This window comes from Impatiens glandulifera, chromosome 5 (assembly GCF_907164915.1).
Source record: "Impatiens glandulifera chromosome 5, dImpGla2.1, whole genome shotgun sequence".
NCBI lineage: Eukaryota > Viridiplantae > Streptophyta > Magnoliopsida > Ericales > Balsaminaceae > Impatiens > Impatiens glandulifera.
In genome coordinates this window covers 38,582,070-38,650,669 of record NC_061866.1, presented here as the reverse complement: position 1 = coordinate 38,650,669, position 68,600 = coordinate 38,582,070, and the positions used below count along the sequence as shown (strand labels likewise).

Sequence of the window (68,600 nt, the reverse complement as noted above, 5' to 3'; positions counted from 1 at the left end):
TGGTACAACTTTTAAACAAAGGATATGAGGCATCTGAAAGTGTAAGGTCACGAGATGGAGGTCGGGTGGTGGTGGTTTGTCGAGTGTGAGGTCGGAATTAGTGGTTGGTTTGGCGAGCATTTGAAAGTGTGAGGTCACTAGATGAAGGTCAGGTGGTGGGTGGTTTATCGAGTGTGAGCTCGGAATTAGTGATTGGTTTGGCGAGCATTTGAAAGTGTGAGGTCACAAGATGGAGGTCAGGTGGTAGGTGGTTTGTCGAGTGTGAGATTAAAATTAATGGTTGGTTTGATAAGCATTTGAAAGTTTGAGGTGGAGGTCGGGTAGTGGATGGTTTGTTGAGTGTGAGATCGGAATTAGTGGTTGGTTTGGCGAGCATTTGAAAGTGTGAGGTCACGAGATGGAGATCGGGTGGTGGGTGGTTTGTCGAGTGTGAGGTCGGAATTGGTGGTTGGTTTGACGAGCATTTGAAAGTGTGAGATCATGAGATGAAGGACGGTTGGTTGGTGGTTTGTCGAGTGTGAGGTCAGAATTAGTGGTTAGTTTGACGAGCATTTGAAAGTGAAAGTTCATAGGATGGAGGTTAGGTGGTGGTTAGTGGTTGGTTTAACGTTAGAGGTTATGTGGTTGGTGAACAATTGAAAGTGTGAGGTCACAAGATGGATGTCGGGTGGTGGGTGGTTTGTCGAGTGAGGTTGGAATTAGTGGTTGGTTTGGCGAACATTTGAAAGTGTGAGGTCACAAGATGGAAGTCGGGTGGTGGGTGGTTTATCGAGTGTGAGGTCGGAATTAGTGGTTGGTTTGACGAGCATTTGAAAATGTGAGGTCAAGAGATGGAGGTCGGGTGGTGGTTAGTGGTTGCTTTGACATTGGAGGTCGGGTGGTTGGCGAACATTTAAAAGTGTGAGGTCACGAGATGGAGGTCGGGTGGTGGGTGGTTTGTCGAGAGTGAGGTCGCAATTAGTGGTTGGTTTGACGAGCATTTGAAAGTGTGGGGTCACGAGATGGAGGTCGGGTGGTGGGTGGTTTTTCGAGTGTGAGGTCATAATTAGTGGTTGGTTTGATGAGTATTTGAAAGTGTGAGGTCACGAGATTGAGATCAGGTGGTGGTTAATGGTTGGTTTGACGTTGAAAGTCGGGTGGTTAGCGAACATTTGAAAGTGTGAGGTCACGAGATAGAGGTCGAATAGTGGGTGGTTTGTCGAGTGTGAGGTATAAATTAGTGGTTGGTTTTACGAGCATTTGAAAGTGTGAGGTCACGAAATGGAGGTTGGGCGGTGGGTGATTTGTCGAGTGTGAGGTCGGAATTAGTGGTTGGTTTTGGCAAGAATTTGAAAGTGTGAGGTCACGAGATGGTCGTCGGGTGGTGGGTGGTTTGTCAAGTGTGAGGTCAAAATTAATGGTTGGTTTGACAAGAATTTGAAAATGTGAGGTCACGAGATGGAGGTCGGGTGGTGGTTAGTGGTTGGTTTGACGTTGGATAAGAGGTATGTGATCAATTGGGATTGATTGTTGATTTGTTGATGAGAGTAAAAGAGAGATCGACTAAAATTTGTGAATGGTTTGTCGAGGGATAAAGAGGTATATGAAAAAATGTGAGTCTTAAGATTATGGTTAGTGGGTGGTTTTGCCGAAGGGATAAAGAGTGATATAAAAAAGTGTGAGTCAGAAGATGAGGATCAATTGGGGGGTTAGTGGTTGAGTTTGACGAGAGATAAGAGGTGTGTCATTAATTGAGGTAGACTAAGATTGATGAGTGGTTTACCGAGGAATAAAAAAGACATATGAAAAAGTTTGAGTCACAAGATAAGAGTTGAGGGGTTAAGTGATGCCAAGAATAAAATATATGTTAACATTAAGTTTAAGATTAAACTTAATTTTTATAAATTAAAATTAATTTTAAATTAATTAGATAAATTTTATCTAAAATATTTCTAGATAAATAATATTTTTTATATATTTTTTTATCAAATGCACATAATACATGCTAGTTAAATATTAATATTTAATACATAATAATTTATAAAATTACACCATTAAACTTAATAGTATAATTTAAAATATCAAACAATAATTAAATTAAGATTATTTAACTAGATTTAAAAAAAAAAAAAAAAAAAACTTGATAATCGGGTAAGACTTGTAAAATAAGAGGTGATTTGGTGTTTAAATTTTAATTCTATATATTTAAATTAAGTAAAAAATTGAAAATAATAATAATAAATATGATTTTGAAAATTGTAGGATATAAAGGGTTATTTAAAATCATTTACCCATTCGTTTTTGTCTATTAACAAAATGGGCTTATTTAAATATAGTTGGGCTATTTAAAATACTTGCAAATATTATTTAATTATTTTTTATGGCCTAACAATAGTGCACAACTGTTAACTAAAATTTTGAGTTTTAACATAAAATTTTATAATTATAAAAAAAAAATAACTAATTAAATTTTTACGATTTTAAATTATGTTCTCAAGGTTTTAAAATTTTATAAAAATTTACATAAATAAAAGAAAAAAAAAATAACACTTATATTCAAATAGTGAAGTAATGTAATTTAATTTATAATTATGACTTATTTTGAGCCTAATATATATATATATATATATATATATATATATATATATATATAATATATCTAATCTTCTTTTTTAAATAAACTACTAAAATAAACTCTCAATATTTTTGAGTTTAAAAGTGGTCAATAATTTTAAATAATTTTTACTTTTGACTGCCTTAATTTTAACTGATTTTAAAATCCAAAGAAATTTCTCACTCTGATTTACATTAAGGGAGAGATTACATAATTATATTTGGAGTGCTCTGCATCAATAAATTATTGTCAGTTATATTGTTCACAAGTTTAAGTGTTTTACATTGATATCCTTTTGGAAACTTACAAATGTCTCATATTTCAGTTTGGAGAATTGAATTAAATTAAAATTGAAATTGAGCTTATAAATTTAATTAAAATGGTTATGTTTTTAAAAAATAATAAAAACAAACTTATTATTAAAATATTAGTTTCACACAATCTATATAACTCAAGTGTCAATACTTTTGTTTAGGTTCAATTCTCATTAAAAATAAATAAATACCGATAGAACATGTTAACTTCATAAATAAATAAATAATATATATATATATTAGTTCAACAGACTAATTTACTAAGTTAAAAAAACATTAGTTCGATATTTTAATTTTATAAATTAAAAAAAAAATACAAATTCAACACGTTTAATGTATTGTATATGATAAAATAATAAAATATTTTGTTTTAAAATATAAAATAAATATTGAAATTACAATTTGAATTAAAAAAAAAAAGTGAAATTAAAAATTATAAAATTAATACAATTATTAATTTTAAATGGTCTAAAAAAAAATTGTCAATTGAATGCTCACAATATGCAAATTAGGAAGTAAAACCTACTTATGGGTTGAAAACATTATTATTTGATCAAATGCCCAACACTATCTTAGATAATTGTAAGGAAAAATAGGCAAAATTAAAATTGAGAATGATTTTTCCTTTGATAAAAATATACATTTTTGTTTATTGTGATGTATACTATTTTCAAAATCCTGATTTAGTTTTCTTCTTTTGAGAAAAAACAATATCTATGATTCAATTTAAGGGTGATTAATTTTGTATATAAATTATTTTTTTAATTATGATCATATAATATTTAATTATTTGTTTTATTTAGTATATAATTTTTTATTATGATTAAGTAATTTTTTTTAACTACTATAATTATTGTCAAATTTAATCAATTTAATATTTTTTTAATAATGATTCACACATGTTATGATAAAAGATGAAATTTGAAAGAGAGAATTAAAAAGAAAATGATGTATCATTATATTACTGGTTGAAAAAAATATTGAAAAAAGATAAAGGATAATAAAAAAAAAATTATTATTTTTTGAGATTAACACGTGCATCCAATATTCATATAGGCTAGTTTGATGCAGTGGTATTGTTGGATTTATAGGATTTTATACAAAAATACATATATATTATTTTTATTTATCATTTCACCCTAATTAATTATTTTTTATATTTAAAATTATTTTTTATTTAATTATATAAAATTAATTAATTTTAAATAATAATAAAATAATTTTGACTTTAATCATAAAAAATAATTTTTTAAAAATTTAATCTCACTATACTAGTAATATAAATATTTTATTTATTTATAAATATTACGTATATAATAAATTAATATATTTAAAAATATTTTAAAAAATATTATTTTTGTATAACTTTAATAATAAAAATTTTAAAACGGACTAAAATCAAGTTTGCCCAGGCCGTTAGTTATTCTTAGACACCTCATTCCTCGTAGTCATTTTTAAAATATTTATATTAATTTTTAACACTAAAAAAAATTATAATTTAGTTATTAATTTATATAAAATAATATTTTAAAATATTTAATTAGGAAGGTTAATAAATTTATTTTTTTTCAAATTAAGTTTTTAATAATAAAAAACTCAACATGAATTCCAAAATAGAATAATTTTAAATTAATAAAAAAGCTATACAAGGCCAACTGCTACTTCCACGTAATTGCTGGTAAAAGATGGCTGCACTCGGCTTTGTTGAATGTTTGGTTTGACTACTTTCCACAGTACACCGTGTGGGGTTCACATTATCTTTTTAACTTAACTAGGGACCACCATTCTTCGGATTAAAATAATCTCTCCTAGTTATATATTTTCAAACAAAAATATTTTAAAAAATTGGAAAGAATTTTGGACACAAACACAATTTCTTATAATGTTTATATAATTTTGAAATATCTTTTATGAATGAATTTATCTATAATGATGACATAATAAAAAAAATATTAATCTTAAACAAAATTTTAAAAAAAGTTATTTAATTTATTGATTACAAGTCTATTTAATAAACTATTATTTATGTATTAATTAAATTAAAAATAATAGTTTATATATGTAAAATAATCCTAATTTAAGTTCAAATGGAGTTAATTGTTAGGTTAATAATACTAATTTTTTAATTTGTTTTTCTTTGGGAAATAAACGTCTTAAAATTATTTTTTGTTTTAAGTTTTAAAATATGCATTTATATTAAAATTGATAAAAATCATTTAAGCACAATGACAATGACAATGACATGAGAAAAATATAAATAAAAAATAACGTTACACAATAGGTTATCGAGCTCATAAGGACTCGAAAAAGAACGATTAACTTTCCGACGGACTTTAATATCTTTTCCAAACGAATATTAGAAAACGTTATAATAATAATAATATTATGAATGATATATATCAGACGATTACGATTGAAAGTTCGACGATTTGTCTTTAACTAGATAGTCTATCAAAAAATAACTGTGATTGTAAACCAAATATATAGGTCTACCATATCAGTCACTCTAAATATGATTATGATCTCCTTCTAGAGATATCCAGTACACATTGAACTTTCTCTTCCTCTATTTGAATTTTTTCGTCATTCGGAAGGATGAACGCACTCCTCATGCAGTCGAATGACCTGGCGATGTGTCAGAGAGAATTCTACGGGGCATTTTAAGAAGTCGAGTGACAGAAGTCCACCAAAGTCTATGGTCTTCACGGTCTCTTTTTGTTTTGGAATTTTAAACTAATTCATAAATTTCATTAATAAATGGAAATGAGAATTCTGGTAGATAAAATCAAAAGATATTCAAACGAAATTTATACGAAATTCAAATGTGAATTAAAGTGAAATTTGATCAAATAATTACATTATTATAATTAATTTATTAATTATTTAATTAACATTTAAATGTTTGAGAAGAAATTAACAAATTGAATGTATTCAATGTTGTTAATTGTCATTGTAACTTTCATGAGATTATTGCTATCAATTTATTAGCAATTAGAAAAATCACGTAACGTGTCTTTCCTAATGAAAAAGAAATCCAACGGGCAATAAAGAGATAATCAATGTCATTCGTTGGATCAAAGATTAATAGTTGACTTTATTTTATGAAAGTTTATTTTTTCAACTATATAAAACCCCTTATCTCTAATCTCAAACCAACACGTTATTTTATCCTTTCTCACTCTAAAATTCCAAAAGTCATCTCCTTATTTTGTGAGTGATGCTTCGAGTTCTTTGCTTGACATTTTCCGTTAAAACTCGGATAGTTCATGTACATTGGTCAAGTTCGATACATAGTGATTCTAGTACAGAATAACTACTAGATTCGTTGTATTATAGGAGACAGTCATCCGCGATAAACTCTAGCACAAACGAGAGATGATAAAACTGTTTTAAGGGAATGTGCTAAGCACATAACTCGAATCAACCATTTATTCGGTGATATCGTTCTTCATATATATTGTATTTAATTATTTTCTTTGTAACATAATTTGTATATATATATTTTGTAACTTAAAGACAAGATATATAATATTTTGTTCGTCCGATAGTTGTCAACGAGATTGTAAAAGCCCATTGGCGAGGTCCTCATCAAAAAGAGATTGTTTACTTAACTTTCATCATTAGGGGGAGTTGCACACCTTCAGATTCAACAACACTTGTGACCAGTAATGTCAGAGATGTTGAGGACCCGTGACTAGAAATGTTTTTACCGTGCATTTGTTCATCAGCCAACGAACATATTCTTCAAAAAGAAATTCAGTCATCCATGTGCTTTTGTTGACACGGTATTCACAATATAAGCTATTCATGTTGATATTCTTAAAACAACGTGGATTTACATACTTACAAATGATTCATATAGGAATTTTTTCCGAGCCATCCTCATTGCCATGTTTTCTACCTTCAAGTTGTTTTGTTGTAAGTGAATGGTTAGCTTGTAACATGTAAAAAAAACTAGTTTTATCCATATTGAAAACATCTTTCATAAGAAATTGATCAATTTTTTCCCTTATAGACTCCAATTTCTTCTCCATGTCACGTTTATCGGTTGAGCCACTCTCTTTAAAACGACGATATGATTTAATATCATGCCTTAACTTGAATTTCTCAAATCGGTCTTGTGAAAGTTTATGCTCTGAAGAATCATGTGGATACAAAAGCTTCAGCGCCTCAACCGCCTTCTCTATGATTAACTCTCCTGTTATATTCGCACACTCTTGATGTTGGAGAAACCATTCATAAACAAGTTTCTCCATGTCCGGATACTTGGCTGGTTTGTGACGCTCGGAAGATCCACTTTTGTCAAAGTCAGCTGATAAGAACTCTGATTATCGTTTTACAGTGTTTGATATTGTTCATTGAGTAACTTTTAAATTGAAAGTTTTGTCAACCCACTGCACCAAATCTTGTTGGTGCATCCTTGATGATTTCTCTTATACTCGCATAACATTTTTTGTTGTTGATTAATCATGGTTGACTTTTAAACATCTTTTAGTTTAGTATTCATAGTTGATGTGATTTAAAAAAAAATAATAGACATTTTATAGTGATCAAATTTTAACCATATTTAATGTACAATGTTGGTACTATATTGGTACTATGCACAAACTTTTTGTTATCATAAACTAACTTTTTACTTATTCAAAACTAATGAACTTGACAAATTCAATTAATTTGTGTATCTACATAATGTGTCTTGAAATTTATTGTAATTTATTTTTCATCTCTAACATTCATTGTAACTTGTACATTTGACTTGAAAATTTAAGGTAATATATAAAACCTTTTTAAATTAATAAATTATTAATTTATCGATATAATAATAACTTGATCCCAATATTATTAATTTATAGAGGTTTTATTGTGCATTAAAAGAATAAATAATTGCTTTTTAATTAATTAAAACAGTTGATGACCTTTTTTTAATTATTTAAATGTTCTAGACTTTTTCTTTTTTCTTTTTTCTTTTGTTGAGAAAGTTTCAATTGTGGGCAATTTGTGCGAGACGACCATCTTTGACTAGACTGCTCATTTGAACTGATTCCTTAATGAGCATTGCTAATTAAATAATATCATAAAATTAAATTATATTATTATTATTATTTTATTTTACAAAATTAGCACTACATATCATGTACAAAATAAAATATTTTTAATATTTATTGAAATTCGCCAACCACACATTCACACACACACGTAGGAACATTTAGGAATCCGCATTCAATTCAAATGGTCCCAACTTAAAAAAAATGTTTCACGACTTTGATTGATAGTCTGATAGACCCAAAATGAAGTTACAATAATATTTATATGTCCCTTTATTTATATTTAATATGTTTCTTATCGTACTTGAGTAAAATATTGTCAATCAATTTAAATATTTTATATTAATTAAAATAAATTTGTATATAAATAAATTGTCGTTTGTGTTCCGAGGAGATTTTCCGAACCAATCCAAATTAGAATGAAGCAAAGATAGTAAATATTTTTATACTTTATTAACATCCTTGATAACTGTAGTTAACAAATTATATATCATTGTGAATTAGGATTTGCTGTTCCAAAAGACCGTCTCACGGGAGGAAAGAGAAAAAATAATATTAAAATAAAAAGTCATATATACAATTTTTTAGGGTTTAGAGTTTAAAATTTACGAGGTTTAGAGTATAGAATTTGGGGTTTAAGGTTTATGTCATATATATAATTTTTTATCTGTCTAATTTATCAAAATGACATCGTTTTGATATCTGAAACAACACGTGGGACATATCATCAATCTATGCAACTTATGTATTAACATCTACTCGCTTAACAAAAAAATTAATTAGTCAAATAAAGTCTGAAATGAAATATGAGTAATGTGTACGTACATAAATAAATAAAAAATTCAGTTTAAAAAAGTGAATATATGAGTCTTTGAAAAATGGTTTAATAGTCAATTTAAAAGTCTGAAACAAATTGATATAAGACTTCTCAATGAATGTTGTACTTGTACGCGTTTGTTCCATTATTAGGGTTTCTCTAGAAAGAAAGAAAAAAAAAAGAAATTTATTTTAAAATTCCAACAAGCTCTTACTTTGCTATTACCAGGATGTTTCTTCTTGGTTTAAAATATATTATTATTTCTTTGAACAACAACTATATATATATATATATATAAATTCTTCCTATAATTAGCATCATAAGAAACGAAATAATATAGAAACTCACCGCCGAAGAACTTATAAACAACTTACCGGCGACCAGAATCCGGCAGCCGTATATAGAAACCGGCCGGCGACTCTGCTGCTCAAACAACCAGATTTTAATTTTCAACACCATCAAGACAGACTCCACCAACTACGCCGAAAACGGGTAAGTTTTTATTATTATTTATTTTTAAAGCAAATCCTACTTAAATTTGGGGTTCATCTCGTTTTCATGTCTTTTTTTCTTCTAAACAATCTGTGTGATTAAAACTTTTTTAAATTTATTTTGTTTATTTTTTTATTAATGATCTACTTATGCTCTTTAACTAAAATATATCACATTTACTTCTTTACCCATAAAATCACTTAATTCATTAATCAAAATATTAAAATATCGTTTATTTTAAATTATTATTTATATATTAATACATTTTAAATTTTATTTACTAAAATAAAATAATATTTATTTCAAAATTATCACTAATCATTCAAATATGAATTATTTAAATAACTCAAATCCAAACTTGTCACAAATAAAATGAATCCCTGGTACATATGGGTTATTTGAGGATTTTATTTAAAAATTGAATCATTAAATCTCTTATCTTTTAATTAATAAATTATTAAATATATTAAATAAAATACTAAATTATTTCTTATTTAAATATTTTTGTTATTTATTAAATATAAAAGTATTTATGTAATATATATAACAAAAATATTTTTTTTTCAAATTATATCAAACTTTTTTTTACGTTACCCAATTTTTATCCCAAATAACCCGGATCAAACGAGCTCTTAATGATAAATTAATTTTAAATAATTATATTTTGAGTATTTTTGATATTTCAATAAATTGAAAAAGTAATTAGATGGATGAAGTGGTATTTTAAATAATTAAATTTTAGGTAATTTTTTTTTTTTTTTTAAAATCCTTAAAAGGATAAATATCAAACAAATTCTTAGGGCTCATATGATCAAGTAATTTTTGGGGGGTGTTTATTGGTTTTTATTTTAAAATTCAACTATCATTTTAACTATGTAATTACTCATTTTATTTATTTAAATATCAAAAACATCATCTATTTAATTATATAAAATTAATTTATTTTTAAAAATTAAAGAATATTTTTTATTTTTAAAAATAAAAAACTGACTTTTTAAAATTTTAATCAAACACGATTCTTTAAAAAAAATCAGGAAAAATGTAAATAACTAAAGATCAAACTAGCCTAATTAGAGGTAAATTTTAAAGTGTTTTGTTTATCTTTCTAACATTATACTACTAATACAAAATTATTAATAAATATTTGTTTTTTTTATAGATTAGTTACTGATTCTATTAACATGTGATATTTGTCTCCTTGAGAGGTTATATAATTTTTACTTTTTAAATTATTTTTAATATTTTTTTAAATAGTATATATATATATATAATTAATAATAATAATTTAACTTCGTTTATTAGTTATCTTGATAATAAATTGAATGGTATAGGTGAATGTTGTTAAGAGACATTTTTTTAGTTATTTTTTAAATGAACTTTAAATAGTTATCTTTTACTAATGAACTTTATATAGTTATCTTGATAATAAATTGAATGGTATACCTTAATTTAGTTTAAAAATTTGTGCTAACTTGATGTTGTAAATAAAGTTTTAAAATTTTTATTTGTCCCAAGACTAATTTAAAATTAATTTTCTTTAACACGATAGATAATTAAAATTGTATGTATATCAAATAGTTTTTTTAGAAAAATTTATCCATCTTCATGACGATATAATAACAAAGTTTTGTGCGTTTAAATATTTAATAAGTATTGTAGATGTACATCATTCTCTTATAGATCTTTTGAATAATGAACAAAATAAAATTTTAAAAAATATTATAAAATATGTAAAAAGTATATAAGTAATATTTCATTTTAAACTTATTTGCATTCATATTAAAATATATTAACTATTTTTAAATTTATTTATATCTCATTCAATTATATTATTTATATCAAACTTAGGAAAAAAAAACATTTACATTATTTATTATTTTTCACTAGATTCAGTTTCAATTTCAGATTCAAATATTTTTAAACAAGATCATTATCAACACATAAAATATAAATTGTTACTTAAGATCTGAACATTTTTTTTTCATCAGAATGACATATTAATTTAAGTGGTGAATCATAATGGTTATAAAGAATAAATTTTGTTATTCAAACATTTTTTTGTTACATTTCTGAAAAGGTATGAAATTGTATTTTTGTTTAGTAAATTATTTTGTATTGTATTTACATTTCTACAAATTTCTAAGCAAAATATTTCCAACATTTATTGTGGTATGAACTTGCATTTTTTATTAGTAAATTATTTTGTATTTAAAAATTTAAGCAATATAAAAACAATTTATTTATTGTGATGGAAAAATAATAAGAGTTACTAATATTTTCTATAGAATCTGTCAAGCTATTCACAAAATATTGATAACAAATTTAAAATTTAGAAAATTTAGAACTTGTTCGGTTGGGTATTTAAAAAAAATATATTATTTCATTAACTTTATTATAGATCAAAAATACTAAATTTATTAAATAAAATATCTTCTATATATTTAAAACCAAATTATTTATTATTATATATTCATAAAAAAACACATATTCCCTAAATTATCACTTATCAATATTTTTAAATAAACTAAAGAACATTTACAAAATTTCTATCTGAACAACTTTTAAGATTTTTTTTTCAAGATTATAGTTCTATTTACCTTTTAGATTGTAATTTAATTTAACTTCATATATAACCTTTTTTTAATTTTATTTTTGATTATTTAGACTATTTTTTTTTTTTATAATTTAAAAACTTATCACAGTTTTATAATTATAAATATCAATTTTAAGTTAAAAACATTCTTAATAAAAATAAAATTTATGAACCCTTCAAATTTAAACTACCTTAATAAATCTATTAAATTAATCTATTAAAAATAAATATTAATGGTGATCTTCCTCACCATAAAATTGAAATATTACCAAATAAAAAATGTTTTTATTTTTTACATTTCTAACTAGAAGTATATATCAAAATACTAAAATAATATTTAGAAATTAAAAATATATTTATAATCTTTACTAATAATAAAATTTTAACTTTAATTTCAAATATTAAATTATTCAACTATGCTGAACTTTTAGCAAATCATATTGTCATGTTTAGTAAATTTATTTTGTTTATAAATAGATTTGAAGCTTAATTTTAAAAATTTTTCACTAATTTTAATTGATTTATTTATTTTTCTCTAAATAAATTAGATGTTAATTTAATTATGAAAATTATTATTTTTTAAAATCAAATCAAAATATAATTAAAGTTAATATTATTCGATAAGAACTGTATAACATCATCGCTGCTATACCGAAATTATGGTATATTGTTAATATTCGGTATAAACAATATTGTTTTTATATCTTACCGAAATTTCGATATAGTAGTTTTTATACGAGAACTTTCAAACAATAAAAAGTTAAGTATTTGTAACCAATGTTAAAAACAACTAGCTAAAGACAGGCTATTTTAGTCAAATTTAGAAATTACTAAATAAATCTATGTCTTAAACAAATGAAAGAATTGAAGGATTCTTGTAATAGAAAGATTAGGGATAAATACGATCTTTAACAATTTGATCTTGATCGATCGATCGTTACAGGCAAGTGACTGAAGTCATCGGTTGACCCCGCTCATTTCTGACGAAGATTTGGATCTTAGAAAGAGGAAGAGAAAACTGGCCGGTAATGAAGCTCTTCCCTACCAAGTGTCTCTTCTGTTCTTCACCAAAATCACTGAAGAATAGGATCTTTATCTCTTTTGCTAGTTCATCTAGTTTTTACCTTTAATCTTATTGTCGAATCGAATCGAATCATACGATGTTGGAAATTTCTTATAAGCTATCTCGACCCACGTGAGAAAAAAATTAACTTTATTAACGGATCGGTATCTGGGTTTTCTCTGATTGTAGAATATGGAAAGTATTATTGATGATACATTCAGTGCTGTTAAGGCGAAACATTCATCGGAGGAAGCATTACAACGATGGAGGGAGCTATGTGGGGTTGTCAAGAACCCCAAGAGGAGATTTCGGTTTACTGCCAATCTCTCCAAGAGGCATCAGGCTGCAGCTATGCGTCGTACGAATCAGGTAATTATGATTATTGTCTTTACTTAGATCTGGGTTTGTTTATGATTGATTACAATGAAGATTATTGTCTTTTCTCATCTATTGTTCTATTGTAGGAAAAACTGAGGATTGCAGTTCTCGTTTCCAAAGCAGCATTTCAGTTCATCCAAGGTAGGTTTATAATGACTTTAGTTGTGTTCTTTGTTTTGTAATAGTAATTTTGATTTTACTATTTTTGGTACATTTAGGGATGGATGTCAGTGATTACAAAGTGCCTGAGGATGTGAGAGCTGCTGGTTTTCAGATTTGTGCAGATGAATTAGGATCAATTGTGGAAGGGCATGATGTAAAGAAGCTGAAATTTCATGGTGGTGTAACTGGTATTGCTGATAAGCTATCTACATCAACGACTAAAGGTCTTTCAACAGAATCTGACCTGCTCAACACTAGACAAGAAGTTTATGGAATTAACAAGTTCACTGAAACCGAACCTAAGAGTTTCTGGGTTTTTGTCTGGGAGGCTCTGCAAGATATGACTCTTATGATCCTTGGTTTTTGTGCTATAGTTTCATTGGTAATTGGAATAGCGACAGAGGGATGGCCAAAAGGAGCACATGACGGTCTTGGGATTGTTGCCAGTATCTTGCTTGTGGTATTTGTAACTGCCACAAGTGACTATCGTCAATCTTTACAATTCAAAGATCTGGATAAAGAGAAGAAGAAAATCTCTGTTCAAGTCACAAGGAACGGATACAGACAAAAGTTGTCTATATATGATCTACTTCCTGGTGATATTGTACACCTTTCTATTGGAGACCAAGTTCCAGCTGACGGTCTCTTTGTGTCTGGATTCTCGGTGCTAATTGATGAATCGAGTTTAACTGGAGAGAGTGAGCCAGTGATGGCGAGTACTGAAAACCCATTTCTTCTGTCTGGAACTAAAGTCCAAGATGGATCGTGCTTGATGTTGATAACTACGGTTGGAATGAGAACCCAATGGGGTAAGCTGATGGCAACTCTTAGTGAAGGTGGAGACGATGAAACCCCACTTCAAGTTAAGCTGAATGGAGTTGCAACCATAATTGGGAAGATAGGGCTTTGCTTTGCAGTCGTAACATTTGCAGTTCTTGTGCAGAAACTTTTCAGCCGTAAATTACAAGAAGGAACACATTGGAGTTTTTCGGGCGATGATGCTTTAGAAATGCTGGAGTATTTTGCTGTTGCAGTTACGATTGTTGTTGTTGCAGTACCAGAAGGACTTCCGTTAGCTGTGACATTGAGTCTCGCGTTCGCCATGAAAAAAATGATGAACGATAAGGCACTTGTTCGTCATTTAGCTGCTTGTGAGACTATGGGATCAGCTACAACTATTTGCAGCGATAAAACCGGGACATTAACTACAAACCACATGACCGTTGTGAAATCATGCATTTGCATGAATGCGAAAGACGTGAAAAGTGATGCTCAAATTCCAGAGAAGTCAATGAAGCTTCTTTTGCAATCGATATTTACTAACACAGGTGGTGAAGTTGTGATTAACAAGAGTGGCAAACGTGAGATTCTTGGGACACCGACAGAAACTGCCATATTGGAGTTCGGATTATCGCTTGGCGGTGATTTTCAATCCGAGAGAAATAAATGTAAGATTGTGAAAGTCGAACCTTTCAACTCTACGAAAAAGCAAATGGGAGTGATCTTGGAAGTTCCAACCGGTGGTTTACTAGCCCATGTTAAAGGTGCCTCTGAAATTGTATTGGCTGCATGTAACAAGGTTATAAATTCAAGTGGTGAAGTTGTTCCTCTTGATGATGCATCCATCAACCATCTCAAAACTACAATTGACCAATTTGCTAGTGAAGCTCTTCGCACACTGTGTCTTGCTTATGTGGAACTTGATTCCGGTTTTTCAGCAGACAGTCCGATTCCATCGAGTGGATATACATGCATAGGAATCGTGGGTATAAAAGATCCTGTTCGTCCTGGTGTGAAGGAATCTGTTGCGCTTTGTCGCTCTGCTGGTATAACTGTTCGCATGGTGACTGGAGACAATATAAATACTGCAAAAGCTATTGCTAGGGAATGTGGTATACTAACTGATGATGGTATTGCCATAGAAGGACCAGATTTTAGGGAGAAGAAAGTGGAAGAATTGCTTGCCATTGTACCCAAACTCCAGGTGCGTTCTCTATTGAGGTTAATCTTAAGATAGTGTTTTGATTCTTTCTGAGAGATGTGATTAAATGTTGTTTATATAATTCTTTTTTATAGGTCATGGCTCGCTCTTCACCTCTAGATAAACATACATTGGTTAAGCACTTACGGACAACATTTGGAGAAGTTGTTGCTGTGACTGGTGATGGGACAAATGATGCACCTGCACTTCATGAAGCAGATATTGGACTTGCCATGGGTATTGCTGGAACTGAGGTTGGTTGGTAATTTTGTCGTTATAGAATTATAAAAAGTAACTTCTATCCGTGTTTTAATGAAATTTCTCCTTAAAAAGATGTTAACATCTATCCTTTGAACATTTAATATGAATCTGACATCGTTTCTGAGATTTCTTTTAATAGAAACTATATTTAAAGCAGTTGTCTTTTCTATTTGCATTAGGAAAGACCAATTTGGAAATATTTTGTCACAATCCCATTGGAAATAGTCTTAAGTTAAAATTGATATATATATTTTGTTACTTCATTTCATTATAGTGTGATTTTTGTTACTTAATTTGGTATTTAAATTATTTTTTAAATTATTATCTAAATGATAGTGTAGTTATTTTGCTTCCTTTGGCATAAAGATTTTTTTTTCTCAATCATTATCGGTATTTTTCAGATCATGATCAGTATGAAAAAAGTTGATAACAAAACAACCCATGTTGTCTTCCTGAATATGTTTCTTTCCAGTTCTTTCATTTACTTGCTTGCATCTTGTTCTTCGTGGATTAAGTGCATTACTTGATTGTTTCTTTTGCCACAACGTTCTTGGTTGAGCTAATATTTTTCATCTAATTTGTTACAAATCTTTACTAGATTCTAAAATATATATTTTCCCCCTATTTTCTCAGGTTGCTAAAGAGAGTGCTGATGTAATTATCCTAGATGACAATTTCTCCACCATTGTGACTGTTGCCAAATGGGGACGATCTGTCTACGTTAACATTCAGAAATTCGTACAGTTCCAACTGACAGTTAATGTGGTTGCCTTGATTGTCAACTTCTCATCTGCTTGTTTGACAGGTAAAACTGTGAGCCAAAATAAAGAGAACTCATTTCTTCTTTAAATGTTATGCCCTTATTCTATTGCATTATAAATGTCATAATCAAATTTTATACCAAAACGTATATTATTTTCAAATCTTTATGTCAATTTTTGTGTGTGTTTCAGGGAGTGCTCCGCTCACAGCTGTTCAACTATTGTGGGTTAATATGATAATGGACACTTTAGGTGCATTGGCACTAGCAACAGAGCCTCCTAATGAGGAATTAATGAAACGAAAACCAGTTGGAAGACATGGGAACTTCATTAGCAACGTAATGTGGAGGAATATCATGGGCCAGTCTCTGTATCAGCTTATACTCATATGTTTCCTGCAGCTTAGAGGAAAAGAAATATTTGAGCTCCATGGCAGCGATTCCGATCTTCATCTTAACACAATCATCTTTAATTCCTTCGTCTTCTGCCAGGTAATCCCATCACCCTTAATTCAATCCATAAACTAAATTACCCTAAACCCTTAAACCCTTAAACTTACATTGTCTTCATGTAATTGCAGTTATTCAATGAGATAAGTTCGCGAGAAATGGAGAAAATAAACGTATTCAAAGGCATTCTTGACAACTACATTTTCGTCGGAGTCTTGAGTTCAACTGCCATCTTCCAGATCATAATCATTGAATTCCTTGGCACATTTGCAAACACAACGCCCCTCAGTCTGCAACAATGGTACTTCAGCATTGTGATTGGATTCCTAGGCATGCCCATTGCTGCTTTGTTAAAGTTGGTCCCCATCAAGGAATGAAGCGAGAAAACCGTAGGAGCCTTGTGCCACTTCTCGGGTTTTAGCATGTAAGCTGTTTATTTGTTTATCTTCATTTTTTTAATCTCTCGCCTGAATAGGGTTAGGTAGAGAATTTTATATTGAGATGAAAGAAGATCTTTATGAGAAATTCTTTGATCTCATCACATCAGAATTGTGAAACAATTGTTTTGATTACAATAGATTTGAACCCTTTGTGGCCAAGTGGAAACAATGAATTTTAAAGTATTTTGACTAGAACAACAAATACATTAATTTTTTATCATGCTTATGTTGAATGATGGGTTGGTTGGAAATTTGTTTCTTTTTTATTTATTTATTGATTTGAATAATATAATTGATGATTGAAGATTATTTGGATCAAATCTAATTATTAAACCTTCATCAAACAAGCCATAATGTTTTGTTACAAAATCTATCAAGCTTAATCAATAAATACTTCATGTAATATGATGAAAAAGATTGAGCAATCAGTCACCTTAATCTCATATTACATATTTTTTTATATATTATTTAACCATTTTTTATCGAGATTTATTTATGAAAATAACTAATACCATCTAATCCATTTGAATTTTTATTATGTCTTAGTCAATAGAAGGAAAATTATGTATTATTATAATTTGAGTATTAACAACAGTAAATATATGGTTATTATTTGTCTCCTACAAGAAAAAAAGAAGATTGGCATTTAAAAGAACAACCTTAAATTATGGAATTAATTAATTAAGTCATTGCATGTGTATACTTTCTCCATTTTTTTTTATCAAATTAACTTAATTAACAAGTACTTAACATTTAAATTTTTATTTAATTTATTTAATATTTATTTTCTCAAGCCTTACTTACCTCATAATGACTTAATTTACATCACAAACATAAAATTACTTTTAAAGCAGTATTTATTTAATATTTAATGAATAATTTGTGTAAGAGTTGTTGTGAAGTATGGAAGTTAATATATTATTAAGTTGAAGCACAATATAGATTGGTAAGGTAGTTGAACTATCTATCTATCAATTAAATTAAAAAATAAAAGAATAAAAAAATGTTAATCCTTTTGATTTTACCACCCCACACACACTTGTTGCCTATATATAAACACATTACATGCACCATCCTTCCTACAACAAACATACAAATAAGCAAATAACAACTTGAAGAGATCAAAGATCTAATCTTAATGGGCTCATCATCTTCCCTCGTTATGTTCTTAATGCTCTTCATTAGTATGTTGATACAACAGGGCAATTCTCGTCAACTTTCGCAAGAAACAACCTTCCCAAAACTGCCAAAGCCCGACCTCCCTTCGCTGCCAGTCCCAACAATCCCAAAATTGCCAAAGCCCGAGCTTCCTTCAATACCGTTCCCAACTATCCCCAAATTGCCAAAGCCCGAGCTTCCCTCATTACCAATCCCAACGGTCCCAACACTACCAAAGCCGGAGCTTCCTAATGTGTCTACATTGTCAAAGCCCGAGCTTCCCTCATTACCATTCCCAACGGTCCCAACACTACCAAAGCCGGAGCTTCCTAATGTGCCTACATTGCCAAAACTCGAACTTCCCCCATTGCCTGTCATTCCGAGCCTACCAAAAATGAATATTCCTTGAATGGTTTGGTTGGCGGTTTGAAACTTATCATATAGTACTTTCTATCTATATAATATTAAAAGTTATATATGAAGTGGTGTAATTTTCTAGTTTGTTTGATTATGAACTACTCTTGTATTTATCTTGATGCATCTTAATATATTTATGAATTACGTTTTCTAGTAATTAAGTTATAACAACTAAGCATTATTCATTATGTGTTCGTAAAAGTCATAACATATATAATCAATGAAAACAAGAAGAATTATAGAATTAAAGAAGATTTAAAACCTATAAAGAGACTAAACAACTCATATTTGATTCTCATTAAAACTTTTAGAATGAAGTGGATGGTCGTGAACAAGGACATATTGAAGATACTCTCATTATATGTTCGTGAAAGTCATAACACATGTAGTCAATAAAACAAACAAAATGCAAAATAAAAAAATTGAGCCGTGAATTATATTCATATATCAAGGGACTAAAACAACTCATATTTGATTCTCACTAAAACGTTCAGAATGAAGTGGATGGTCGTGAACAAGGACCTTATTGGAGATACCCTCATTATGTGTCCGTGAAAGTCATAACACATATAATCGATGAAAACAAGGAAAAATGTAAAATCAAAGAAGATTGAGTTGTTAATTACCTCTTAAGGGACTAAACTAGGACTGTAAATGAGTCAAACAACTAGTGAGCCGCTCGCGAGTCGATTAGTCAAAACTCGACTTGAGCTTGACTTTGATCAAGTTCGAGCCGAGCTCATGCTCATATAATACTTGTTCGATGACTTGTCGAGTTTTTTAGAGCCTGAAATATATAATATTTATTTATTTATTTTTATATTAAAATCTAAAACAAATATTTTTTATTCACTTTCTCTTTGTTCAAACTCTATATGCCAGATACATATTATTATATCATATTGCACTAAAAATTTAAAAGTAGAAACCCTAGTTCCCTAATCCATCGTTAGAATATATTATATTATTGTTATAACACATTTCGTAGATATATTCTATAATATATTAAGAGAATATATTATATTATAACAATCATATATGTTGGTTATTTTAAAACAGAAAAAAGATGGAAGAAAAACTTTATTATTTTCATTAAACTAAAATCATTTAAATACACTAAATGACTAGATAGTGGAACTAAAAAGTAGAGAAATACATGGATATGATCTACTAGAAACTCTCCTAGAAACCACCCACTAAACCACTAACTAAAACTGAATTACTAAAAATAAGGGAAAATAACAGAATTCAAGCAAACTTCAACACTCCTCCTTTCTTGAGTTGCTGTAAATGCCAAGTTTCTCCCTTAGGAACTCAAACTTGTTCCTCGGTAAGGCCTTGGTGAATATGTCTGCTAACTGAAGTTCAGTCTTGTAGTACTTCAGCTTAACAGATTCCTCTTTTTGCACTTCCTTAAGAAAGAACAATTTGATGTTAAAATATTTGGTCTTCCCATGAAAAACAATATTGTTTGAGATAGAAATTGCAGCTTGGTTGTCAACAAATACCTTTATACAATCTTCTTTTCTCAAGCTCAGACCAATTAGAACTTTCCTCCGCCATAAGGCTTGATTTGTAGCAGCAGTAGCAGCAATGAACTCTGCTTCTGTTGTAGATTGTGCAATTATCTCCTGCTTCTTATAGCACCATGAGAACACTCCTGAACCAAAAATAAAACAATATCCCAAAGTACTTCTCATATTATCAATAGATCCATCTTAATCACTGTCTGAATAACCCTACAAAGAACACTTCAGACTTGTACTGAACTTAATGCCAAAGTCTGGTGTTCCTCTAACATATCTAAAAACCTCTTAGCTGCTCTAAAATGAGTTTCAGTTGCACAGTTAGTAAATCTTGACAAAAGACTTACATCATGCAGTATATCATGTCTGGTTGCTGTCAAGTACATGAGACAACCAATCAACCTTATATAGAAAGTCTCATCAACTTTATCAGTTTCATCATTCTTGCTCAGTTTCTCCTTATGACACATAGGAGTAGACATACTTTTGCAATCCTCCATTTTGAACTTCTTTAAGATCTCATTGGCATAATTTTTCTGGTAATTGAAGATCTCATCAATTTTCTACATAATTTCCATCCTAAGGAAATATGCCATCTCTCCTAAATCTATCATCTCAAAAGAACTTTGCATATCCCTTTTAAACTCTTCAACAAGCTTAACATTGTTTCCTGTTACTAACAGGTCATCAACATATATAGAGATGACAACAAAATTGATTTCATCACCTTTAACATAAAGAGTTGCTTCATTTAGGTTTTTCCTGAAGCCCAACTCCATCAAATACTTATCAATTCTGCTATACCAGGTCCATGGAACCTGTTTCAGTCCATACAAGGCTTTCTTGAGCAAGTAGACTTCATCTTCATACCCTTTCACAACAAACCCTTCAAGTTGCTCAAAATAAATCTCCTCTTCAAGAACTCCATTCAAAAATGCAGATTTAATATCTAGATGATACACTTTCCAGCCCTTTTGAGCAGCCAAAGCAAGTAGCAATCTAATGGTATCTAAACTAGCTACATGAGCAAATATTTCAAAAAAATCAACACCAAAAATCTGAGCATACTCTTTAACAACAAGCCTTGTTTTGTGTTTGTTAATGGATCCATTTGCATTCAGTTTGGTTCTGAACACCCACTTCACTCCTATCACCTTTCTGTCCATTGGCCTCTTTACAAGATTTCAAGTATGATTTTTCTCGATCATAGTGATCTCCTCTTTCATTACAGCACTCCATTTTGGTTTCCTTTCAGCTTCCCAATAATCTGCAGGCTAAAGGATTACAACATTGCAACTCTGGTAGATATCAGAAAGCAATTGTGTGCCCTTCATTGGTTCATCATCCATCAACTCCTCTTCATTCAGTTGAGGATATGGAGTTGGTTCTACTTCTGCCAAATTCCAATTGTCATTCTCCATGAAGTGCACATCTCGACTTATCATAATCTTTTTGGTTTGAGGCTGAAAAACTCGATAAACATTTGAAATTGTGCTATACCCCACAAAGATTCCAGCTTCAGCTTTTTTATCTAGCTTATCTCTCTTGACCTGTGTTATATAAGAATAACACAAACACCTAAATACTTTAAAGATTTTCACAGAAGGCTTGTAACCATACCATGCCTCAAATGGTGTCCTTCCTTCCACAACCTTAGTTGGTAGTCAGTTGAGTAGAAAGACTGCAATGTTTGCAGCCTCTGCCCAGTACTCTGTTACGAGAGGATTTTAGGGTTAGGTTTTCTAACCCTTAATAAGTCGACGAATTGTTAACGAAGTCGGCAGGTTCGGTAATTTCGGTAATTTCGTTGTTAATAAGCTGTATTCACACAACATGTTTTTTAGTTTGGAATAAGCTGTTACACGGCATATGAAAGGTCTTCAGTAACTGCATTAGTTATAACAGAAGGGCAGTAACAGCTGGCCTTGCCAGTTGGCAAAGGCAGTTAGAGAGTCCGGTAAAGGGGTGAATGATTCTGCTTTAAATACTTGCTGAACTGGAATAGTAACCACGACTGATTAATTGACTCTTCAGGTAACCCTGATTAACTCTTCCTATTCTCATTCTGCATCTCATCTTCTAATTCAATCTCTTCTTCCTATCAATTGCAGATCTACAATTATTTTTATTCTCTACTCCTCTAATCTCTCATCTTATTGGCAATTACTAAGGTATTGTCAACCCTAGATTACATATTGTATACGTATAGTTCTCTTAATATCATTGGTATCAGAGCGACATTCTTGGCAATATGGTGGAAACACGTATCGACGGATAGTTGAATGAAAATCATAAACATAGGGCGTATGAATGAATAAAGTACAGTGAGTTGTCAAAATGAATTTTCCAAAATTCTTTGGAGAAAATGTCGAAGATGTTGAAGACTGGATTTATGAGACAGAAAGATTTTTTCGGGTTAACGACACACTTGAAGAAGACGAGGTTCATCTTGCGACAAGTCACATGAGGGAAAAGGCACTACGATGGCTTAGGGAACACGTGGTCATGAAAACTCTCAGCAGAGGATTGACGTGGAGAGAGCTAAAACAACTATTGCGATGTGAGTTTGGGTTATGTGTCAGGGACGATCCACGACATATACAAAAGAAAGTGCAACCAGAACCGTGGAAGATAATCCCGGAACAGTGTCAACAAATAACCGACTTGTTAAAATCATGGAGGATCGCTGATGAAATTAAAAGACAGAAACAAAAAGCCGATGAAGAAATAACAAGGCAAAAGTGGGAAAACGATCGTCAAAAATTGATAGTCGAATCCGATGAGTTACTGGAAGATGACAATCAACCTGTAGAAGATGTTGGACAATCGACAAATTCCACATTGATACATTCACAATCGATGCCTTCCCCATTGACATATTCGGCTCTAAACAAAGACAAAACCTCTTTTAATGATGATTGTTCTAAAGTGGAAGACGCACCTCCTGTTAAAGACTTTTGTTATGGAAAAGAAATGGAGACTTCGAATACTCATGATATTAAACACGACAATCTCAGTCTCGATGAAGAAATCTACGATAATTCAAGTTCTTCTATTATTTATTTGCAAGTCTCACAAGTGTACGATGACAAAGAGAATGCGAAGACAACCTACGTTGGAAAAGAAGATCATTATCGGGTTGACTTGGGAGAAGTAAAATTTATAGAAATATTTGAAGATGTTTTGGGCCTTGAAGATAGGATGTTGTCGTTTGATCCCATTTCTCAAGCATACTTAGCGCCAAGTCCAAATTGCGTCCAGATTTCGTGGTTCGAGAAATCTCAAGATGTTGGATCTTGCTTTCAGAAAATTTTATGGCATAAAACATGGATGAGATGCAAATACTTATTATGGTTTGAAGAACCCCCAGATGCAGAGCTTTGCAATTGTTCTTATGCCTTACAATTGGGAGATATTTTGAAATAATTTGTGTGGTTTGAAGAGCCACCAGATACTTGGGAGTGTCAGTTAAACCTTCATTTATTATCTACAGGGGAGAATGAATTTTGGTTGGAACATGAATTTCCAAAACTTTGATTTGTTGGAAATAAGTTGGCTTCTTCTTTTAATTGTGTTGTTCGTGGTCTAACAAATATTGAAGGGGAGGCTAATGTTACGAGGGGAAATGCAGTAGCCAATTCTCATATTCCTATCTTACAAGAGGACAGCCTTGTGGAACCAGTGGTAATTCTAGATGAGAGAATTGTTTGGAAGGATGGAGTCAGTATGGGACAATTCCTGATCATGTGGTCTAACGCTTCAGATGATGATGCTAGCTGGGAGGAAGAGTCATGGTTGATGACAAAGTATCCTCAATTTGTGTTGACGGTGTGAGACACAACTTCTTTCAATCAACTTGTTCGTGGGCGAACAAGTGTTGATGGGGAGGCTAATGTTACGAGAGGATTTTAGGGTTAGGTTTTCTAACTCTTAATAAGTCGACGAATTGTTAACGAAGTCGGCAGGTTCGGTAATTTCGGTAATTTCGTTGTTAATAAGCTGTATTCACACAGCATGTTTTTTAGTTTGGAATAAGCTGTTACACGGCATATGAAAGGTCTTCAGTAACTGCATTAGTTATAACAGAAGGGCAGTAACAGCTGGCCTTGTCAGTTGGCAAAGGCAGTTAGAGAGTCTGGTAAAGGGGTGAATGATTCTGCTTTAAATATTTGCTGAACTGGAATAGAAACACGAATGATTAATTGACTCTTCAGGTAACCCTGATTAACTCTTCATATTCTCATTCTGCATCTCATCTTCTAATTCAATCTCTTCTTCCTATCAAAATTGCAGATCTGCAATTATTCTCATTCTCTACTCCTCTAATCTCTCATCTTATTGGCAATTACTAAGGTATTGTCAACCTAGATTACATATTGTATACGTATAGTTCTCTTAATATCATACTCCTTTGGCAAGTCTTTCTCATGAAGCATATATCTTACCATCTCCATGATAGTGCGATTCTTCCTCTCACTCACTCCATTCTGGTGAGGAGTGTATGAGGCTGTTAGTTGGTGTTGAATCCTAGCTTCTTCACAGAACTGATTGAATTATTCTGAGGTGTACTTCTTGCCATTATCAGACCTTAAGCCTGAATCTTGTAGCCACTTTAAGCTTCTATCCACTGTTTGAATCTCAAAAACACACCAGCAACTTCAGACTTCAACTTGAGAAAATAGATCCAACACATCCTTGTATAGTCATCAATGAAAACTAGGTAATACTTACTCCCATCCAGTGAAGGAGTTCTGTGAAGCCCAACAAAGTCTGTGTGGATCAATTTTAGCCTCTCAATTACTCTCTAGGTTGCTGGATTGAAAGGAAATATTTATTCCTTCCTAATTGACAAGCCTTGCATTCTGGCAAGTTAGCCTCTAATTGAGGCAGCCCCTTTACAAACTCTTTCTTATGCAAATTCAGTACTACATTATGATGGAAATGGCCCAGCCTTTTATGCCAAATCTCAGCTTGAGATATTGTAGCTGAATAGGCTGATTGCTCTTCCTTTAGTGGATATAGTTCAAAGTTTTTCACTTTCATGTTGACTTTGAACACATTCACCCCATCTACATCTTTCATTAGGCACTCCTTTCCCTCAAAGATTACCTTTAAACCTCTTTCGAGTAGCTTACCAACACTTAATAAATTTTGATTGATGTTGGGAACAAATAACACATCTTTAATCAACTTAGTATTTGAGGGACTGCCTACTGCCACAGTTCCTTTTCCCTTGACTGCAATGTACTCTCCATTGCCAATTTTAACTTTGGAGTTGAATGATGTGTCCAGTTCTTTGAAGAGGACTCAATCAAATGTCATGTGGTTGGTGCATCCATTGTCCACAAGCCAACATCTAAAAGGTGCATGACCTTTCTTCTCACTGTACTTACAAGGAGGAAAGTCTGGTTTAAACTTCTACTTGTGCTTGGAAAATTTGAACCTGCACTTTCTTTCTTGCTTTTCCAGTTCTTCTTCCATTTTTCACTTTGGCTTGACTGCACTTTTGCTAGCAATGCCTTCTACAAACCCTTCATTTCTCATCAATCTTCTCTGTTCTTGTGCCTGAAAGGCACTCAAGATTTCTATAAGACTAACTTTTGACAGGTATTTAGTGTTCTCTAATGAGGAAATGGTAGCCTCAAACCTTTCAGAAATAGTTACCAACACCTTTTGAACCAATCTAGAATCAGGAAACTCAATGCCAAGCAATCTTACCTTGTTGATAATTGTGAGTAATCTATTAGAGTACTCTTTGATGGTCTCTGAATCCTTCATCTTCACCATCTTGAATTCCCTAATTAAATTAAGAACTTGCATCCCCTTAATCTTTTCATTTCCTACATACTCTTCTTTGAGAAATTTCCAGACCTTAAATGCTGACTTTATAGTCATTATCCTGATGAAAATCTCATATGACACAGCAACAAACATATTAGCCCTTGCCTTTGACTTCCTTGTCTTCTTCTCTTTGTGATTCTTCATCTGTGCCAGTGTTGGGTTAGTTTGTAATTCTAGCACTACATACTCCTCTTCAATAGCTTCCCAAAGATCATTTACCTCCAGATGAGCCTCCATTCGAGTAGCTGAGACATGATAATTGTTACCATTGAACACATGTGGTGCTAATGATGTAAAAGGTATATCTGAATCCATAGAAAAAAGGTAGATGTCGTGGTAGGTATCTCTCACTCACAGGTCCCTTAAGAAGATGGCCCCGATACCAATTTGTTGGTTATTTTAAAAGAAAAAAAGATGGAAGGAAAACTTAATTATTTTCATTAAACTGAAATCATTTAAATACTACTAAATGACTAGATAGTGGAACTAAAAAGTAGGGAAATACACGGACATGGACATGATCTATTAGAAACTCTCTTAGAAATTATCCACTAAACCACTAACTAAAACTGAATTACTAAAAATAAGGAAAAATAACAGAACTCAAGCAAATTTCAACAATATCATATATTTTAACGTATTCTTTCTTTTTCATATATTTTCAATTTATTCACAAACATTATTATTTTTACTATTTATCTCACTCATTCATAAGCACTCTTCCCTCTTCACGATTTTTCTCATTTATTCACAAACACTTTTTTCCCTCTTCCGTCGCTTCATTTTTAATATTATTTCATTCGAAATTAGTAAACTCAAGTTACTTAATCATTTATTTCGTTAAATAGGTATGGAAGTTTAATATTTTCATTTTGAAAATAAATTTTGGTTTGAGTTTGAGTTCGGGCTTAAAAATTTAATTTTAATTCAAACTTTGCGAGTCGAGTCGAACTTGTAGGTAAATAGTTGAGTCGAGCTCAAATTTATAAACTCGTTCGAGCTCGAATTTGAGCCGAACTAATAAATACTTTATCGAGTCGAATTCGAGCTCAAGCTGGTTTGAGCTCGACTCAGCTCATTTGTAACCCTAGACTAAACAACTCATTTCGATTCTCACTAAAACTTTTATGAATAAATGAAATGTCATGAACAAGAACTATTGGAGATGCGGGGTATCGATCTTCATACCTCTCACATGTTAAGCTTGCACTCACTCATATTCTGAGTTACATCCTCCTATAAAATTAATGAAATATTAATATATAGAAGAAAATAATGACAAAAACTAGAGACACTATTGGAGATGCGGGGTATCGATCCCCGTACCTCTCGCATGCTAAGCGAGCGCTCTACCATCTGAGCTACATCCCCTTATAAAATTTTTTGAACTCGTTTAATCGAGTCGAATTCAAACTCAGTATAACTTTTAGGAATAAATAAAAGGTCGTGAAAACAAAACATATGGAAATGCGGGGTATTGATCCCCGTACCTCTCGCATGCTAAGCGAGCGCTCTACCATCTGAGCTACATCCCCTTATAAAATAAAATATTAATATGTAAGATGAAAAAACCGACAAAAAAAAAACACGTATCCTATTAAAGATATCCTCATTATGTGTTCGTGAAAGTCATAACACATATAATCGATGAAAACAAAGGAAAATGAAAAATAAAATAAGATTGAGCCGTGAATTATCTCTAAGGCACTAAACAACTCATTTCGATTCTCACTAGAACTTTTATGATTAACTGAAACTTAACACAAATACTATTGGAGATGCAGATTATGGATCTTCGTACCTCTCACATACTAAGAGAGTGCTCTGAGTTATATCCACTTATAAAATTAAATGAAATATGAATATATAAGAGGAAAAAAAAACACATACCCTATTGAGATATCCTCATTATGTGTTTGTGAAAATCATAACACATATAATCAATGAAAATAAGGAAATATGTAAAGTCAAAGAAGATTGAGCCCTAAATTACCTCTAAAGGGACTAAACAACTCATTTCGATTCTCACTAGAAATTTTAGGATTAAATGAAGGGTCCTGAACACCGACCCTATTGGAGATGCGAGGTTTCATATTTTAAGCGAGCACTCTAACATCTGAACTACGTCCCCTTATAAAATTAAATAAAATATTAATATAAAGACAAAAATAATGAAAAAAAACAAAGACCCTATTGGAGAAGTGGGGTATCGATCCCCGTATGCTAAGCAAGCACTTTATCGTCTGATTTACATCCCTTGTAAAGTATAATAAAATATTAATATAAAGATGAAAAAAACATAGTCCCTATTGAAGATACTTTCATTATGTGTTTTGAAGGTCATAATACATATAATCAATTTAAAATGCAAAATCAAATAAGATTAAGCCAAGAAACACTTCTAAAGGGACTAATAAAACTTTGTTATTTTAATTTATAGTGTTCTTTTATATATATATATATATATATATAATTTTACACAAAAATTATAATATTAAACTATTTTTATTAAATAATTATTAATGTTATTGTTGAATAAAAAATATTATATTTTTTAATATTTTATTAAATAAAAATACTGAAGTAAAAAAAGTAAAAAATATTTTATAAAAGTAAATTAAGAAAAAAAAATAACTTAATAAAAAATATTTAAATTAGAAAACAAATTTAAAAAAAATTAACTCAATATTTTAAGTTTTAAAATGATTAAAATTATATTTGAGACTTATTTATTATTATAAAATATACATTGAAACACTGTAATACTATACAAAATTATAAATAATATTTTTTTAGAATTGATACAAAATTTAAAGAGAAAAATATATGTTACTAAATATTTTTAATTTATTTAATTTATTTATATATATATATATATTAAATTTAAATATTTTTGTAATGTTTGTCCATTTATCTATCATAATAATATATTTTAAGACAATTAATTTTTTATATTTTTTATTAATGTCAATTTTTACTAAATAATCAATATAGGTATTAAAAAAATGCAAATGAATTAGTTGCTTGAGTTTTTAGTATTTTTATTTTTTCAACAATTAAATTTTATATAATCTGATTCAAAACTCAATTTTTTAATATATAAATTTTTATTAATTTTGTCAAATTTATTTTTCTTCTCACACAATTGATGTTGTCGATTTATGTGATTTGTATGCGTACAAAAATTTATATATTTAATATTTTCTTGAAATATTTTTCAAATAAACAAAATTAAATTTCAAATTCTTAAAAATAAATTTTTAATATTAGATATTTGATCAATTTAAAAATATATATTAACATTTAATTTTGATTGAATTAATTTTAAGAAAACAAAACAAATTTAAAAACTAATTATATATTAATGCTAGTTAAGTGATTTTTTAGTATTTTTATTTTTTAAATATGTAAATCATAAGAAGTAATATTATATCAAAACTCAATGTTTTAATACATTTTGTCAAAACTAGTTTTCTTCTTACATAATTGATGTTGTCAATTTAGCTGCGTACAACATTTATACATTTTTTAAGCTAATAAAAATAAATTATTTAATTTTAGATATTTGATGAATTTTAAAATATATATTAACATTAAATTTTGATTGAAATTAATTTTAAAAAAACAAAACAAATTTAAAAACTAATTAAATTTGAATAATATTAATTATCTTTAAAAATTTTTTTACTTAAATAATATTTTATTTATATTCTCACATATGCAAATACACGAGATTAATGTTACTTAATATAAAGGCGAAAATAACGACAAAATCAATATAGATATAAAAAATGCAAATGAAGTGATTTTTAAATTTTATTTTTTAAATAAGTAAATTATACTAATGAAGAATTTTATATAATTTGATTCAAAACTCAATGTTTTAATAAATTTTGTCAATTTATCTGAGTGCAACATTTATACATTTTTTAAGCTCATAGAAATAAATGATTTAATATTACATATTTGATATATTTTAAAATATATATTAACATTAAATTTTGATTGAAATTAATTTTAAGAAAACAAAATAAATTTAAAAATTAATTAAATTTGAATAATATTAATTCTCTGTAAAATATTATACATAAATAATATTTTGTTTATATTGTCACATGTGCAAATTCACGAGATTAATGCTCTTTAATATAAAGACGAAAATAACGACTAAAACAAAGACCCAATTGGAGATGTCAAGTATCAATCGCCATACCTCTCGCATGCTAACCAAGCGCTCTACCATCTAAGCTACATCCCCTTATATATTAACATTAATTTTTGATTGAAATTAGTTTATTAAAATAAAATCAATTTAAAATTAATTATATTTGAATAATATTATTTCTCTCCAAAATATTTATTAAAAGAAATACTATTTTGTTTATATTATTAATTACATGTGCACGAGATTCTTGTTAGTTAATATAAAGACAAAAATAATAACAAAATATATATATAAATAAATGAAAATGAATTAGTTACGTAATCTTTTAATATTTTTATTTTTTAAATAAGTAATTCAATAAGAAGTAATATTTGACTATTGAAGAATTTTATATAATTTGATTCGTGCTAGATTCATCCTAGTTAACCTAAAGACAAAATAACAACACAATCAATATAGATATAAAACAAAAAATGCAAATGAATTAGTTATTTGATTTTTAATATTTTTATTTTTTAAATAAGTAAATCAATAAGTAATATTAGACTAAATAAGAATTTTATATAATTAGATCCAAAACTCAATGTTTGAATACATTTTATCGAAACTATTTTTCTTCTCAGGATTAGTCTGTGCAACAATTTATACATTTGATATTTTTTTAAATATGTTTCAAATAAGCAAAATTAAATTTTAAACTCATATAAATAATTTTTTTTTTAATTTTAGATTTTTGATAAATTTTAAAATATATATTAACATTAAATTTTGATTGAAATTATTTATTATAAAACAAAACTAATTTAAAATTAATTAAATTTAAATAATATTAATTCTCTCCAAAATATTTATACATAAATGATATTTTTATTTATATTCTTACATTTGCAAATTCACGAAATTAATGTTAGTTAATAATATAAAGACGAAATTAACGACTAAAACAAAGACCAAATTAGAGATACATGATATCGATCCTCGTACATGCGAGAGTCTAACATCTGAGCTACATTCCCTTATAACATTAAGTGAAATATTAATATAAAGACAAAAAAAACGAACCTTATTGGAGATACCCTCATTATGTGTTCGTGAAAGTCACGTCACATATAATCAATCAAAACAAGTAATTCTTCAAAACCATAGAAGATTGAGCCATGAATTACATCTAAAGGGACTAAGCAACTTATATTTATTCTCAATAAACTATTAGGATGAAATAAAGGGTTCGTGAACACAGATCCTTTTGGGGACGCGGGCTATCTCGCATGCTAAGTGAGCACTCTACCATTTGAGCTACGCCCTTTTTAAAATTAAATGAAATATTAAAATATAAGAGGAAAATAAGGCCGAAAAAAATACGTACCATATTGGAGGTACCCTCGTTATGTGTTTGTGAAAGTCATAACCCATATAATCGATAAAAACAAGAAAAATGTAAGATCAAATAAGATTGTGTTGTGTTTTGCACACACATTCTCACATCGTTTTCATTGCTATATGAGACTTTTTTTATATATTTTTTCTTTGAGATCGGGTTTTATTCCCGGGTAAAACAATGATCGGACTATAACCATGTAGTTTTCAGTAAGAGTTATCAAACTCGAGATATTTTTGTCTCATATCTAAGACTTTTGTCACTTGTTATTTATAGTTAAGGATTTGATCACGTATCCACTCCAACTTATGATATTTTTCAATTTAATACAGAACCTATTTAAATAGAGTAAATACATTATGAAAGTTAGACAAATTTCTCCAAGTTAGGTCAACTTTCAAACTTTGAGATATTTAAAAATCAATTTCTTTAAGATTGATGATCAATTCTCTCTAATATTTAAGCTTTTAAAAAATGATTGAGCGATCAGTCACCTTAATCTCATATTACAATTTTTTTATATTATTTTTTTATCGATATTTATTTATGAAAATAACTAATACCATCTCATCCCTTTGAATTATATTACGTCTTCATCTATAGAAGGAATATGTATTATTATAATTTGAGTATTAACATCGGTAAATATATTGTTAGTATTTGTCTCCTACTAGATAATAAAAAAAAGAAGATTTTTTTTAATATATTAATGCACCAAAAGAACAACTTTAAATTATGGAATTAATTAATTAATCCATTGCATGTGTATTGCTTTCTCCATTTTTTATTTTTTATCAAATTAACTTAATTAACAAGTACTTAACATTTAAATCTTTTTATTTAATATTTATTTTTTCAAACTTTACTTACCTTATAATCACTTAATTTACATCACAAACATAAAATCTTTTAATCAGTATTTATTTATTATTTAATGAATAATTTGTGTAAGAGCTGTTGTGAAGTATGGAAGTTAATATAATATAATATTAATGCTTGGTGAGTTGAAGCACAATATAGATAGGTAAGGTAGTTGAGCTATCTATTTATCTATCAATTATAAATAATAATAAAAAGAATAAAAAATGTTAATCCTTTTGATTTTACCACCCCACACACACTTGTTGCCTATATATAAACACATTACATGCACCATCCTTCCTACAACAAACATACAAATAAGTAAATAACAACTTGAAAGAGATCAAAGATCTAAATTCAATGGGCTCATCATCTTCCCTCGTTATGTTTTTGATGCTCTTCACTATTGCCTTGATACAACAAGGCGATTCTCGTCAACTTTCGCAAGAAACAACCTTCCCGGAACTGCCAAAGCCGCACCTCCCATCGCTGCCAGTCCCAACAATCCCAGAATTGCCAAAACCCAAGCTTCCTTCACTACCAATGCCAGAATTTCCAAAGCCCGAGCTTCCCTCGTTACCAATCCCAACGGTCCCAACACTACCAAAGCCGGAGCTTCCTAATGTGCCTACATTGCCAAAACTCGAAATTCCTTCATTGCCCGTCATTCCGAGCCTACCAAAAGTGAATATTCCTTGAATGGTTCCGTTGGTTGTTTGGATATCATCATACAATATATACTTTCTATCTATCTAATATTACAAGTTATGTATGCAGTGGTGTACTTTTCTAGTTTGTTCATGAACTACCTCTTGTATTGATCTTGATACATCTTAATATATTTATGAATTATGTTTTCTAGTAATTAACTAAGTCATAACACATATATCAATTAAAACAGGAAAAATACAAAATGAATTTAAAAATACAAAATGAAAGAAGAATGAGTTGTACGAGCCCGTGATGAAATATTAATATAAAAAGGAAAATATTGACAGAAAAAAACATTATTATGGTTAAAATTATCATCATTAAAGGTTAATAACTATTATATTTTGACTTTGATCAAGTTCGAGCTCAAGCCCACTCGTTTAATATTTGAGTCGAGCTCATATAAAACTTGTTCGATAATTTGTCGAACATTTTCGAGCCCAATAATATAATATATATATTTTTTAATATTAAAATTTAAAACAAATATTTTTATTTACTTTCTCGTTTTTCAAAGTCTATATGTGAAACCCGTATTATTATATCATATTATCCAAAAAAATTCAAAAGTAAAATATATTATATTATTGTTATACTATAATATATTCCGTAGATATATTCTATAATATATTTACAGAATATATTATATTATAACAACAATATACTATAAAATCATATCATATATTTTTATGTATTCTTTCTTTTTCACGTTTTCACTATTTCTCTCATTCTCATTCATTCACAAACACTTTTCCCTGTTTCGTCGCTTCATTTTTAATATTACTTCATTCGAAGCTTCATTTTTAATATTACTTCATTCGAAATTAGTATACTCAAGTTACTTCATCATTTCTCTTATTGAATATGTATGAAAGTTTGATATTTTCATTTTGAAAATGAATTTTGGTTTGAGTTTGAGTTCGAACATTAAAATTTAATTTTTGTTCAAACTTTGCGAGTCGAGTTAAACTTATAGGTAAATAATCGAGTCGAACTCGAGCTCAAATTTATAAACTCGTTCGAACTCGAGTCGAACTAATAAATACTTCTATGAGTCAAATTCGAGCTAAAGCTAGTTTGAGCTCGACTCGGCTCATTTGTAACCCTAGACTAAACAACTCATTTCGATTCTCACTAAAACTTTTAAGAATAAATGAAAGTTCGTGAACACATACCTTATTGAAGATGCGGGGTATCGATTTCCGTACCCCTCACATGTAAAGTTTGCACTTTACCATCTGAGTTAAATCCTTTAATAAAATTAAATGAAATTTTAATATTGAGACGAAAATAATGACAAAATTAATGACCCTAGTGGAGATGCAGGGTATTAATCCCCATACCTCACCTCTCGCATGCTAAGCGAGCGCTCTACCATTTGAGCTACATCCCCATATAAATTTGTTTGAGCTCGAGTTTGAGCCAAACTAATAAATACTTCTACGAGTCGAATTCGAGCTCAAGCTGATTTGAGCTCACCTCGACTCATTTATAGCCCTAGACTACAACTTTTAGTAATAAATGAAAAGTCCTAAACACAGACCCTATTAGAGATGCGGGGTATGGATCTCCGTACCTCTCACATGTTAAGTGAGCGCTCTACTAACTGAGCTACATCCCCTTAATATATAAAAGGAAAAAATGATGAAAAAACCACATGCCTTATTGGAGATATCCCCATTATGTGTTCATGAAAGTCATAACACATACAATCGATGAAAACAAGGGAAAATAAAAAATCAAATAAGATTGAGCCATGAATTATCTCTAAAGGGACTAAACAACTCATTTTGATTCTCACTGAACTCTTATGATTAAATGAAGGGTCCTTAATGCACACCCTATTGGAGATGAAGGGTCCTTAATGCACACACTATTAGAGATGCGGGGTATGGATCTCTATACCTCTCACATGCTAAGAAAACGCTCTACCCTTTAAGCTACGTCCCCTTTTAAAATTAAATGAAATATTAATATATTAGAGTAATATAACGCCGAAAAAACACATACCCTATTGGAAATATCCTCATTATGTGTTCGTTAAAATCATATCACATATAGTCAATGAAAACAAGAAAAAAAATGCAAAATTAAAGAAGATTGTGTTGTGAATTACCTCTAAAAGGGACTAAACAACTCATTTCGATTCTCACTAAAACTTTTAGGATTAAATGTAGGGTCCTGCACACATACCCTATTGGAGATGCGAGGTATCACAATCTGAACTACGTCCCCTTATAAGATGAAAAGGAATATTAATATAAAGACAAAAATAACGACAAAAAACAAAGACCCTATTGGATAAGCGGGGTATCAATCCCCGTACCTCTCGCATGCTAAGCGAGCGGTCTATCATTTGATTTACATCCCCTTGTAATATTTAATGAAATAATAATATAAAGATGAAAATAAAAAAAACACATAACCTATTGGAGATACATTCATTATGTGTTCGTGAAAGTCATAACACATATAGTCAATGAAAACAAGTAAAAATGCAAAATCAAAGAAGATTAAGCCATGAATTATCTCTAGAGGGACGAAACAACTTATATTCAACTCATATTAAACTTTTATGATGAAACGAAGGGTCGTGAACACATACCCTATTGAAGATGCGGGGTATCGATCCCCGTACCTCTCACATGCTAAGAGAGTGCTCTTCCATCTGAGCTACATTCCCTTATAAAATTAAATGAAATATTTATCTAAAAGAGAAAAATAACGACAAAAAAACATGTACCATTTGGAGATACCCTCATTATGTGTTCATGAAAGTCATAACACATATAATTATGAAAACAAGGAAAATGCAAAATCAAAGAAGATTGAGCCTTGGATTACCTCTAAAGGACTAAAGAACTCATTTCGATTATCACAATAACTTTTAGGATTAAATAAAGGTCCTAAACAGATACCCTTTTGGAGATGCGGGGTATCGATTCCCGTAACTCTCATCTATTGTACATGACTCTCTTGTTGATATTTTATAGAGAGAGTTTAAAAGGGAAAAAGCGTGTGATGGAGATCAAAGGCTTTAAGTCTAGTTGTATCCTATTCCGACACTAGCATATTCTTCCGCTTCATTTTCTTAAACTTCCTCGTACTGTTTGAGGATATGATTCAGGTATTTCATTCGCTTTGACATGATATTCATTTGAAAGACATCATGCCATTTTTTGAGATATCTTGTATAGGCTACACGATCGATGGGCTTATCTACATCGACGACAACATTGATAAATCTGTAGCCGAAATGCTTGAACAAGTTATGGGCATAGTAGTATATAATCCATTCCAGACCCATAAGCATGATTAATGTCTTTTTATCCATCATGTAAGTCATTTTCTTGATGGGATACCATGGGAGAATGTCCCAGATTTTTTCGTTGCTCTATAGTAGAGGTCTAGGAAAGAGTTCATACATTCTCTAATATTGGATAGAAGGGGACATGATGCCATTAGGCAAACTGGCGGCAAGCACTTGAGCTTGTCAAGCAGTCAGATGTATAGGATTAAGGGAAAAACCCTTTTTCTCATGCTAGAAGATATACATGAGTTGTTCAGGCCTATTAACGTCTCCGCTAGAATAACACTAAATGGATCTATATTGCCTCTTTGCATTTGGTGTGTCACTTCGATGATTCTCGAAAAGGGTTTACCGTTTACTAGTGTTAGAAAGAAATGATCCAGTAGGACTGACATTGTTATTATGGATGACCCTAGCGTTAGAGAGATCTTTCCATTTCTTATTTCCATCTTGTTCCAAGTCTGGAAATCGATGTACGTTCTTGCGAGGATAATATCAAATGTAATTTTGGACTATCTGCAGTACTCTTCCTGTAATAGCTCTTCGATGGGTATTGAGTCTACAAACGACCTTAAATGGAAAACATTTTTGTTGTTCATCATAAGAATAGCCCAAATTCCTCTATAGTTGGGCACATAGACCTTTTACCGAGGAAGTAAGCTCATTTGACAGGGTTCCACCTTTGCTGCATTTCCATCATGAAGTTGGAGTTCACTTTGAAATTTATGAACCTTATAATAGGAATGAGACCATAATATCGATAATTCCATTCATTAGCGTGAAAGTTATCGATCTAGGGAACCAACGCGACATCCATCAGCATGGACATCGTTGGTGACTGTAAATTCAAAACATGTACAAACATGCGTCTATTTTGAAAGGAATGAACATGCTCAAAATGCTCACTTAGACTATACGTGCATACACATAATACATATATAGTAGTCACATAAAGATTGTTGTCACGAGGTCTTTTGGTTGTCTAGGCACAACAAACAACCAGCTTTGTGATAATAACCAAGTTTTTTATTCTAGGGGTAAAATGGGTAAGAGAGTCTCATTCACCGATAGTGGAAGGGGTAAACCCCGCAATAAAATATGGAATATCAACTCAATTGGGAATTTACTCCAACCTTTACAATGCCTACGTCCTATCGGACAACTCATCGCCAAAGGGTGGGTCGATCCTGGTTTCTTAGTTATTTCTCTCACAATATCACTCGGTTTATAACAAGTTGTCATTCTATATTTCCAATCTTTGCACGTAAGTGTAGAACTACCGATCCCAGTCGAGTACTATTTTGCAAGAAGAGGGTGATGTGCCTTTTCACATAAAGGATAAAAGCTTTAAAATAGGTCAAACCTACGCGTCTTTTAAGGCATTGTACCTTATAAGACAATCCTATTAAGTGTGAAAACATGATACAAACATTTTAAAAGCCAAGTTTATGTTTTTGAGTTAACCATTTTAAGTCCCTAGTAGAGTCAGCAAAAAATTGTAACCCTTAGGAAAGTCCCTAGTCCGTAGTTTAACACGTGTTTGGAGGATACATAGCAATATGGGGACCTGGGTGGCTTGAAGTTCGATGGTTTCAACATTGGTTTGCGTGTCAAACATCTTTATAAAGTAAAACATTATTTTAAAAAATTTTGATAGTACCTGATAGCTTTTAAAATTAATTATGTAAAAATAATTAATTTTATTCAAATTATAATAATCTGGGGATTTGTTATAATCAAATGACACTTTGATTTGAAATCCGATTTAAATTAATTTAACATAATTAATTTAAGAAATTATTATTTATTTGAAGTTAGAGTCGCAAATAATTTTAGAAATATCAATAAAAAGGTATACGTGTACAAACATATTTTATAGTTTCGTTTTTGGTTCAAAGTTTGGTAATACTCGGGAAAGGGCTTTCGCGCTTCATCCTCCGTACCCGTCTAAAGACGGTCTCTATTTATAAAATTGTCTTTTAAAAAAATAGATGTATAATGTTTTAGTTTAAACCAATTATTCTTCCGGGCCTAGTCATGCTTCTAGGTTTTAGCGTTATTTAAAATATTGAAATATCAATATTTAAATGCTGATACATGTTGCGGATGATAACTATGGTGGAATACCTAAAGAATATCAGTCATTTTTAAAGGCATCAAGGTTTAGAAATAAACACCAAACAAGCCCTTATTGAAATATTTTTGTGGAAATATACCAAAAATATTTTTTAATTTTTCAGTAATTTTAGAAAAAGATTTGTAGTCCCAAAATTACAAAAATAATTTTGAATTTTGAAAAGTGGAACCAAATAGGCATTAGGATCGGGGTCCTAGTACTTGGGTCTGGTTTTATCGATCGGGGTCCAAAGACCCTCGGTCTGGGCTTGGGAGCTCTCGGACTGTGTACCGGAGGCTCTCGGTTGAGGTGTTAAAGATGCTCAGTCCTTAACTAATCTTACCAGTCTATGTGTAAAAACCTATCTGTCTTGGGCTAGCATGGGGTTAGGTTTTCTCGCTCGAGGTGTATAAACCTCTCGGTCTAGGGTTAAATATAGGCTCAGTTCCTCGGTCCTTGGTCTCGGGAGTCTCGGTTCCAAGTCTAGGATTCTAGGTTCCAAGTTTAGATTTCTCGGTCATAGGTCCTGGGAGTCGTGGATCCCCAGTCAGACATCTCGGTCCTAGGTTCAAATTCTATCAGTCCTAGGTGAGAATCTTCGGTCTCGGTCCTAGCTTAAGAACATCGGTCTTAGATCTCAGTCCTAACTAAAGAACACCAGTCCTAAGTCTCGATCCTAGTTTATTTTTATCGGTCCTTGGTCTTAGTCTGAACCGAGTATTCTCGGTCGGATCTCTCGGTCCTAGGCTCACAAGCTTCGGTCCTCAAGAACACAAGGATTTAATTTTTTTTAAATTCATTTTTTTAGCTCTGATTCTTTGATCTAAGAGCTTGGGTAGCTTTACAAAGCTCCTAGGAACATGTTGATCATCATCTCAAGGTATGAATCAACCTAGATGATGATCAATTTGTTCAAAACAATTTTTGATCAAAAATTGGGTTTTTGATTTTAAGGCTATTTTGAAGTGAAAAGAGATATCCAATATATTTCCTATAACACATATACTTGATTGATACCAAAACAAGAACATTGGTTTTTCGTTTTGACCAATTCAAGAAATCAAAAATTTAATTTTATTTTGAAATTTTTTTATTTTGATCAAACATGATAAGGATGGATCAACCATGATCCAAATGATTTCACAACATCGTTACAATCATGTTGGGAAGCTTTCTAGGCTGCGATTCGATCGAATTAACTCAAGAACAGCAAACCCATTTTTTTTATTTTTAAAATTCAAATTTGGATTTTTGTTTGTTAGATTGATTCATCGATTCTATCATATCAAGATGGTTTCTAAATGATCATATGATCAATATTCAATCATAAAATCACATAAACAACAAGCATACAAGCTTTCGTAATTTGAAATATAAAAATTTCAAATTCAAACTGTGAATATGAATTTGAGGATAATTTGAACCTTACCAAGGATTTGAGAACACTCATTGATCCTTATGAAAGCTTTCTGAATGCACAGATCCGAGCTTCAAGGCCTTAAACAGAAAATTCAAAAAATTGGAAACTTTTAAGCTTTAATGACGAATTTTAATTTTCTTCGATTTAAGGGTCCTATGTTGGTTGGTTCTTTTCAGAATGACTTGAGGAGGGTATTTATACTACATCTAAGTCGGTTGGGGAAGCCTAGTGGCTTTAATGTATTTTAGTTGTTCTTCAGTCAACTCGCTAGAGTAGGTAGTGACGAGGCCTACGGTTGTAGGGGAAATGATCACAATCTCAAGGTGGTCATTTCAAGCTTTAAATGAGTTTATTTGGTGGACCAATCAGAGAGTTCCAAAAATAAAAAATCAACACGAATTGTTTATTCTTATCCTCGCAAAGACGCGATGAAGAAGATGATTAGAGACAAAACGACGTCATTTCTTCTGTTCGATCTGTCTACGTTCCGTCCTGCGCCATTAGCGTTTGGGCATTTTCGGCTAATGGGGTTAACGTCCCGTTAGTTGATCTGGTGCTCCTCGACGCGCGTGTCCTTCCGCTATAGCGAGCTACGCGGAGCGCTCTAGCGCGTTTGATTGGATTTGAGCGTCCATCCGATGGACGCATTTCCTACTGCACCGAATTCGTCTGTTTTTGGCTACAACTGATTACAAATTTATTTTAATTTTAAAAATTTAAGAGTTTGTTTGAAATTTTTTTCACCCTTTTGCCTTTAATTTTGATTTTTTAAATATACAAAATATTAAAATAAATATAACAAATATTTTATCAATTTTTAAATTTTTTTTTTAATTTTTATATTTTTAGGATTTAAATAAATAATTCTCTTATGTGAATTGATACAAAATTCAATTTAAATTATTTATTTTTGTCTTTAAATTTTTTTAAAATTATTTTGAGATATTAAGGGTATAAAATTTATCCCAAATAATTTTTTTAATTTTATTTTAGCCTCCTTAATTAGTTAACATATTTATTTGAAATAGAAAAGACTAATTTTGGTCCAATTATTTTTATCCTTGTTAAATAATTTTGGCCTTAATCTTTAAATATTTTTTTATAAATTTGTATGCAATTTTTTAATGCTTACAATATTAAATAATTATTAATGTTATTATTTAATAAAAACAAATATTATATTTTTTAATATATTATTAAATAAAAAGACTGAAATAAAAAAATATTTCATAAAAATAAATTAAGAAAATCAAAAATAATTTTAAGATAAATTAATAAAAGTATATTTAAATTAAAAAAAATTAATTTTATTTTTAGCAAATATATATTAAGTTTTAAAATAATTGAAAAATGTATTTGAGAATTATTTATTATTATAAAACTATAAATTGAAACAAAGAACACTTTTTAGAATTGATACAAAATTTAAAAAGAAAAGTATTAATTATTAAATAATTTTAATTTATTTAATTATATATATATATATATATATATATATATATATATATATATATATATATATAAATTAAATTTTGAACTCATAAATTTTTTTTTTAATTTTAGATATTTGATAAATTTAAAAATATATATTAACATTAAATTTTGTTTGAAATTACTTTATAAAATAAAACAAATTTAAAATTAATTAGATTTGAATAATATTACCTCTCTTCAAAATATTTATATGCAAATAATTAGTTATGTGATTTTTTTAATATTTTTAGTTTTTAAATAAGTAAATCAATAAGAAGTAATATTAGACTAAAGTAGAATTTTATATAATTTGATCCAAAATTAAATATTTGAATACATTTTCTATTGGAGATGCGGGTATCAATCCATGTACCTCCATGTACCTCTCGCATGCTAAGCGAGTTACCATATGACCTACATACCCTTATAAAATTAAATGAAATATTAATATAAAGACGAAAATAACAGCAAAAACTCCGACCCTATTGAAGATACTCTCATTATGTGTTCGTGAAATTCAAATATAATCAATGAAAAAAAGTAAATATTCAAAATAAAAGAAGATTGAGCCATTAATTACCTCTCAAGGGACTAAGCAACTCATATTCGATTATCAATAAACTGTTAGGATGAAATGAGGGGTCATGAACACAAATCCTTTTGGAGATGTGGGTATCGATTTCCGTACATTTCGAATGTTAAGCGAGCACTCTACCATCTGAGCTATGTCCCCTTCTAAAATTAAATGAAATATTAATATATATAAGAGAAAAATAACGATGAAAAAAATACGTACCCTATTAGAGATACCATCATTATGTGTTATAACCCATATAATCGATGAAAACATGAAAAATGTAAGATCAAAAGAAGATTGTGTCGTGAATTACCTTTTAAATGACTAAACAACTCATATTCGATTTTCACTAAAACTTTTAGGATGAAATGAAGGGTCATGAACACAGACCCTATTGGAGATGTAGTGCATCGTGTTGGGTTAAGATTTTTAAATGATTTAAAATAATTTAACATACTTGATTTTAATGACTAATGAAATGATTTTTAATAATAAATGGATAAAACTAAGATCAATAATTGTTAGTCATATCAAATATATAAATATATTTAGATATCAACATCGTATGTGGTGTAATGGTAAGTACACCAGTCTGTCACACGAGTGACCTCACTAGGTGCAGAATTAGTTAGAGATTTATTTCTTTAGACTTGGTCTAAAGGGATGCAAGGTTAGACTTGGAAGTCTAAAGGGAAATGTAATAGTCTAACTCCTTTTGACCTGTGTTCGAATCTCACTAGGTGCAGAATTAATAATTAGAGATTTATTTCTTTAGACTTGGTCTAAAGGGTTGCAAGGTTAGACTTGGAAGTCTGAAGGGAACGTAATAGTCTAACTCCTTTAGACTTGGTCTAAAGAGATGCAAGGTTAGACATAATAGTCTAACTCCTTTAGACTTGGTAGTCTAAAGGGAAACGTAGTTAGAATTGCTAGTCTAACTCCTTTAGACTTGGTGGTCTAAAGGGAAACGTAGTTAGACTTTCTAATCTAACTCTTTTAGACTTGACAGTCTAAAGGGAAACGTAGTTAGACTTGTTTGTCTAACTCCTTTAGACTTGGAAGTCTAAAGGGATGCAAGGTTAGACGTGGTAGTCTAACTCCTTTAGACTTGGTGGTCTAAAGGGAAACGTAGTTAGACTTGCTAGTCTAACTCCTTTAGACTTGGTGGTCTAAAGGGAAACGTAGTTAGACTTGCTAGTCTAACTCTTTTAGACTTGGTAATCTAATGGGAAACATAGTTAGACGTCACAGTCTAACAGATACGTAGTTAGACGTTGTTGTCTAACAGATACGTAGTTAGAAGTTATAGTCTAACTCCATTAGACTTGTTGGTCTAATGGAACGCGTAGTTAGACGTTGATGTCTAACTTCCTTAGACTTGACAGTCTAATGGAGCATGTCTAATGCCTCGCTTCAGCAGCCGTCTAAAGTTAGCATACGTCTAACCACGATCAATTAGTTGTCTACTACTCCTGCTCCACTCACTTCTGTGCAGTTTGACAAGCCAGCTAATTGTATCAAATGAATGAATGCCACGTACGCAAATGTCCTTCCAACGGTTTGTCTAGTACAAGACAATTTCAAAAGGATATTCAGCGCACTACCAGTTCGGTACGACCACAATCCATTTGCTCTAAGTCTACAGATTTCTAGTACTATGGGCGGCCTTCCAATGGACTCTTGCCACGTGTCCATGAAGAAGATTCGATCGTTGGTGTTCTTCTACTACAAATAGATGCTCAAGGACAACGGACGAATCACTGAATGACCGGATCTCAAAACAACTGAAATTCATAAGCTTACTCTTGTACTTACTGATTTCTAACATCATTCAAGCTCAAGAGAGAAAGAATCAAATTACTGTCTAGCTGTGAGAATATTATTGATAATATTATAAATTGAAAAGAGGTTGTTCTGTTCAATAGAGTATTAGTTAGTTTAGTAAACTGTATTTGATTCAAACAATTTAGTGAAATCTTTTCAGTTGTGGAAGAAGGGGTGACGTATGAGGCTTTGCTCTGAACATCCATAAACAACTCCCTGTGTTCTTTACTTTCTGTCATTCATCTTTCATTGCTTCAAAGCTTCAAATCCGACGAACACTTCCGCACTTGAAATTGTTTCAAGAGTTCGAAGGATTTGTGAAGAATAGAAATAGATTTTACTTCTAATAGAGTTAAAATCGAATCGTTTGTCATAAGTTGTTATCAATAGTCAGACCCTAGTCTCTATTGGTAGCATCGATCCTAACACATCGATTCTCATACCTCTCGCATGCTAAGCGAGCGCTCTACCATCTGAGCTACGTCCCCTTCTAAAATTAAATGAAATATTAATATAAAGATGAAAATAACGAAAAAACGCCGACCCTATTAAAGATATCCTCATTATGTCGTGAATTACCTCTTAAATGACTAAACAACTCATATTCGATTTTCACTCAAACTTTTAGGTTGAAATGAAGGGTCGTGAACACAGACCCTTTTGGAGATGTGGTGCATCGATCCTTATACCTCTCGCATGCTAAGCGAGCGTTTTACCATCTGAGTTACATCCCCTTATAAAATAAAATGAAATATTAATATAAAGATGAAAATAAAGACAAAAAAAACATGGACCATATTGGAGATACCCTCGTTATGTGTTCGTGAAAGTCATAACACATACCATCGATGAAAACAAGGAAAAATGTAATATCAAAGAAGATTGAGCTATGAATTACCTCTGAAGGGACTAAACAACTTATATTCGATACTCAATAAACTTTTAGGATGAAATAAAGGGTCGTGAACACGTATCGAGATGGTGATGTATCATTCCTCGTACCTTTTGCATGTTAAACGATCTATCTGATTTATGTCCCTTATAAAATTAAATGAAATATTAATATAAAGTGTCTTTTGTTTATTAAATAACCATTGAAAAAATAAGTTTAAAAAATAGAGTTTTGCGCACAATTCAAAAAACATATTCCGGAGTAGTTTGAAATGCAGTTAAAGCATCATTAGGATTTTTTTCCCCACACATTCTCGCATCGTTTTCATTGCTACATGAGACGTTTTTATATATTTTTTTCTTTGAGATTGGGTTTTATTCCCGGGTAAAGCAAAAATGATCGGACTATAACCATGTAATTTTCAGTAAGAGTTATCAAACTCGAGATATTTTTGTTTCATATCTAAGACTTTTGTTACTTGTTATTTATAGTTAAGGATTGATCCCGTATCCACTTCAACTTATAATATTTTTCAATTTAACACAGAACCTATTTAAATATAGTAAATACATTATGAAAGTTAGACAAATTTCTCCAAGTTAGGTCAACTTGTTCAAATTTCAAACTTTGAGATATTTGAAAATCAATTTCTTTAAGATTGATGATCAATTCTCTCTAATATTTAAGCTTTTAAAAATTGATTGAGCGATCGGTCACCTTAATCTCATATTACAATTTTTTTATATTATTTTTTATCGATATTTATTTATGAAAATAACTAATACCATCTCATCCCTTTGAATTATATTACGTCTTCATCTATAGAAGGAATATGTATTATTATAATTTGAGTATTAACATCGGTAAATATATTTTTAGTATTTGTCTCCTACTAGATAATAAAAAAAAGAAGATTTTTTTTAATATATTAATGCACCAAAAGAACAACTTTAAATTATGGAATTAATTAATTAATCCATTGCATGTGTATTGCTTTCTCCATTTTTTATTTTTTATCAAATTAACTTAATTAACAAGTACTTAACATTTAAATCTTTTTATTTAATATTTATTTTTTCAAACTTTACTTACCTTATAATCACTTAATTTACATCACAAACATAAAATCTTTTAATCAGTATTTATTTATTATTTAATGAATAATTTGTGTAAGAGCTGTTGTGAAGTATGGAAGTTAATATAATATAATATTAATGCTTGGTGAGTTGAAGCACAATATAGATAGGTAAGGTAGTTGAGCTATCTATTTATCTATCAATTATAAATAATAATAAAAAGAATAAAAAATGTTAATCCTTTTGATTTTACCACCCCACACACACTTGTTGCCTATATATAAACACATTACATGCACCATCCTTCCTACAACAAACATACAAATAAGTAAATAACAACTTGAAAGAGATCAAAGATCTAAATTCAATGGGCTCATCATCTTCCCTCGTTATGTTTTTGATGCTCTTCACTATTGCCTTGATACAACAAGGCGATTCTCGTCAACTTTCGCAAGAAACAACCTTCCCGGAACTGCCAAAGCCGCACCTCCCATCGCTGCCAGTCCCAACAATCCCAGAATTGCCAAAACCCAAGCTTCCTTCACTACCAATGCCAGAATTTCCAAAGCCCGAGCTTCCCTCGTTACCAATCCCAACGGTCCCAACACTACCAAAGCCGGAGCTTCCTAATGTGCCTACATTGCCAAAACTCGAAATTCCTTCATTGCCCGTCATTCCGAGCCTACCAAAAGTGAATATTCCTTGAATGGTTCCGTTGGTTGTTTGGATATCATCATACAATATATACTTTCTATCTATCTAATATTACAAGTTATGTATGCAGTGGTGTACTTTTCTAGTTTGTTCATGAACTACCTCTTGTATTGATCTTGATACATCTTAATATATTTATGAATTATGTTTTCTAGTAATTAACTAAGTCATAACACATATATCAATTAAAACAAGGAAAAATACAAAATCAAAACAATGAAAGAAGAATGAGCTCTACAAGCCCCCTTCCAGCTAGGGAGTGATTGTCAGAGGCTGCCACAGCTGTGTGCCTACCCTGGGTAAGACTTACCTCACATGGCACAAGTACTGGTGACTCACATGGCATAACATGGCGTAAGTATTGGTGCCTCACATGGCATAAGTATTGGTGCCCTGTGATGAAATATTAATATAAAAATGAGAATATTGACGGAAAAAACATTATTATAGTTAAAATTATCATCATTAAAGGTAAATAGCTATTATAATTTGGACCAATCACTCATCCTTGTAAATTAGTTCTTTATTGCTTCTTTCCTTGTATAAATATTTATGAAGTTATTGTTTCACTTGGATCAACATCAACATCGACCCAGAAACTAACCATTCTTAATATATAATAATAAGAAAGAAAAAGAGAAATGATAGTGAGAGAACTCGCACTTTTTTATTTTTCAACAAATGAGGTGGTAACACTTTATTTCCTCTATGTTCCTCCCCCAAATTTATCTCCCTCTCAACCCTCTATTTGAAATATTAATTAAGGGATGTGTTACTAATAAAATTGTGAATATATTATTTATTTAATTTATTATATTATAAGGATCTCATTTCATAATTATATTTTAAAATAAAATATAACATAAAATATAAAATCATTTCATAATTATATTTTAAAATAAAATTAAACATAAAATATAAAATGACATATAGGGAGATGAATGATGTGCCTAATTTGATTGACCGAAAATAAATTTTTTCGTTCTTTTTTCTCTTCGTCTCTTAATATTTTTTCAGTTAATAATATGATATATTACTATTATTCTATATATATATATATATATATATATATATATATATATATATATATATATATATATATATATATATATATATATATATATATATATATATATATATATATATATATATATATATATATATATATATATATATTAAGTTAGTACATTCTTTACATAGATTTTTCTCATCAGAATAGTTCAAATATATTCATATTAAAAACACTATGATTTAAACGGAATTATATTTTGAGTTAAAATTAAAGTGAGTGTGAGTTTAAAAGAACAAATATTATTAAATTTGTTAATATATATATATATATATATATATAATTAAAATGTATTTTATAATATTATTTTATTTAAATCAATATCTCAATATAACATTTAAAAAATAATAATTTTTAAATAAATAATATTTTTATTTTTGTCCAAACACAGGTGCGGATTTCCATACTTGTTTATATATTTAAAATATTTAACCACAACCACGTGTTATATAAATATGTACTTAGTTGTATAAAAAATAGATAGAAGATTTATGGATTAAGAGGATTCGTAAGATTCTTTCCCTATTTACGTACGTTAATTAATATTTTAGTAGATTAATTCAGTGTAAGAATAATTAAATAAATAAATAAAAAGAGACTTTTTCACTTGAAGTATTATATATCTTTGGGCTCTCTTAATAATTACAATATATATATATATATATATATGTGTCATTTTTTCTAATTATAAATCTCTCTTAAGTTAAAGCCATTTTTAGAAATGTAAATAAAATACTTAAGTACGGGATTCAAAGTCGGAAGTCAAAACTGTTTATGATTAATCTAAGCTTAAGGCAGCTATGCTTAAGGCTAACCATATATTAACTTTTCCCAAATAATAAATAAGCCATCCTTCCCTTATTACCAATACTAAAAGAGAATTGAAAAACCTATATATTTCTCATTACAAATTAGGCCGCAAAAATATACAATTTGTTTCAAAATGGGCGATACTCCTGAGGATAAGGCCGAAAGAGAGAGGATTTTCAAGCGATTCGATGCAAATGGCGACGGTCAAATCTCTTCTTCGGAATTGGGTGATGCACTAAAGACACTTGGCTCTGTTGCCGGAGACGAGGTCAAGCGAATGATGTCTGAAATCGATACGGATGGCGATGGTTTCATTTCTTTTGAAGAGTTTACAGCTTTTGCTCTTGCGAATCCAGTCCTCATCAAGGATGTCTCCAAGAGTTTTTAATTTGTTACCTTAAAAATGAATCACATGAGTACTCAATAAGGGAATTTGTTAATTTGTTTCTTTATTGTTTTCTTACCCTAATTAACTAGTCTCCATATGTTTTACTTTTTTGGACATGAATGCATGTCACAAAATACTTAGTTGAAGGACAAATGAATTTTGTATGTTCTCTAATAAGTATTTGATTCATTATATTTATTATTAAAATAGAGTTATACATTATCTCCGTACTATGTTTTTTCCATTATCTAGCAAACTATTATTTTGAATGAATATATATATTCATCTCTTGAGCCTCCACCCCCTTTCTACGTGATGGATAGAAGAAATTTGATCTTCATAATTAGATTATTTTTACTGTCAATAAATTAACTAATAATGAAAATAAGCCTAAAAAATGTTAAGTGAAATAATCTAAGGAAAAATTCCTCAATTGTCTTCTACAAACCTGTCCGGTACCATTTCAAATAGACAATAACCTATATTTATTTATATATATATATATATATATATATATATATATATATATATATATATATATATATATATATATATATATTGTCAAAGTTTTTAATAAATAAAAAGATAGGCAATAATTTAATGCAGAAAGACAATTAAAGTTCATTTAGTGATAGTAGTTGATACTAAATTATTTTATGTGACATCAGTTTGTCTTTGACTTTGACTAAAGCAAATAAACAATAATGTATGAATAATATAATACAAACAATAAGGAATTAATTTAATTTTATTTAATTGGGTGTTATATATAAATAAAACTAATTAGTAAATAATAAGTAAACCTACAAAAATCAATCAAATAACTGATTATTTAGATATTAAATTGAACAAAAAAATTTATAAAATTAAAAATTTTAAAGTGGAAATTCAAATAGTGTCGAGATCACTTCAAAAATGAACTCATTTGACTTCCTAAACAATGAAGGTTAAAATAGAATATTCGAAAATCCTTTCTTTGGGATAAGCTAAGTTTTATTTGTCTCGATTTGTGTGCTGATTTTTTTTTTTTTTAAATATTTTTTTATATTTTAAAATTAATTAAAAATAATTAAATTTAAATAATATTTAGATTTAAAATAATCAAATTATAATTTGATTAAAAGAAATCTTTATTTTAAAATAATTTAAAATAATTAAATTAAAATATTATTCATTTGAATAGGGTCGCGAATTGATTTTAATTTTAAAATCAATAAAATATTTATATCGTGTGTATAAACGTATTTCATTAGATATTTTATGGAGTTCGATGTTTGACAGTTGAGAAAAAGTTTTTACTCGTTAAAGAACTGTTTCCATTTCATAAAATTTTGGCTATTTCTTTTGAAAACTTAATTTTATTATGTTTTATTTAAAAATTATTTTTTAAAATTCTAAACACTTATCGAGTTTTCTTAAAATTTTTAAATTATATAATAATATTTAAATGTTAGTACATACGATTGATGTCGAGTATTAGAAAGAAAAATACATGAAAAATATTAATTTAGGATATTAGAATTTAAATAAATTCTACCATACCTTTGTTAATAAAGTTTCATATTTTTTAGTAAATTTTTAAAATAGTTTAGGGTTTCTAATGGTTAGAAAATTATTAGTGTCTAGGTCACAAAATGGGTCAAACACGCGATTTTGGGCTTCGGCCCAGAGTCAACGAGACTGAGCACCCAACTAACGCGGAAGTTGAATTCTTGGTTGTATACGAGAGTTCTCAGTCGAACGTTAGAATCCTTAGTCGGATGATGCAGGATTCTTTAGTCAGATTCAGGGTTTCTTTATTGATTATTGAATACCTCGGTCGAATGTCAAGATTTCTTAGTCGGGGTCAAGATTTCTCCGTCGGACGCATGGTTTATCGTTCGTCCTCAAGAACACTAGTACATATTTTGAGATTTCGCCAAAAGCCTTAATTCGTTGTTCTAAAGTCATCGGTGAGCTTCATCTTGTCATACATAACACGTTCGCGGTCATCCCGAAGGATCATTCGACAGAGAAGATGTCGAACAGCTTTAACAACAGCTTTAACAGTTCTTGGGTAAAATTGGATTTTCAAAACAGTTCTTGGGTAAAATTGGATTTTCAATTTTGAGTTTTCAATTTGACATTTGAAACTTACCAATAACATCCTTATACAGGTTAGAATTGGTTTGAACCATAATATGAATATTAGCTATCAATTTGAACTAATTCAAGAATTCAAGAATTGAATTTTTTAAATTTTTTAAGTTTCCGGTTTTTAAGTAAACCTAATTTAAACCGATTAGAATTGATTCAAACTTACTCTTAACATCTTTATAAAAGTATTAAGAAGTTTTTTAAGTCGTTCTTCTTTAGCTATAGTTCAAGAATAAAAATCCGATTTTGAAAATTTTCAAAACTAAATTTAGATATTCTTTATTGAGCTTGATTTGTTCAAGTTGATTTTAACAGAAATCTTTAAAATTATCTTATGATCAAATTTAAATCAAGAAAACTAATCATTAAGTAGTATTAAGGATTGAACAAAATGAAATATAAAATTTTCAATTTGCATCTTTAAATTGAATTATAACGTGAATGGAAGTTTATTATGGGTTGGAGAACACTTCTGAACTCTTTATAAAGTTTTGTGATATCCAAAAATGAACCTTACAACCTTATACAAAATTTCCACAATTTTCAAAAGCTTAAGAAAATTCCTATGGCAGATTTTGTAGAAATTGGATTGGAGGCTTAGGATTCTGATCATTGTCTTCGTCTTGTTCAATGATCTTATTTTTAGGCTACTAAGTTCGGTTGAGGGAGTAAGTTGATCGAATTTCTACAAAAGGCCATTAATGGCTTTTGTATGTTTTTGATCAACTTTATTTATTTAGGCCATAATTGGTCCTATGAGTGATATTTTAACATTTAAATCAACCAATTTTGTTTAGTATTCGTGAAGTTCCATCTTTGAAAAATCAAAGGTTACTAATGTTTATCCTATTTGTCACGAGGAAGAAGACAAGTCGGGGTTGAAATGGTGTTGTTTCAGGTCAAAGCGCGAACGTACATCGGGGCATGGCGTTCCGTTAGTGTTATGTTTGCGTCTAGTGTTTCATCTGAATTGGGGCTAACAATGTTGGCCTGGGTGTTAGCTGATTTGATGCTACGCGGAAGCTCCTAGCTTCTGTTACATCGGACGACACAATTGGTTTTGGATGGAGGTCAACATTGCATCGGATGACCTGGTAGTCTTCTGTAGTCATTTCTTCTAATTTTGGTTGACTAAATTACGATCATTGGAAAGTTGTTTGTAATCGATTTTTCTCTTCACTCATTTTGCTTTATTTTATTCTACAAAATATACACAATTATTTTAATAGACACAAATATTTATTTGTCTATTTTATTTTATTTTTGATTATTTTGGGAGTTTTAAATATTTAATTTGGGAAAATAGATATAACATGTATTTCGAATTATTAATTTTATTTATTTGAGTCTTCTTAAAATTAATTTGAGATAAAATAAGTACAAAATGTATCCCAAATTATTTATTTTGGCCTTATCTTAGTTTTAATTAATTGGGATTAATTATCACAATAATAATCTTAATTAATTATTTTGTTATGGCCTTAATTTTTGATTATTTTGACTTTACTTATTCATAATTATTTAGTATTTATAAATTGGAGAAATAATATTTTAGTGTTTATAAGAGCAAACTAGATAAACCAATGAAACGGTGTTGAGAAAATCTCTACTAAATATTATGAACGACAATGGTAAGCAACGCCAGTAAAAAATCTTACCAAATATTAATTAATAATTTATATATATGACCGAAATAGTAAAAAAATTATAGTAATAATAAGAGAATACATATAAGAGTGTCTTCATAGGAAAGATCAAACCAAATAACTCATTATTGAAACAAATAATTTCATATCTAGTAATTTGTCTCATTTGTCGTTAAAATGAGACAGATACAGACTCAATAAATGATCATCAATACAATTGAATAATATGAGCAGCAAACGAACCACACATTAACAATGTCAAATATTAAATAGAATATATATATATATATATTAATGAAATATTTTTATTTAATTTAAATAATTAGTTTTAAAAAAAGTTATAAATAATATAATTTTATCTAATTTGTTTAAATTTCATAACAATGAGTGATAAAATAAAATATATGAAAGGATCAATCAAACCGTCTCAAAATAATATTTATCAAATAATTTGAACAACAATAATAGAAAAAAAGTTATGTTTAATGACCACTCACTAATAAGCAGAAGAAACTATATAAATTATAAAAAAATATTTGTAAAGGGTCTATACGTGAAAAATTAATTTCAACAATTATTTATTAAATAAATATAAAATAATTTTAGACTCGTTAATTTTCTCATTACTAGTTATTTTCATCTTATTTGATGCTGAGAAAGGGACCATCATGGACTCTGAGAAATAAAAACTAACCCAATAGTCAAACTACCTGCCCAAATATTGAGAGCACTATCAGATTAAAAAAATGACAATAAATGTGATCCGACAAACCTAAACTCTGAGAAATGATAATGGAAAATAAGAATCAAATTTCCAGATATTTTTATCATTATTCTAAAGAGGTAGCAGTTACTAATAGTATAATTAATTATTTGACTACCTTTAACAATTATATATATATTACAAGACCAACGTTTTTTAATGTAGGAACGGAACATAAAACAAAACAATATGATTATGTCCCTTTCCCTGTCCCTTTGAAAATATTATATTCTTGTTAATTTTCTTATCATCAACATCATGATTAATATTGTTATGATGATTTAAAAAGAAAAGTGAAATCTGGACTAGTTTCAAATGTAACCGGAGCGGAATTGGGCTCTTACGGAGAGCTTGACATCATTGATGATTTGGTTCGTAGCAGTACAAGTATATTTAGAAGTTTCTCTTACACGTTATATTATATTCGGTGATGATATTGTCTTCGGGTTGAGCGAGTGGCTGAGCGTTGTCACGAGCTAATGTCAAAGAATTTGTTTGAGGAAGTCATCTTTTGGTTTTGTTTGTTTTTTTTTAAAAAAATCCTTATTTGATTAAAAGTAAAAAAAATGGTTTTTATTTATTTATGATCAAATTATCCTTTATCTCTTAAAATTTTTATTTAATAATTAATTTATATTAAAATAAAGTAAATGATATTTTTGATATTTTAAAAGATAAATAAATTAATTTGATTCATGATGTATAGGTTGAGTTTTGGAATAAAAACGAAATTTTATCCATAATTTGATGATTTAAATAGAGTAAAAGAAATATTGAATATGTCATTTCACAAAATGGATGGACAGCATTAATAGATAAAGTGATTCACGACAACAATAGAAAACATAATTGATTTCATCTTTTTTCTACTTATAAGAGATTAAATTAATTGAATAATAATAAATATAATGATATGCTTGTTTTGACCAGCTCTTTAACTGTAGTTGGGTTTGAGGTAATTTTTTTTTTATAATTTATTTAAAAATTATATTTTGTTATACTAGTTAATGAGATGTTAATTTAGATAAAATAATATTTTAAAATAATTTTTAATTATGTATATTTTAACAATTTGATAATATTTATTGTTCATTATATATATATATATATATATATATATATATATATATAACAATTGATGATGACATGTTTGTTTGTTGCATAGTGAATGAATTTGATTTGATCCCAATTTCAAGGGTCTTAACTCTATACCAAATAATGCAAAAAAAAAAAAAAAAAAAAAAAAAAAAAAAAATTGATTAAGAAAATAATACTAAACAAAAACCACATATTTAATTATGATTCAAAAATACATCTCATTTTAAAAAATAAATCCATTTATATGCATTGTGCAGCGTAATAACTGCCTCTATTTTAATTTAAAAAAATTGTTAATTTTTAAAAGTACTATTATATATGATTTATTTATCGGTTGAGATGAATATGATAGTTAAATATTTAAGTAGAAAGAAACTAATAAATAAAATTAAGTAATTTAAGATATATTAACCATTTCATCATCATTTCATGGAGGATATTTAATGCACATATCAAACTAATTAAAATTCAAAATTCTAATTATTTATATTTTGTATTTTTCATGTTTTCTTTACTCTTTAATTCATATAAATTATTTTATTAATTCTTAACTAAATTTATAAAATTATTAAAAATAAATAATATCATTCTCATGTTTCAATTCAACACTATTATTGATTAGTTTGAGAAATCATAATAAATATTATTATAATATTTAACTAACTTAAATTAAATTAATTTTATTAATAATTAAAATAAAATAGTAATAACAATTATTTTTTGTCCAAGACAACTTAAACTTTGGAGGAAGAGGCAAATAAATATTGAAGTCGGGCACTACTTATGATTTGAAGAATTATATAATATTATATATTTTTTCTTAAAAAAAAATAAATATATGTTTTTAAAAACTTGAAAATAAAATATATTATGGATTCATGTTAGGACTATATGGACTTTTGGGTACATTTCAAATTTTTATTTTTACGATAAAATGTGACATGCCATCCTAATTTATTATTTATTTTATTTTAATTTTTATTTTTTTCTAAAATGACAAAATTCATATTTATTTACTTGTTTTATTTATATTTTTAATTCTATCTTAAATATTTTTCAAGTCACCCAACTAAAATTCTTGAATCAATCCCTCTCATTAGATGTAAAATTCAAAATCTACATCATTTAATATTTTAGTTATAAAATTATAACCAAAATTCAAAACAAATAAATTCAAATAAACTAGGATGGAAATGCTTATTAGGTCTGATGAAAAAATATGGAGATGCATAGCTCATTAATTGACTATTCTTCCTTTGTTTTAAACATTTAATTGAGTCCAAAGTGAATTCCACAAAGAACAGCATAAAAGAAAACAAAAATATAAAAGTCACAACACATTTGAAGAACAAGTCCAAATAGGTGTTCTTCCCTGTATTTATATTTTACTATTTACTATTCACTATTTACTATTTAAGCGTTTTTTCCCCCTCTCTAACCCAGTCCAAACATGGAAAAGTCAATATTCTATTTATCATTATTCTGTAAATATTGAAATTAAGAAATTTAGGCATTGTTTTCTTTAAGATATTACTTTTTAATAATCACATCACTCCTCTTATTAACCAAAATACTAAAATACTCTTCAACTTAAATTATTATTTTATATTTTATTTATATATTAAAAGTCTTTTTACCAAAAATAATCACTGCCTCCTCAAAATGATCGTCCATCAATAAATTTTTCTTCTGTCTCTTAATTTTAAAAAAACCCATAACAAGGCCTTAGAAAATAAGAAAGAATACATTAGGCTGGGTTTAAGAAAGTAATTTATAAAATACTGTATAATATAAAAGTTAAATGATCAAACTGAATTTATTAAAGTATAAAATGAAGTGATTAAAAATTAGGCTATGATGGAGTACAGAGGCTTTATTGATTTAATCTTCATCATTTTAGGTTATTAAACAATTATTTCCTTTTTTATAAACATTTTTTTATTATATTTTTTTTTATCTTTGTTTATATTAAAATAAGTTATTTTCATGATAAATCTCAATTTATGATCATTTTATTATAGAAAATTTATTACTATAGAAAATTAATAAGTTGAGAACATAGGGATGTTATTTAAGTCGGGTTCAGACTTAGCGGAACGAACGATACTAATTTAAACCTGAGGTTTATTTGTAGTTGACTCGATTCTGATCTTATTGACCTCACTTAATTCGAACTCAACCTGAATTAACCGATACATTGAATATCACCTCTCTCAAAATGACATCAATAAAAAAAAATAAAGCTAAATTACAATTATGTTTACAGAAAACCGTACAAAAGAAGAATTAGTCAGAGTAGGAAATGATAAATATATATAAAAAAATATAAACGAGTTAACGGGTATAGTTTAGGGTATATTTTAGGTCGACCCAATTTTGATATGTTTATTAATGAAGTTAAACGGGTCGACCTGATTTCGACCCGAACCAAAATATATATATATATATTGAGAAAGTTTAGTCACGTTTTTCTTTCGGAGTGTGACTAATCTACGCGGGTTAAGCAGATAGCTCGCAAACATACTTAACCAATTAATTAGACGAACAAAACTTGACGTCTGACGGGTTCGAACTCAGGACCTCTAAGGAGACTCGAACCCGAACCCAAAATTACATTACACTAACTTGAGTTTTCTTTTTATCGGTTCGGGTCGTATTTTCGTGTAGAATAAATATTAGCGGCCCTAAGTTAACCCATATAAATGACATTTTATCAAAACCTAGTTCACAATTTAACATATTATAAATTTAAGGGGAAATTTGAGGAAATGACCCCAAAAATGGGGCTAATTATGTTTGGTGCGGGCCACTAATTTTTATAGCGCTGGTGACCCCCAAATATTTTAATGACCATTATACTCATGCGTCACGCACCCTCCAGATGCGTGACGCACCCTGAACCCTATAAAGACTTAATTTTTTTTCATTTTCGTTTCATTTTCTCTCTCATCCGCCCCTTTCTTCCCCGTCTTCTCCGCTCCGCCGTGAAACCCTAATGGTGGCGGAGAAGATTTCCTCTTCTTTTTCAGCGATGAAGAACGAATCGAAGAGGCACCGTCGATCATTCCACTATATTCAATGGTCTAGAGCTGCGAAGAACTTCCAACGGCGAACGAAGCAAAATTTTTCACTATATTCGTTTATATTTTGTGTTTATTTTGTTTACATATGATTGTTTGTGTTAATTTCCTTTACAAAACGTCATTGATTCGCCCTGATTTGTTGAATGCAGGTTGGTTGGTTGGATGCGTCAAGTAGGATGCGTCACGTAGGATGCGTCACGCAGGTGCGTCACGCAGGTGCGTCACGTAGGATGCGTCAAGTAGGATGTGTCTCATCTGGTTAGCACATTCTTTTAGAAAATGAAGCAGATGCTTTTTGGTGCTTTCAACGAGCTATGCGGAAATTGGTAATTTTCCCATTTCTTGCTCTTTGTTTGTATAAGACTTATCTAGAAAAAGTGTCTACTCACCAGGCCTGCTGAAATTTTTTACATGTTTGTACTTGTGTAAGTCAGTTTGATAAGCAACATTTTAACTTCTTTTTACATGTTTTCATTGGCTGTACTGTGAATTCACAAGCTACAACTTCAGTTGCTGAGAGTGTCCTATTGTTTTCTGATTCCACTCTGTTTTACTTTTACCTTTTTGGTCTTGAATTATGTGCTAGTGCACTACCTTGTTGTCTGTTTATTGTTTAAAAGCTCAATCTAATTTTTTAAAATTGGTCTGACTTGAACCCATGATCTTACGGATACGAGTTTTTGCAGTCTAGCACTAAGCTAAATGAATCTTCATAACTCAATCTACTTCTTAAAAGAAATGTTTCTAGAATGTATTCGATGCTCTTGATTGGCATGGATCAGGTACTCTTGCTTGTTATATGGGACAATTCATTTTGCTTCAAATGGTTTTACAGTAAAAAGAAATAATGAGCATAACTGTCCACTTTAACTTTTTGAAATAAGGGGATCTATACTTCAACTATTTAAAGAATAAGTTTTTCAAAAACTTCTTAAATTGGGATATATCTTTTATTCTGCTTCATACTGGTTCTGGGGTTTGAGACTCATTAATTTTCTTGTCTTTGCGAAAGAGAGAGAATTTCAGGTCTGATGCGAACTCTATGGGAGTGCAAACTCAGTTGCGTGCCCTTTCAGGAATTGTTAGAGTTATTGATCCAAAGCTTCATCAACACCTTGGTATGACACAATTATGTTTTATATACAGCCTATCCATATATATTGTTTGTGATGATGGAAACATTAGTAGTATATAGAGTTTTTTTAGATCATTGGGAGTTTTGACAAACGTAACAACTCTATCACCAATTTGGCAGAGGCACTGGATGCCGGGGAATATCTTTTTGTTTTTGATGTTTCAATTGTGTGACTTGCTCTAGGATATTGCATTGTTATTTGAATGAACTCGGAAATACATTTCAAGAATGACGTCTCCAACTCTCCATTGTATCCTTTTGCAAATATAAGTCATACCCAATATTGAATTTCTCATTTTGATGTCTCACGTTACTGCTGAACATTGTTGTTAGGTTGGAAAATCATGGATTGGACCCAAATGCTGAAATTGTTCCCAAGTGAGTATGATATCAATTTCTTTATACATTCATACATATAAATCTTCAAATCCTTCATAAAACAACTAGACAAACAGGCACTTAAAAAGATTGCACATGCTACATTGTAATGTACTTTATTTGCTTATCCTATCTTGAAAATTTTATAGAAGTTGAAAGTAGCTTATTTGTTCATACAGGGGACCAATAACTGGGAAAATCGATCCACGGGAAATGCATGGAACTCCTTAGCATTGTTTCCAAAAAGTGATGGTGGCAGTGGTACTCGACCATCAACTGCAGCTAGCGATAGAGGGCATGAACCTGTTCCAAGTTCATGGGGTTCAAATTCTAGGCCATCATCAGCCTCTAGAGCATTGTCATCAAACCAATCAGCATTGACATCATTACGTCCTCACAATGCAGAAACAAGGCCTGGAAGTAGCTCACAAATAGTAATGTTAGGATATCATATGTTCTTACACAAATAGGAAAATGCATTTTCTCTTGCAATTGCAATCTGATGCATTATGGCAATTATTATAACTTCAAGTATGCTAATTACCATACCTATGTTAATTACCATACCTGAAGAATGATAAAAAAATCACTTTATTATAGTATGGACTTGAGTGTGTAATGAGCTCTAAAATGAGTTTGTATGTAGAATTCTATTTAGAAATGAAAAGTCTTTATTAGAGTTGTTTAGAACACTACTACTTCTAAGCCCAGAAAGATACAGGAGATGATGATAACTAAGAAGTTCTTGAAAACCTTCCCTAGACACTGTTGTTATGTATTATGTATGTAAGAATGTATGTATGAGCCCTAAAAGGCTTTCCATTTTATCCATGTAATTTTGGCTTTGACTTTGGCTTGTAGATGAATTATGGAAAGAGTGATTGGAGTTTTATTGGAGATTAATATGCCAAATTAATTCAAGCAATGTTCTTGTTTCTTCAAATGCTGATTATTATTAATAAAAAGTTTTTTGAGTTATATATCAACATATAGTTAAAAAATTAAACAATTTTTACTTGCAAAAGAAAATTAATTCAACTAAAAGAAAGACTAATAAATAAAAAAGAGTGTTATATTTTGCTATCTATTAAGAAGAAGCTAGCAATTCAGATTGATTAGCAAAGCCAAAAGATGATATCTTCCTGCTTCCTCCTTGACCATACTTTTCATTCCATTTTCGAAGCTCGTTCATGTTAGATGCCTCATCATTCGTAAACACTAGCCAAGAGAATTTTAGCCATGTTGTCTTCCTGCTTCCGCCATGGACTGTTTTAGCTAAGAAAATTTTGAATATCTTGACACTTTCACCAAACCACTGCAAACATCATTTGTAAACACAAGTGTTCAGTAGTTGTTTTCTTTCTATTAAGGGAAATCAATAGAAACAAAATAAAAATTAAATTCAACAATTAGTTACCTCTGATAATAAAGTTGAGGTAGTTATGTTGATAAAACTTGTGCTTGCTTTAGTTGCAAGTGCCTTAGCAATAAGGTTTTCCCAATTTCATGAGGTCCAAAAAGTAATATCCCCTTGCAAAGCTAAAACAAACAAACAAACAAAAGTATATTCTTTTTTTTTTCTTTTATAAATGGGAGTATTATGATGAAATATACTAATGAAACAGTACTACTAGTAGTAATTCAATCATTCTTCTTCTATTTAACGATTTAAGAGGCATATGCGTGACGCACCTGCTTGACGCACCTGCTTGACGCACCTGCGTGACGCACCTGCTTGACGCACCTGCTTGACGCACCTGCTTGACGCACCTGCTTGACGCAACTGCGTTACGCACCCGGAATTCCGCCGCAACGGTGACATTCACCTACTCAATCCCTAATCACTAAACCTTAACAAACAATGCGTCGAAAGAGAGAAATAAAGAAAGGAGGAAGAATACAGTTTACAGATTATGAATATATAATGAATCTGAAATGCAAAAAACTACAAAATGATCCATTTGTGGTAACCTGTAATCTGTAATTTGAAGGATAATAGCGAACATCTCCTTCGTTGGGATTCCGCCGTCTTCGTCGGGGTCTTCGTCGGGGATCGTCGTCGGGGGTGTTCTTTTTAGAGAGATGGAGGAGAATGAGAAGTGAAGAAAGAGAAAAGAAAGAAAGAAATGGGAAGAACTGGATTTTTTTTTATTATATAGTAAGGGCATTGTGGACTTTTCACAATGCCCTCGGGTGCGTCACGCAACCGGAGGGTGCGTGACGCAATAGGGGTATTTTCGGCAGAAAATTTTTTGAGGGTCACCAGCGCTATAAAAATTAGTGGCCCGCACCAAACATAATTAGCCCCCTTTTTGGGGTCATTTCCTCAAATTTTCCAAATTTAAGAGGTGAATTTGAATATTCCTAGAAGATTTGATATAGTCAAAATAAATTTATTAAAATTATAATAATATTTTCACTCATATCCCAAAGTTCACATGTGGAGATTAATTATTATAAATCCCCTTCCCCTCTTTCTACACAGGGCAAGTCTCTCTCTCTTCTCAATCTGGTCAAATTACTTCGTAAAGATCTTCATCGATTCCGCTTCCAATCTAAAAGAATATCTGAAACAAACAGGAGCTGGAAATGGATAAATTGTTCGGTCTTGTTAGAATCCATGTAAAAAGAGGAATCAACCTCGCCGTCCGTGATTGTAATACTAGCGACCCTTATGTTGTTGTTCGCATGGGCAAACAGGTAGAATCCTCTCTCCCTTACTCGAAAGACTGGTTTATTCATGCTTAAGTTACGAGTTGAAGTGTAAAAACGAGTAATTTATGTTATTGATGATAATTATTAGGTATTTTGAAGGATTTTATAGAAATTTGGTATCAGTTTCTGTGTTGACTGTTGAGATCTGAAAATTTTAGTAGAATTTAGAACGAAGACGGATCTTCTTTGAGTAATTGATTTGTCAGTAAATAAGTGAAATGATTCTTATAAATTATGTATGATCTTTCTTTTTCTCTGAAGCTGGAAGTGATCATGACTGTTATTAGGTTTGATCATGAGAAGAAATACACAATAAGATTATGATCTTGTCAATTATGGATAGGAATATAGGATAAGTTTCTTTATCAAATATTTTTTGCTAATTATCTGATACTATATTGCAGAAACTAAAGACTCGTGTAGTTCATAAGAATATAAATCCGGAGTGGAATGAAGATCTGACTCTTTCCATTGCAGACACCAGTTTGCCTGTCCAGATTGTAAGCCCTCTTCTTTATAACACTTGATGACCCATTTAGAAACACTTTAAAGAAACACTCTTTTGAGTTTGGATCTTGGTTTGGAAGAGAAACATTGATTTAGATGAAATAATGTTTTAGAATCATACATGTTGATAGGCATGGATGAGCTGTATTTTGAAATGGCCCTACAGCTTGTTTCTATCTGTTGACTTGTTATATTGAAAAGACGGCTTAAAATGAAACCACCCTAGCTAGTTTTACCTTTCTTTTTCATTTCTTTGATGAACTTTGATCTTGAAGAAAATAGAAAAATTATTCATCAATCAAGGCCTAAGAGCCTCCCTGGGTTAGTCATTGGGTAGCCAGTCGTTTTCAGGAATAGCCCACTTGGAAACACTTCTGAATTTTGATAAGAACAACATTATTTGGAAACACTTGTTTTTCCCTGTTATGTATTTATTCTGTATGTGGAATTATAACATATACTTAGACACAACTTCATAAATTTATCACTGATTTCTCGGATCCAAACCTTTCAAATGGGTCCTGTATCTAGAAAATGTTAAACTAAGGGGTTTGTTTCCTTGAAGAAGCTAGCTTCCACCTAACCATGGCCCCTTTAATTAAGGCAGGTCATAGACAAGACTCTTTCCACTAATATGCTACCCTAGTGACTTGTAAAACAATAGAACATGGATGGGCCTATTTTATGCACTATGTTCAATTTGGTTTGGTTTTGAAATATTTTCTACTTAATTGCAGTTTGTGTACGATAAGGATGTGTTTAGCCTCGACGATAAGATGGGGGATGCAGATTTCGACATAAGGCCATTCATAGAAGCAGTAAAAATGCGATTGGACGAACTCCCGAGTGGAACAATTATCACGAAAGTGAAATCAGGAAGGGACAACTGTCTTTCTGAAGAGAGTTGCGTCGTGTGGGAAAATGGAAAGGTCGTTCAAAAGATGATCCTTAGACTGCGTAATGTCGAGCGTGGTGAAGTCGAGCTCCAACTTCAATGGATTGATATTCCGGGTTCGAGAGGATTGTAAGTTTTTGTTTTTGTTTTGAAGTATTGTTGAATTTTAATTTGTGTCATTAGTAATAAGACATGTAAAAAAAGGATTGTTGATTTCAATTTGGTGTTTATTGCTCACTACCAATGAATTGTCAGGGTATCTTTGGCAGATGACATTATTGTGAGACCTTTTATTCTTTTACTTTTTTTTTTTGTGGAATATAAATTATGTGATTATTTTAAAAAATTCAAATTATTTTGTAATTCTAATAAGCTTTTCATTTGGAAACAAGAATTTAGATTTTAAGAAAAAAACATTTATAATTTTTCTTGAAGATATATTTATTTCTGTAAAATATTTAATTGAAATGTTGATTTTTAGATTCAACTTCTAAATTTTTTTAAATTAATCCAATTGTCATGTAAGAATTGTTTGACCATATTAATTTAGTTGTCTCAACTTTCAATTAGCAATGTTTATTCATGTCTTGTTGACTTTGAATTATAAATATTAATATACTTATCTAAAAATATAACTATATGAAGCAATTTTTTAAAAAATAAATATAAAGATATAAACTCAAATTGTTCGTTTATGTGTTTATTAACTAATTTTAAATGTGTTAGTAAAATTAAAAATCTAATTTTACAAACAGACTTCCTTGGATAGGTATCTGGGTTTTCAAATAAGGGCAATGGAGAAATAATATATATATATATATATATATATATATATATATATATATATATATATAAATATATATAAAAGTTTAGAGAAGAAATATAAAAAATAATTAATTAGTAGACTTGATATGGTAAAAGTGTGATTTATAAAAACTCTATCTTTATATAAATGAAAGAGAGAATATAAATATTTATATATAAATTAATTATGAGCTTGAATATATATTATCTTATATGCATAGATAAAAATAAATGAATATATATTTAATTAAATTATTGATAATACAATTAATATATATATATATATTATATATTATAAGAGTGAGAAAAAAAATAATTTATATAAAACTAATAATTAAAGAGAAAATAATATATATAATGAGAAAAAAAATATTAATAATGAAAGAAAAATATATAATATATAGGAATTGAAAGAAAATATATAATATATAGAAGTAGAGAAAAATATAAAATAAAAAATTAATTAAGATAGTGAAATTAATTATAGGTGGATACGAAAGAGTCTTAATAATTTATAAAAATTCAATGGAGATTTTTTTTTTCCGAAATCACCATCAGAAATAATGATAAATATGGTCAACCTTTTTTTTTAAGGATAAATCTGAAGGGAGATTAGTGGTTATTGGGTAAGTGAGAATGAATTGGATAATGTTTTTAATAAGTAAAGATGGGGTTGAGAATAAAGAAATGTTACTCATTTCTTAACTCTTTTCTTGAGATTGATTGCTCTATTAGTTATTTAATAATGATTTTTATTTTAAAAAAACATTTTTAGATGATGATGCTTTTATCTTTATTACTTAGTTTATCTACTCAATATTATTTTGGTGAATTGAGAAAAAAAATGCTCTGCAGATTTTGATCTTTATATTTTTGGCTTTTCCTATTATAAGAATGTCATCATCAAATAAAAGAGGTAAGATAAGGACACTTTTAAAAATAGTGATACTTTTGACTAATTTTGTTTTAAAATGATGGATTCCATTTTTGTTAATTAATACCCGCGGGTTAAGCACATAGCTCATAAATATGCTTAATCATTTAATTATACGTAAAATTTATCGTCTGACAGCCTTAAACCTAGGACCTTAAGGAGACTGAGGATATCCACCTCCTTTAACTACTTTTGATATTCACCATTTATGAATTTTTTAAGAATGAATTCCATTGAAATGAGAAAAAGATAGGTAAGAGTTAGAGCCGTGAATTTGGGTTAGGTTTATTGGGTTGACCCTCCCTACAAAACAATTTAGACGGGTTGAGTTGAAATATTAGCAATCCATTTGGATGTGGGCCTACATAGGCCAACCCGCTCGGGTCGCGGGCCTAGGCGGGTCGGTCTTGAGTTGGCCCACGGGTTGACAAAAAAAATCTAATTTGATTTATAGCCTTATAGACATATGACGCATAGCCCTAATTTTTTTCTCTCATAGGCAGCACTGTAGTAGTCAATACTCAATACTTCGTTCATCGGCCGTTGACTACTTATTTGTTCCACCTTTCTTCTCTTCGTTCTCACCTTCAAGGGTTCATGGATTCAAACTTAGTTCCAGACTACAACAGTTAATACTCAATATTTCTCCAATTGGTCGCCGACTACTTATTTGTTCCGCCTTTCTTCTCTTCGTTCTCGTATTCAAGGGTTCGTGGATACAAACTTGTTTTTTTATAACTATTAATGATTTTTATTTATTTTTATTTGTAGTGAGACAACCCGCGGGCTAGCCCGCCTAACCCGCAACCCACCTTGTTTTGGGTTGGGTTAGGCTGGGGATTTTTAGCCCGTCGGGATGGTGGGCTGGCCCGCCGTCGACCCGTCAAACAATGAGTTTTGGTGGGTAGACTTGTCCCGCCATGGGTTGACCCGTCTGACCGTTCTAGTAAGAGTGTATTTGCCAAAGAATAAGAAGCGTGTGAAAGTGTAATTGAGATTGGTGATTAGTTTGACGAGGGATAAGAGTCATATGAAAGTGTGATTCTGATTGGTGGTTGGTTTGCTGATGGATAAGAGACCTGTAACATTGTGATTGGTGGTTGGTTTGCCGAGAGATAAAGATACCGGTAACAAAGGACCCTAAGATCACGAGATTAAAAGTCGATTGAAATTGGTAGTTAGTTTGCTGAGGATAAGTGTTAGATAAATTCATACCGGTTCAAATAAACCTAACTTAAACAAACTTCCTATGCAGGAACGAGGAACCGGACCGGATGAATAAGAAAACCAAGTGAAGTAACCGAACCGGTCAAGCTATCAAACCGATCAAGCACATTCGGTACGTGACCGAACAGAGGAAGGATCGGCCAAAGCCTAAAAGCCAGATCCATCAAATAGCCGATCAATCCTCAAGACAAACATAACCGGAATAAGCCCGGTCACCTCACTATCAAAAGATACTCGGCCAAGTCAAGTGGCCAACCTAGGCCAAATCAAGAGGCCGACAAGTACAAGAAGACACTTTGGGTATCTGTTGAGAACGATACCAAAGGAGCAGACTGAATACTTCCATATCCATGCAAGTCTGAGGAAAGACTGCAGGCTGCAGAAAATAGTACTACCGGATCCTTCTACTTCGGGATAAGCCAGAGAGGAGATCTTCAAAGTACAGACAACTGTCCAAGCAGACAGTGCCTACATTGAGTAAAAGACAAACCCGGCAGGTTTGCTTTACAGACCGGCAGGTCTGAAACAGGATGCCAGGTCTGAGATTGACTGTCAGGTCTGAGGAGAAGACCGGCAGGTCTGAAACACTGAATCACTGCACCACTGACCAGCCAATCAGATTCAAGGAAGTGAAATATGACCGTTGGCATATTTCACCTATAAAAGGAGGCAGTTGCAGAAGAGTAAATGCGCGACATTAAGAGACATTAAGCCAGACAAGTGAAGCGTTGAGAGCATTTACTACAAGTAATAACAGTGTGGTATTCTAAGAAAGCCTAAGTGCTAAATTCTAAGTGTGTTCTACAATTTCGGTGTGAATTGTAAGAGTGTTATCGAGCAGAAAATAAGTCTCGATCGGATTGTATTTGTATTCCTTAGTGAATATCCTTCTCGCGGTTTCGAGAGGAAGGGGTGACGTAGGAGTTTTATCTCCGAACATCCATAAAATCTGTTGTGTCATTTACTTTCTGTTGGCTTCATTACATAACCGACTAACCTAACAACATCGCTCAAAACCGAATCTCTACTTACCATACCGAATATCCAGATAACCGAAACCGACCCACCATTCTTCAAATCTCCATCATCCGAAACCGACTTCGCCTATCATACACGTGTACCGCTTCAACCTGAAAGCAAACCTCTTCCGCGCTTGAACCTAGTTCAAGGGTTTGTGACAGGTTGTGTAGTATTGAAACCCCGGTGTTAATCTCTAACCGGATTAACCACCACCCTACGAGTGAGAACCGCTAACCGGTCCAACCCCCGGTCCACCAGCGGCGACCTAGATCCTAACAATTGGTATCAGAGCAGTTAGTTTCAATACTCAAGCAGACATGTATCAAGATAGGCCTCCAATGCTAGAAGGTGATGACTTTGCCAACTGGAAGGCACGCATGCACCTGCATCTAGTCACCTTGGATGATGAAATGGAATCCGTTCTAACCGAAGGACCGATAGTCATTGATAAAGACAGAAAAGAATGGACAGCTGATGATAGGAGAAGGAACAATCTGGACAACCATGCAAGAAACCGGATCTCCAACAGCGTGGACAGAAATACATACTGCAAGATCAGAGATTGCAAAACTGCAAAGGAGACTTGGAACACGGTCATTCAGATTTTTGAGGGAAATGAAAGAACCAAAGAGAACAAGATAATGGTGGCCACACAAAAGTTTGAAAGCATCAAAATGAAACCAGGGGAAACTATGAAGGAATACAGTGACCGGTTCACTGGTGTTCTAGACGAGTTAGCAAATCTGGGTAAGAAGTATGACAACAAAGAGGTCATCATGAAGGTTTTAAGGTCTCTTCCAAGTGCCTGGGATATAAAGACGATGGTCATGAGAGAATCAAAGAGCCTACGCAAGATGAAATTATACGATGTATTCGAAGATCTCAAGGCATATGAGTTCGAGATGAATTCCAGAACTGAAGAAGAAGTCTCGGCCTCAACGTCAACCAGAGCACTGTTCACATCTACGGAACCGGCTGCACCTGCTCCTGTTCCTATATCTACATCTGCACCGGTACCGACTCCTGCACCTGCACCGATCAGAACCGCCGAACAGTTTACTGAGGACGCCATGGCAATGCTTGCACAGAAGTTTGGGAGGTTCATGAAAAGGAGCCAACCGACAAACAACTACTATGGTGACAAATCCAATATAAGATGCTATAACTGTAACTGTATGGGACAT

At 30.4% G+C, this 68,600-nt stretch overlaps 5 protein-coding genes, 1 long non-coding RNA gene, 2 other non-coding genes and 1 pseudogene across 9 annotated transcripts; 4 read left to right on the top strand and 5 right to left on the bottom strand.

Moving 5' to 3' along the window:
• Positions 1 to 6,510: 6,510 nt before the first annotated feature.
• LOC124939311 lies at positions 6,511 to 7,414 on the bottom strand (annotated as a pseudogene).
• Positions 7,415 to 9,116: 1,702 nt separating this feature from the next.
• Positions 9,117 to 17,593, top strand: LOC124938700 (calcium-transporting ATPase 2, plasma membrane-type-like). The gene is made up of 9 exons (XM_047479195.1): positions 9,117 to 9,261; positions 12,798 to 12,879; positions 13,107 to 13,286; positions 13,382 to 13,436; positions 13,514 to 15,441; positions 15,534 to 15,692; positions 16,333 to 16,504; positions 16,653 to 16,951; positions 17,041 to 17,593. Exons 3-9 carry the CDS (start codon positions 13,110 to 13,112, stop codon positions 17,284 to 17,286), a joined length of 3,036 nt encoding a protein of 1,011 aa, XP_047335151.1. The 5' UTR covers positions 9,117 to 9,261; positions 12,798 to 12,879; positions 13,107 to 13,109; the 3' UTR covers positions 17,287 to 17,593.
• An 817-nt stretch (positions 17,594 to 18,410) lies between these two features.
• Positions 18,411 to 18,885, bottom strand: LOC124939310 (ATP-dependent RNA helicase glh-2-like). The gene is made up of 2 exons (XM_047479795.1): positions 18,583 to 18,885; positions 18,411 to 18,428 (listed from the first exon to the last, which is right to left on the bottom strand). Exons 1-2 carry the CDS (start codon positions 18,883 to 18,885, stop codon positions 18,411 to 18,413), a joined length of 321 nt encoding a protein of 106 aa, XP_047335751.1.
• A 7,049-nt stretch (positions 18,886 to 25,934) lies between these two features.
• Positions 25,935 to 26,606, bottom strand: LOC124939309. Its single transcript, XM_047479794.1, has one exon. It carries the CDS (start codon positions 26,604 to 26,606, stop codon positions 25,935 to 25,937), a length of 672 nt encoding a protein of 223 aa, XP_047335750.1.
• Positions 26,607 to 27,589: 983 nt separating this feature from the next.
• TRNAA-AGC lies at positions 27,590 to 27,662 on the bottom strand. Its single transcript has one exon. It is a non-coding gene; the product is annotated as a tRNA-Ala (tRNA).
• Positions 27,663 to 27,753: 91 nt separating this feature from the next.
• Positions 27,754 to 27,826, bottom strand: TRNAA-AGC. Its single transcript has one exon. It is a non-coding gene; the product is annotated as a tRNA-Ala (tRNA).
• A 20,987-nt stretch (positions 27,827 to 48,813) lies between these two features.
• Positions 48,814 to 49,093, top strand: LOC124940727 (polcalcin Che a 3-like). Its single transcript, XM_047481263.1, has one exon. The coding sequence runs from the start codon at positions 48,821 to 48,823 to the stop codon at positions 49,073 to 49,075; it is 255 nt and encodes an 84-aa protein (XP_047337219.1). The 5' UTR covers positions 48,814 to 48,820; the 3' UTR covers positions 49,076 to 49,093.
• Positions 49,094 to 57,948: 8,855 nt separating this feature from the next.
• Positions 57,949 to 59,525, top strand: LOC124937463. 2 transcript variants are annotated; one of them, XR_007099358.1, is made up of 4 exons: positions 57,949 to 58,127; positions 58,814 to 58,919; positions 59,270 to 59,314; positions 59,494 to 59,525. It is a non-coding gene; the product is annotated as an uncharacterized LOC124937463 (long non-coding RNA). The 2 variants fall into 2 exon arrangements; XR_007099359.1 differs by lacking the exons at positions 59,270 to 59,314; positions 59,494 to 59,525 and adding an exon at positions 59,057 to 59,086.
• Positions 59,526 to 61,800: 2,275 nt separating this feature from the next.
• On the top strand, positions 61,801 to 63,735 carry LOC124938428 (protein C2-DOMAIN ABA-RELATED 4-like). The gene is made up of 3 exons (XM_047478866.1): positions 61,801 to 62,014; positions 62,434 to 62,529; positions 63,274 to 63,735. The coding sequence occupies exons 1-3, from the start codon at positions 61,904 to 61,906 to the stop codon at positions 63,562 to 63,564; spliced, it is 498 nt and encodes a 165-aa protein (XP_047334822.1). The 5' UTR covers positions 61,801 to 61,903; the 3' UTR covers positions 63,565 to 63,735.
• Positions 63,736 to 68,600: the final 4,865 nt, after the last annotated feature.

Coding starts and splice junctions, on each gene's coding strand:
- LOC124938700 (XM_047479195.1), top strand. CDS start 13,110: ATGGAAAGTATTATTGATGATACATTCAGTGCTGTTAAGGCGAAACAT. Junction 16,505..16,652: donor CTCATCTGCTTGTTTGACAG/GTAAAACTGTGA, acceptor TGTGTGTTTCAG/GGAGTGCTCCGCTCACAGCT. Junction 16,952..17,040: donor ATTCCTTCGTCTTCTGCCAG/GTAATCCCATCA, acceptor ATGTAATTGCAG/TTATTCAATGAGATAAGTTC.
- LOC124940727 (XM_047481263.1), top strand. CDS start 48,821: ATGGGCGATACTCCTGAGGATAAGGCCGAAAGAGAGAGGATTTTCAAG.
- LOC124939310 (XM_047479795.1), bottom strand. CDS start 18,885: ATGACAGGCAATGGGGGAAGTTCGAGTTTTGGCAATGTAGGCACATTA.
- LOC124938428 (XM_047478866.1), top strand. CDS start 61,904: ATGGATAAATTGTTCGGTCTTGTTAGAATCCATGTAAAAAGAGGAATC. Junction 62,015..62,433: donor TTGTTCGCATGGGCAAACAG/GTAGAATCCTCT, acceptor ACTATATTGCAG/AAACTAAAGACTCGTGTAGT. Junction 62,530..63,273: donor CCAGTTTGCCTGTCCAGATT/GTAAGCCCTCTT, acceptor ACTTAATTGCAG/TTTGTGTACGATAAGGATGT.
- LOC124939309 (XM_047479794.1), bottom strand. CDS start 26,606: ATGGATTCAGATATACCTTTTACATCATTAGCACCACATGTGTTCAAT.